Here is a 72,089-nt window from a genome sequence, read left to right on the forward strand (position 1 = left end):
AGTTGGATCAGGGTCACCAGGAACTGCCTTGATGGATAACAGCAAACAGAAATCAGGAAAAGGATAGTCACCAAGAAATCTGCAGCTGATTCCTCCAGAGATTCTCCAGAGAGCCAACTAACTGTCTTGGTTTGAGCCTAAAACCTTCTCAAAGTTCCAGAATCTTCCTGCTAGTCTCATACCACTTTTCTGCAGATGTCACCACTTTCCTTACCTATATGGTCTCACTACTGTGTGCCAGTGCTGGCCTCGCTATCTCCTCTCAAAGGGAGTTACTTTCTTTCTGAATCCAAACATACTTTCATTGATGTCACCTTTCTGAATCCCTCTTATTTGATAGACTCTGGTCTCAGTCCAGTTCAGAGGCCAATATTGCAGACACCAGAAGTCACATGGGATAAGAGGCAAGTGTCTTCCCTGTACCAGAGAGCCACAAGGCATAGGCCTAACAATTGGAGCACAGAGATATAATATTGATAATGTTTCATTATCTATGGTACCTTTTCATATAATATAATTTCTCTCTTTATCTCTTTTGATTATATTTATTTTAGCTTTAACATTGAAAAAGATCACGATTGCTATTGCTTTTTTGGGGTATCAACTGAACTAGTATGTTATGCTCCAGTCCTTTATTTTTATTCTCTCTCTCATTTTTAAGCATGTTTCTTTTTTTTTTTTGTATCTCAGTTTATTTTCATTTATTTTTTCACTTAGTTTACAATGATTTCAATTATGACCCTTATTTTCTTCAGTCTTTTGATTTTGTTTTAATATTCCTTGACATCTCATGTATTCATTCATTTCTATTTGTTTAATTCTAATTTTCAAAATGGAGGGACTTCCTTAGGTAAGCTTATGTGCCTTTTGTTCCAAGATGTTAATTCTCTTTTCATATATTTCTTCCATAGCTTCCTTTTCTTTTTCTATATTTTTTCTCTTCCACTCTCATTTAGTTTTTAAAATCATTATTAAACTCTAAACAATTATTTCCTCATACAGACATTCCAGTTGAAGTTTTCTCCAATCTACATTTTTCATTCATTATTTGACTCATTCGGTTCTTCTTTGTGTCTTGGGCTTTCATGTTGCAATAATATCACTTTATCGTAAGACTCCTTTTTAAATTTCCCCTTTCCAGTCTACTTCTTGACCTTACACCTCATGTCAGTGATGTTCTCTAGACATTTCTGGAAAAAATATTTGGCCTGAACTTCTGTCCACTCATATTCTTTGGCTATTTTCACACCTGAGGCTTGGGGCTTGTAAATTTTTAGTGCTCCTCAAGTTATATGATCCAGGGTAAAATTTGCTCTCTGAGCTCTGCAAGTCTCTGACCCAGGTTCGGATCTGACAGCTTGTTCCTCATTCATCCAGTATTAGTTTGCTAGGAGGTTCTTAAGGTTAAAAGAAGCTGAACTTCCAGCTCATCTTTGATATGGGACTCCTACACTTTTGGTTTCTTCCTCGGAATAAATGCTAGACCCAAGTATATGATCTATTCCTGTATCAGAACCACACAACTATTTTCTGCTTCTGAACTTGTTCAGTACATTGCTAGCTCCCAATATTTACTGTCTGTAACAGTTAAAATGTAGGAATATGGGGAGACTGAGGCAGGTAGAAATTAGTTTCTCTCTGCAAGGAGTATTATATTTTTTAGAGGTTTATTAAGGATTAAGGATTAAAGAAAATACAGGATAAGGAAAATGTGCCTAGGCCAGAGGCCTAGACAAGACCTCACCTACATTATGGAAGAGACGCCTCTGCTCCAAAACGGAAGTCCAAAAAGAGACCCAAAAACATTTGCCACCAGGTTAAATACTTTCTTGATCTCAGCCCAGGTGAGATTACAAAGCATTCTGGGGAAGTGGAGCAAGGAATTGTGGGGATTGTAGTCCTGTATTCGAGTCTATTTTTTACATTCCACTGTTTGATCGTTGTTGGGGAGCAAAGTTTCCCCAAAAAGGATCATGAGAACATAATCAACCTGAACATTACAATAATTTGAGGATAAGAGAAAGAAAAAAAAACAATAATTGCTGAATGCATTGACAAAAAGCCAGTTAGGGGGCAGTCCCCTTTGGCATGAAAGTATACATACAAATAAATGTTCAATCAACCACACCCAAAGTTCAATTTTGTGCAACTTGTGGTCTGGAGGCTTCTTCATGGTGGCTTCTCCAACAGTTCAGTTCTGGATTCAGAGAGGTAGCATCTTCTTTACCTAAAATTCTTCTCAAAAGGAATTTAAACTTTGCAATTTAAATAATATTTTTTACATTCCCCCCGTTAAGAGGGTGATTGACAAATACAGAATCACTTAAGGATGCATGGCTGAGGTATGAGGTATATGAATCAATTGGCAAGAGAAATTAAAAAGATATCAGAAAAATCAAAAAGAAAAGAAAAATTTCTGGATGAAAATATAGACTATCAAAGTCTTATGTGTAAAATTCCAAGTAAAAGAAAAATAAATCTATAACAGGTCCTTGAATCAGGGCCCAATTAAAATGATCTAAGCAATGATAAATTTACCCCGTCAGTAGCCAGGACTACAGAAAGGTACCACACTATGAGAGGCAGAAAAGAAAGGGACCAGATTATAGGAGCCAAGGTTTCGGGGATACTTATCTGTGAGTATTTTCAGAGTGAGTGTGGATACAAGGAAAGCCTATGTCGTAACAACATGTTAAACATAGTAACCTCGAGTCTTCACACTAGGTTCAAGACCTTTGTATTGGCCTAGAAGTGCATCAATCCATCCTGGATTGGCTTTTCTTTGGCTCTGTGCAATGGCTCTTGTGTGTCTATCTTCTCCTGGAATCAGACAGAATCATTAAGCAAAGTCCCATATTTTATTTAAATAATTAGTGGCATCGTTTTTATAGTCACAAGCTTGTTGGGCATGCTCTGACAAATGTATTTCAAACTTATAGTACTGAAAAGTAAAAAAGTTAAAGAAAATCTTAATGCTGGTGACATGTGCTTGAAATATAAAAAGGAGAGAAAAAATAATTAAAAAACTGAAAAAGTATATTGCACATGCAAGAAAAATATAATAATAAAAGAGCTTTAAAATTCAAGAATATAGCTTATAATCATTGACACTGTGTCAGCTAAGAAAATATAAAATACAAGGCTTTCTCACCAAAAATGAGATCCATTTCCTCTTAATATCTGGCCATGATCACTGTGAGTAGTGTGAATTTTAAAAGTCTCCATCTTGGTCTAGCACCCAAAAATTGTGCACACCCACACTACACGGGCATGTGCTAGTCAATGACAAATCAGAAATAACTAACTGCCCACCTGGGCTGTCCTAAGCCAAGCTAGAGCCAACCATTGGATTTGTGAGACACAGGAAGTGAGGTAGGGAACAGCCTCTGGAATTCGCTCACTTCCTGTGGAGAGAGCTAGAGGGAGGTTGGTGTTAGGAGCTTGGAGAGAGAGGACGCCCGCAGACAGCTTTCCTTCAGAGCGGTCACGTGAGTTAAGGACTGATTCTTTCCACCTGGGCCTTTGGGCCTAAAACTCCCTCTGCCTTGGTCAGAGGTTGAGTAGCCCCTTTCCCTTTTCTCTTCTCTCCTTCTCTCCCTCTCCTTTCCCTACTCCCAGTGTGATTAAACCTCCATAAACTCCATTCTGACTTGAGTGTTTCATTTTAGGAATTTCATAAGTAAATTCCTTGGCGGCCATTGTTCAATATTACATAAATCCTGTAGCCACAATTTTAGCCATTACAATATTATAACCTCTCCCAGAAGCCTAAAATTTCTACCATTACAGTAGAAGGCAAATGAATTGAACAAGGTTAACAATTTTTCATTTTTAAAAATACAGTAGTACAAATATGTAGTTTCAATATCCCCAAAATTCTCAATAGCCCAATTAATTGCAATAGCAAACAAACACATTTTCACATTTCACATAAGTTGCTATATGACATTTTTAAAAACCTATGAATTGATGGATATTTGTCACAAGTTTTTACAATCATAGAAAATCTTTCAACCTTGGTAATAAACATATTTTTAAACAAAGTAAAACTCATCTTGGGTTAAGAACATAATCAAGAAATCTATATATCATTCTGGTGCAAGTAAAGTAATGAGCTGAAGAGTATAAATAAAGGGGTGCTCCTTTTTTTGGAGGCTTTTTAAGGGTACAAATGCCCTGAGATTAACTGCCCAACTTCCATTAACATATTTAGAAATGCAGGAAGGTTGGGGGTTATAAAATGTATTTCACTTCAGCTACTAGAATTGGCCTTATCTCGTGGTAGGGGCTGGCAAAAATAACCAGAGATTGTTAAAAAAAATTACAAAAATCATATTTTAAAAACCCTTAAAATCATTTGAGGTATTTAGCACATTAAATTTTCCCAAGGTTGTTATACAATTATAACCAGTCCTGAAGTCTATCTATGTGATAATTTACAAAGTCAAAATAGAAAGGCTGTTTTTTTTTTCATATGGGCTTAATTACAATAATATTTGTTCAGCACAGTTATAGGGGAAAAACAACAGAATTTCAAAACTCAGAACATTCAAAATAAATTCAATCAACCTTCAGTGTAAGAGAATATTGAATCCAGTAATATATGAACTTAAAATCACAAAGTTAAACCATAACATTTAAGCATGTTTCTTGTAAATCACATAGTATTGGGTTTTGGTTTTTGATCCATTCTGCCACCTGTTTCTGCTTATGAGCTAATTCATCCTATTCACATTCAATTATAATTATTATTTATGTATTTCCCTCCACTCCATTTTTCTTCACTATTTGACCTTTTCTTCCTCTTCTTTTGTTTTATCTCTACTCACACATTCAATTTCTTTGGTTCACTACCTCTCCAATTTGTTCCCCCTCTTGGAACCCTTTCATGAACCTACTACCCCTTGCCTTCCTACTTCTAAATCAACACACCCTTCTAAAGGTCCCTCCCTTGTTCTTTCCCCCTTATCTCCTAGTTCTTATTCTATAACCCCTTCCAAAAGTCCCTTCCTTATTTCCCCACTCCATTCTTTTATTTCTTGATATATAAATTCCCTTCCAAAATTCATCCTTTATCCTGTCCTAAGAGGCCCACCCTTGTCCTCTCACTTTACCCTTCTATTTTTTAATGTGTATTCCTTTCTAGAAATCCTTCCCTTTTCTTATCCCTTGCTCTCCTTTCTTTTAATCTACACTCTGGACAGCTGCCCCCTCTCTTTTCAGCTTCTTTTTATATGTTGTCTTTTCCCATTAGATTGTAAACTTCCTGAGGGCAAGGACTATCTTTGTCTTTATTTGTATTTGTGTCTCCCCCACCTTGCTCCCTTAGCACCATACCTAGCAGATTTTAGTAGGTGTTTTAATAAAAAAATATTTTTTATCTTACCTTCTGTCTTAGAATCAATTCTAAGTATCATTTCCAAGACAAAAAAGCAGTAAGTGCTAGGCAATTGGGAGTGAAATGACTTGTCAGGGTCATAGACTAGGAAGTCTGAAGTCATATTTGATCCACTGAACCACCTAGATGCCTTAATGTTTACTGGGTCATGTAGCCAACATAATAGCATACTACACTTTTTCTCTGAGCATTGCCTCTCAGATCTCTCCAAAAATAGGAATTATACACAAGAAAAAGTAATTTCATTTGTTTCCATGGTCTAGAAGAGATGTGTCAAACTCAGTCTCCAAAGCTCCCAAAATCAGGCAGAACCAGATTAAAATGTAACTGGGAAATGTTTAACAAAATTAAAATACCATACAATATAGATAATGTTGATTTGTTTTTCTAAGTCACTAAGTGGATATAATTCTATTTGAGTTTGACAACACTGGTCTTGTACCTTGTTTACAAGGCAAAAATTCCATGAACCAATACCAGAGAAAGCTAATAATCTGTAGACCCTAACTCCTTCATCTGGCACCCAAGCACCCACCACACTCTTAACAGCAGGACTACACTAGCAAACCAATGGGCTTGCAATAGAACTCAAGTCTACACTTCTCCCTTCTCTCAATGCCTCAGAAATCCCAAAGGCAGTTTTTTCAGGCTATAACAGCAGAAGCAGCAACATAATTCTAAAAGTACTACAAGAGAGTTCCATCAAACAACTGAAGAACAGTGGTAAATGGGATTGGACATTTGAATATGGCTCTTTAGCTTCCATTAAGTCTGAGAAAGTCCAAAACCTAACAGGAACCAATTCTTTCCCTGTCCCTACCCCACTGTTCCCCCATCCACTAGTCACTTGGAACAAAAACTAAAGCTGGTGAGCCCTGAATTTCCTAGTATAAGAGGAAGCTGTATCCTTTCTAATACTATGGTTAATATGTGATTATTAAAATTGGTATCTTATACCATTAGTCTGTTGAGTCTAACTTTTTCTAAATATCAGTTGCGGTTACCTAAGTAAAGGATTACATGTGATCATTTGGTTTATGATCAATAAAATAAAAACAATAAAGGCAATTTCCTTTTCACTGGGACCCTTCAAGGAAGGAATTCTAGGCTCACCTTGGTCCCAGGTTCAAGCCTAAGGACCTAACCTCCAAGCCAGTCAGTATGTTACCCTGGCTCTTCCACTAACCAAGAGCAAAACTCCAGGGAATGAATGAGTAAATAAACTACTCATTAAGCTTACTATATGCTAAGTGCAAAGAATACAAATAGAAACCATAGTTCTTGCTCTCAAGGAGCTCATATTTTAATGGAGGAAATAGTTTTCAGCAGCAAATCAGATGGATAAGGCCCATGGTTTTCTTGGGCTATATCAGCAAAGGAAATGAAAATACATCTTTTTAAATGCCATTTCCACAAATAAAATCATATCCATTTCTGATTTTGAACCAGATAATATTGCCAAGGACTTTGGTGGAAAATTTTTTCTCCCCAGATCTTCTAAAGAGGTCTTCTAAACTTATATAAAAATATTTATAGTCACACTTTTTGTGGTGGCAAAAAAAAATTGGAAAATGAGGGGATGTCCTTCAATTGGGGAATGACTAAACAAATTGTGGTATCTGTTGGTGATGGAATACTATTGTGCTCAAAGGAATAATGAACTGGAGGAATTCCATGTGAACTGGAATGAACTCCAGGATTGATGCAGAGTAAAAGGAGCAGAACCAGGAGAACATTGTACATAGAGACTGATACACTGTGGTACAATTGAATGTAATGGACTTCTCTACTAGCAGCAATGCAATGACCCAGGACAATTATGAGGGACTTATGAGAAAGAACACTATCCACATCAGAGAAAGAACTGTGGGAGTAGAAACACAGAAGAAAAACAATTGCTTGATCACATGGTTCGATGGGGATATGATTGAGGATGTAGACTCTAACGATCACTCTAATGCAAATATCAATAATAAGGAAATGGGTCTTGATCAATTAAAAACTAAATAATAAAAAAAATAAAGAGGTCTTCTAAAGAGTCAGGGGCTGCAACATCTGCAGAAATAGCCACATCACATGTCCACATAGATGTGAATGATAATTGAGCTAGAAGTAGAGCCTATGATCTAGAGGGGCTTGGGGCATTTGGGCTTAACCAGCAATGGCAGCTGGTGGCGTTAAGGATGGTGGGACCCTTTTCCACAATTATTGTTTTCCTGGATGATGGCTGCAGAGACTGGGCTCCAAGCAGAAATATTGGGGGATGGGGGGAAGGAGGCACTGCTATCCCTTGAGACTCTTGGGATGTGTGCTGGGTTATCTCCAGAGAAGATTTAATTCTGGTGAAGTGGTGATCATCGAGGTAGCAATCTGAGCTTGCTGGCATATGTTACTATTAAAAGATAAATTGACTCAATCAATGTTAGGGGGAGGTGTCACAGTCTACAGCTTGGTAATTCCCTGAGATGTGGCATTTAGGGAAGTCAATGACTCTATCTGTCCCACAAGTATGAAGCGTTGTGTACTTGAGGAGGAACGGAAATGCAAGAGCGCACCTGGAATCTATCAATTATCTATCTCTGGAGGTAAGTAGGTGGTTCAGTGGAAGGAGAATTTGAATGCAGTTCCTCATACTAACCTCAGATGACTAATTTAGGAATCAGGAAACTTAAAAGCCAACAAGGAGGGGCAGCTAGGTAGCACAGAATTTACTGATTCTCCCAGGCCTGACCCCTCAGGCAACAAGATCACATTGCGTTCTTTCCCAACTTACAACACACTGTCCCCCCAGGTTCCTTAGGGTCCATTGCTTTCATTTTATAAACGAGGAAAAGTAATCACTGAGAAGTTAAATGACTTGTTCAGTCACAAAAACTATGTTTAGCGCTGAGAGAAGAATGCAGAGGTAATCTAGTCCAATGTTACAATGAGGATCGTACAAATTACAAATGAGGAAACTGGTCCAACGAGGACATGCCCCAAATCAGGTGGACAGGAAGAGGCCGAACCAAGAATTCAAATTCGGCACCTTAGACTCTAAAAGGAGCACTTCTACCAAGACCCTAATCTCTCCAGCCTGTGACATGCACAAACTACCGCCTGCGCAGTGGAGAGCGGAACAAGAATCTCTTCTTTCACATCCCACTCCTCGGCCTCTTAGGCGCATGCTCCATCTTTGATGGGAAGGAGAGGTGTGGCGGGGCGGAGGAAGGGGGAGGGAAAGAGGGGTGCGGTTAGAGTTGTAAACCGCAGGTGGCTTCTGGGCTGAGCTGCTCATGGGATTGGAGTTCTGGTAAAAGTGGGGTGGGGCTTTTGGAACTCGACCTTGATCTGAGGGCTTTTGGGGGGGCTAGGGAAGAAATCGCTGCCACGGTTTCTTTGGGGGGGTGGGGAAAGTCTGGTGGAAACCCGGATCTGCGCTGAGGCAGAGATGTCACTTGTGCTCCCGGGGCTGAAGCCTCACCTCACGGGGCCTTTTCCTGGCCGGGCCTTTCGTGACCCCATTTGGGGTTTTCTTGACAAAGATGCTGGCCTGATTTGCGATTTCTTTCTCCAGCTCATTTTACAGATGAGGAAACTGAGGCCACAGGGTGAAATGACTTGCCCAGGGTCACACAGCTAGTAAAAGTCTGAAGCCGAATTTGAACTGGGAAAAGATGAGCCTTCTTTACTCCTAGCCGACTGCGCCATCTACCTCCGCGGGGTGGGAACGGAGTGTATTCCCCTACATTTAGGTGTGGATAGAGCCCCGTCTTAGAGTGGAAGAAGTAGACCTCCTCCCCACTGTCTGTCTGTCTCCATCTCCTCTTCTGCCTCTCAATCTCTCCGTCTCTCTCCCTCTCCCTCTCCCTTCTCTTTTTCTTTCTCTCTCCCTCCCTCCCTCTTTCTCCCTTTCCCCTCTCTTTCCCTCTCTCTTCCTCTCTCCCTCCCTCTCCTTTTCAGGGTTCTGGAGATACACATAGAATAAAGTGATCACAACTCAACCAAGTTGTTTACAATCTAAATGTCCCGGTATTTGAAGCTTACATTCTTGGAATACCGGTGAGGGTAAGATTAAATGCAAAGTGCTTTGGGAACTTTTGATTGAGAGGTCTTTTGACTGAGATTTTGGGGGGCATTGTTGTGTGGGTTGGGAGTGGCCTGGCAAGGGACCTAGAAGCTAGGTAAGGAGAAATCTTAAGCCTTGGAAGGCCAGAGGAGAAGGAACCTATTCCAGGTATTGGGGGAGGGAGGGGAAGAGTGAGCAAAGACTTGTAGGATAACTAAAGGGGAGTACCAAGAGATAAATCTGGACAGAGAATTTAGTTCTAGGTCATGGAAGCCTTTGAACACAGAATTAAGAAATTTCAGTAGGCAGTAGAAATCACTGAAGGGTTTTGAGTAGAGAGATCTTTGACATAAATATAGCAGTTAATTAAGAATTTAGGCAGCAGTATGAAGAATGGATTAAAAAGCATTTATTAAATATTTGGTGCCAGGTACTATTAGGCACTACCTATGCAGAGTTGAAAATAAAAGTCTCTGCTAAATATGAAATATATGCAAACTGAGTATATTACAGTCTGGTAGAAAGGTACTGGAAGCTGGGTAATCAGGAAAAGTTCCATGTAGGAGATTCCACTTGAGTTGAGCTTTGACAGAAGCTAAAGGGATTCTAAAAGGCAGAGGGAAGGTAGACAACTTATGAAACAGCATAAGAGACAGGAGATAGCAACTAGGCCAATTTGGCTGGCTGGAAAAGTACATGAAAGAAATAATGTATAAGTCTAGAAAAATATGGAGCCATATTTCCAAATGCCAAATATAGCAGTTAGCATTTTATCCTCGAGTCAGGAAGGGATCACTGCAACTTTTTGAGCAGAAGAGGGCCTTGGGCAGATCTGCACTTGAAGAATATCACTTTTGCAGCTGTGTAGAGGATAAATTGGTATGGGGTTGATCTTGAGGCAGAGAGATGGACTAAACTGGATCCTGTGAAATAAGGTGGTACCTCTAGAAAGAGGTTAATGTAAGAAGAGTCTACAAGGCCTGGACTTTGATTGGATATGAGGAGAGAGAATGCATAGAAGATCATTTTGATGTTGTGAACCTGGGTACCTGGAAGGATGGTGGTACCCTGGACAGAAATAAGGAAGCTAAGAAGAAGGTTGGGTTTGGAGAGAAAGATGATGGGATCTCTTTTGGATATATTGTATTGCAAAGACCTGTTAAATATCCAGTTAGAATTAGCCAGTAGACAGTGAGAGTAATGTGGTATTGGAGTTCAAAAGAGATGCTGGGGTTGGACATATAGATCTGGAAGTTGAATGGATAGAGATGATGATTAAGTTCAGGAAAACTGATAAGATCAGGAGAGTGTGTGGAGTCACTCAGTCTAGGACTGACTGTTGGGGAGGGGGAGGAGATGGGACAAGGATGATGATTCAATAAAGAGACTGAGAAGGACCATCTAGACATGTAAGAAAAGCATAGATTAATTGATTTAGGACTGAAAGGGACTTAGAAGCAATCTAGCCCAACCCTTTCATTTTACAAAGTAGGAAATTTGGGCCCAGAACTAAGAGTATCATGGAAGAAAAGGGGATTCTACAGGAGAAAACCTGATTGGAGGAAGAAGGGGTCCTAGTGGACAGAGTTTTGGTTAGCCTTGAGAGGAAGACCCGTGCCATTCCCTGGTTTAATTCACTTTACTCCACCAAGAAGGGAAAGGAATGCAAAAAGCTTACCATGAGGGGTCATGGGGACTCTTCCTAGGGTCTGTTCCTTCAGAGGCCTAGTTCTGGATGACTTTTTTTTTAAAACCCTTGCCTAAGTAAATATCTTCCTAAATCTCAATTCTAAGGAAGAAGAGCATAAAGGGCTAGGCAACTGGGATTGAGTGAATTGCTCAGGATCCCACAGCTAAGAAGTATCTGAGGTCAAATTTGAACCCATATCTTCCCATCTCCAGACCTGACTACTTCTCTACTGAGAAATGGAATAACTAGTGAATGTCCTGGAGAAGACAGATTGAACTATACCTCCGTCGTTATGGTGGAAAGTGGGGAGACTACTAGGAGAGACTTCTATACAATGTCAGACGCAATGTGGATATATAATATGAAGTTTTGTAGAAAGGTCTTCTTGAAGAATGATTTTCAGGAAAAGGAGATGTAATCCAACAACAAACTTGGCTGATTAAAGGAAGAAATATAATTCTATTGGCATTAAGCCTTGGGGGGGGGGGGGGTTGTGGCCTCAGATCAGACTCAGACAGACTGTTTCTGCCCTGGAATATACTCATTGATTAATCTGGTCTCTCCCTCTCCATCCCTCATAGGACATATCTCCAATTTCCTTTATAGTTTATATTCTACCAACTGATTTCTGCTGACCAATAAATGCACAACCATTCTTGAGAGCTGGGAGATGGGAAAGAAGTAGAGGTAACTCCTAAATTCTCTCAAAAGACAACATAAGGGTTAGTGAACTAAGAATCTTAGGGAAAGGGCAGGTAGGTGGCTCTGGATAGAGTGCCATGGCTGAGTCAGAAGAACCTAGGTTCAAATGTGACCTGAGACACTTCCTAGCTGGATGACTCTGGGCAAGTCACTCAAACCTGTTTGTTTAGCCTTTGCCCTTCTTAGAATTGTTACTAAGATACAAAGTAAGTGTTTAAAAAAAAAAAAAAGAACCTTAGGGATAACAGAAAGAAGATGTTCTCTACAGCCAGGTAAGTGACTCCTGACTGACTTCTCTGGTTATGAGCATTGCCACAAAATTGGCTATCAGTCATGCAGTATAGTAGGGGCTAGAAGGGAATAGAATATTCTTGCTCTCTTTATTTGATCTCTCTAATTATTACCACCAGTGTCCTTCCTTTCTACACCAGGTGTCCTGAGACTTCCCCTCATTTGGTGACATAGCTTGAAAGAGGGGACACTGGCTGAGATGTCATAATCTAGAACATGCCTCATTGTTACCCTTTCAACTTTAAAATCTCACCCTCTTTAGAGAACTCAATTTTCTCATCACTTTTATATCCTTCTTATGATTTTCTTCCTATCACAGGTTCTCCCCCATCCAGCCCTACATTCCATTACCTTTAGGTGTCCACATCAATCTTTCCCACCATCTCTGTCTACCTTTTTAATTTTCCCTTGGACACACATACTATACACCCTCTCCCACTCTGTCCTCCTTGAGCTTGTGAAAGGACCAGTCCTTTCCTGATACAGCTTCTCTGTAAGCAACAGAAAAGGGCCCTGCTACAATGCCTCCCATACTTAGTAAGTTACTGAGACCATGAGAGTCACCATATCCTGATGATGTACTGCCCAGACATGTTTCCAGGTGGAGCCATATCCGGAGAAGCTAAGTGCCCCTGAATCTTTGCTGTATATCATTGCTGAATCTGAATAAAGTAGATGTCCTTTGTTCAGTTATTCCTGAGTGCCTCCTTTTGTACTAGCATTGAACCTGAACTGAGAGGGTGCTGGCTTTAGAGCATGCCTACAACAGAGCTCCTGTTCTTTAGTTGTCCTTTTTCACTCCCTTCAATCTCCCAGCCTATAGCTGCCTTCAGGAATGCTTTTACTGAGGAGTCTGTGACCCACTACAAATATGTAGAATGCATGTCGTGCCCCATGCTGCTCTCTGAGATGGGAGTTCAAGAGAGGTTATAGAAGAACTAAAGAAACCAGTTCTTGCCAAAGGCCCTAGCTATATTAAGGTCCTCTGCAGAACTACCACAAAAGCTTAGCAGTTTCATTTCCTTTGCTGTTGCTGCATTTGCTTCAAACCCAGCCCCCTTTTCCCCACAAACCCAAGAATCCACAAAAAACACCCCCACCTACATTCTATGGTATCCTGAATGTGGTGAAGAGGAGGACATTTTTAAAACGATATTTATTATGAATTTAACACAAATATTCCAATATACAAAAAAGGACAAAGAAAAGCATTGCATATAAAATTATGAACTGTTATATGGTTTCTTTTTTCAAATGCACATTACATTTAATAGTATTATGATTGCCTTGTTTCTGCTTCCCATCTGAAGTTTTTTCTTTTGTTGTATTTTGTGTTTAATTGGATTAATCCTTCCCCCACCCACCCTATAGAACCCTCCCTTATAACAAGGTATGGTCAAGGAAAACATAAATCAACACATTGACCATGTTTTAAAATATCATGTCATCCTATATTGGGCTTTTCTCCTCTTCAGTGAAAGGAAGAAGTGTTTTAGCAACAATCTTTTAAAGTTGTGATTGGTCACTGTATTAATCAAAGTGCTGCAATGTTTCAGTATTGGTTTCTTTTTTCATTATTGTTACATATATAGTAAAACATAATTTCTTAACTACCTGATGGATAGCTGTCCAACACCAATACCTCAAATTCAACATGTCCAAAATATAACTCAATCATCTTTCTGCCTAAAGCTTCCTTTTCTCACTTCCCTATTTCTATTAATAGTACCCACATTTTAAACAATCACCCAAACTTGAAATGTTGGGTATTCTCTTGATTCTTTCCCATTCCTTATATCCAATTAGTTGTAAAGGTCTGATTCTCCCCATGAAATTTCTTTTACATCGGTCACAGACTTTCCATTGCCATTGCCATTACCCTAGTTAAACAATCTTCTGACCTTACCCTAGTTCAAATCCATCCTTTAAAACCAAAGACAAAGTAATCTTCCTCATCCCCTTGACTCAAAATCACTGCCTCCCTCAACTTCCACCCTGAACCCCTCCCCCCCCAAAAAAACTTATGTAGGCTTATTTTATTTTATATTTTATTTTATTTTAATTGCTTATATAATTTGTAAATTCCTCAGTCTCGTATTCAGAGCCCACTGAAATTTGGTTCCTATCTTTTCAGCCTCATTTCAGTCTTTTCTTCTGGGCATTCTACATTCTCAGCTCCTACAAAAAGCCCTTCCCAAGTCCTCCTTAATGCCTTTTATCTGTCAATTACTTCCTATTTATCCTCCATAGAGCTTGTTTGTACATATTTGCTTGCTAGTTCTTTCAGGTTAGATGGGGAACTCTTCCGCTGTAGGAACTGACTTTTGTCTTTAAATCTCTAATACTTGGCACAATGCCTGATAACAAGTAAATCCTCGGTAAATACTTATTGACTAATTATTCTAGCCAAAGTGAAATGATATTCTAAAATTTCATCCCACCTTCTCCTATATGTATACATCGTATTTCCATCCCACCTTATCTAAACAGTCTACTTCTCCATCTCCTATTGAAATGTTCAAGACCTTGAGTGCTGCCACCACCAGGAGAAGAGGCTTTATTTCCCCAATCAGAAGTGATCCCTGCTCCTAGAATCTCAGGAACTGTCTGATCACTCCTATTCAGCCCTTCATTCAACAGGCACTGTGCTAGATGCTAGCGAAATACACACCCACAGTATTTGCCTCAAAGAACTTACATTATAGTAGGGGAAAACAACATTCGCAGAAACAAGAGAGAGGAAACAGAATCTGGCAAGATAAGAATAGGCCTCCTTTAGGACTTCATATTCTAACTTGCATTATACTAATTTGTATATATCTCCTCCCCACCATTAACTTATAAACTTAGGGTAAGAACGCTAGATACTTGCTAAATCATTTTCTCCTGCCCACTAAATATAATCTTCCTCTAAGGCTCTTTCCTGGGCCTTCATATCTCTCTACACTCAGTCCCTTGGTGAGCTCAGCAGTTTCCAGGGGTTCAATTATCATTTCTATTCAGATGACTACCAAATCCGTTTAACCCTAATATCTCTGCTGAGCACCTGTCCTACGTTATCACCGACCTGCTAGACATTTCTACTTAAATATCCAATCGGTATCTCAAATTCATGTCCAAAACAGAACTCATATTTATCCCCAAATATTTCTCCTACAAACTTTCCTATTTCTGTTGCAGGAACTGTCACCCATGTTGAATTCATCCTAGATTTTTCCACTCCCCATCATCACTCATCCAGTCAGTTGCTAAGTTTCGCCTATTCCCACCACTCCATTCCTTTCTGTTCACTCACACAGCTACTACCCTAGTTTACTACCTTATTACCTCTTACCTGTATTCTTACAATAGCCTTACATTAGTTCCCCTATTTCCCCTCTTCCCCTCCTTATCTTCCACCCAGATGCCACATTGTTATTCCTAAGATACTCCCCTAATCAAACATCTTCAGTGACTCCTGATTACCTCTAGGATAAAATAATACACTAAGCTTAGCACTTAAAGCCTCCCACAATATGACTCTCCCTTACCTTTCCAATCATTTCATTCTTCCTTTTCAAAAACTCTGCTCCAATCAACTAGCCTATTAGCTATTTCCTGTGCATAGCATTCCATCTCTTACCTTTGTCTCTCTGTACAGACTTTTCCAGTCCTGAAATGTACCTCTTCCTCACCTCCATCTCTAAACCATCTCTAGCTTAGTTCAGAGTTCACTCATCTCCAGTGCTACCTTTGATATAAGACCTTTCCTGTTGCCCTTCATTGTAAATACTCTCTTCTTCTTCATGAAACTAATTTGGTATATATGTGTCTTTCCAGGAGATCACAAGCCCTTTGAGGACAGAGAGTGTTTCATTTTTGTGTTTGTATCCCCAGTGCCTATTATAGTGCCTGATTATAATAGATGCTTAATAAATTTATTGGTTTATCTTTGTATCCTTCTACCATAGTACAGTGCTTTGTGAATACTATATATTTAATGTTTTGCATTAGTATACTAAACTTTAAGCTACATTTCTTCTCTTCCCTGTGTCCCAGGAATGAGAAGTAATTAGACATAGAGAGCTCTAAGATTTATCCCACAGAGTTTACTTACTTAGTGCCTCCAATAGTAAAATGGGATTCACAATAATACTTTATTTTCCTTCGTTTCAATTTTGTGGACAACCCACCTCCTGTAACTGGGCTTTCAGTCAGCCTCAAGGATGAGTTTTCCCTGAGTAACCAAAGGTGAGGAGGGATGGCTTAGCAGAGTGTCCATGGAGAGAAGTGACCAGATCCTAAGAAAGATAATTAGGGAGGCAGTGTTTGGGGAATAAGGAGAAGAGTATAGGAAGAGGAAATGGGAGTTGGTTACCAACTAGAGTTCCTATTCCCAACTGGAAAGGATAATAATAATGACTAATATTTATATGATGCCTACTATGTAACAAGCACTTTTCAATTATTCTCATTTAATCTTCATGACAACCCTGGGAAGTAGGTGCTATTATTAACCTCATTTTAAGGATGAAGAAACTATAGCAGATAGATGTCAAGTGACTTTCCCAGGGTCACACAGCTAGTGTCTAAGGCCAGATTTGAACTCCAGTCTTTCTGCCATGGGGCCCAGCGCTCTATCCACTGAGGCAGGGATGTAGTATTTAGCCTTTATGAGATGTTTCTACCTGTAGTAGAAAGAGAAAGAAGTTGAGTTCACCATTAAAAACTTGTCTTAGACATAACTACCACTGTCTACCTCCAGTCCAAAGCTCCCAGATCAATGGCATAATTTAATATTCTAAACTTTATCAAAAATCTAAAAAGTAAACCATGTGCCGCCACCACCACCAAAAACACCCCAAAAGACCCTTGCCAAATGCCCTTGGGACTCCCATATTCTATTGGATTAGTTCAGATGATGGATATATATCAGTTTCAGGATCTCAGAGAGTGACCTCTGCTACAAATCCTTTTCTTGGGCAATTAGCACTGACTCTTATTTCAATAACTCCACAAGGATTGGAAGATTTATATATAGGAAGAAGTATCATTATCAACCAAGAGAACAGGCGATAGATCAGTAGACAGACATAGAGCTGGGAATTACCTTCAGGATAATTGGACCCCAAGAGAACAGTGTAATCTAGAAAAGAAAGGCATGATTAGAAAAGGGTCTCTGGGGTGAATCTGTGAATCAGTCATTTGGTGATCATAGGGAGAATGAGGTGAGAATAGAACTGGATTTTGGGATGGGCATTAGACACGGCCCTTCAGAAAGGTCACTCACCAGAAGAGCCAGCTTTTCGGCAGGACACCAGGCCAAGGAAGAAGATGATGAGACCAAAGCACAGAGTAAATACAGATACGGAGATTTTCAATGTCTGCTTCGGAGAGAGGCCAGGTGCTGTAGAGACACAGTCAGCCTCAGCATCCCTATGAGTGGGATCCCCCATCCAACAAACTTCAAATTTTAATGTGCCTCACTCATACATGCATGCCTGCATACACAGAATCAGAAAGCTCAATTATCCCATCCAAACCCAGTATTACCTTCCATCTACGGACACCTTGCTTCCTGTGATCCTGCATTTGAAAAGTTCAAAATTTTGTGTTCCTCTTCCTTGTGCTACCAGCTGAGAAACATATTCTTACTGTGATGACCATTTTTATTCACTTCCTTTACTGTACCAATCTAGGCAACTTCCCCCTATTGCCAAGTCCTCAGAAAGTGCACCATTTCCAGTGCTCCTGATCCTTGCATATTTCTCTTCCCTATTTACCACATCCATCTTTTCATACTTTCCCATAACTCACTGATTATCCTTTGCTTAGCTAGACAATCCATCTCTCTAGAATCTGACCTACCCTGGAACAATCCTATTTGAATAATCATCTAACTAGTGAGGAAGCCTTCTCCTTGTAACTCTTCGATTAAGGGAGTCTATCCTACATATGAGATTCCTACTGTGTATACCCACCTTAGCCATCCTTCCTGTTACTAACACAGCATCCCCATCTGAGAAGGCCCAGCCCTGTAAAACCTTTAAGACAGCACTTCCCCAGTTTTCAGAAAAGAGGAATGAGCCTGTTTCTGATTTATAACTCTTCTTCAAGACTTCCTTAACTCCCTGTATTGCCCCAAATTATTATGAAGGTCAAATGTATTTTACATGTAAAAAATCAGCTATAGGGGGCAGCTGGGTGGCTCAGTGGATTGAGAGCTAGGCCTAGAGATGGGAGGTCCTAGGTTCAAATCTGACCTCAGACACTTCCTAGCTGTGTGACCCTGGGCAAGTCACTTGACCCCCATTGCCTAGCCCTTACCACTCTTCTGCCTTGGAGCCAATACACAGTATTGACTCCAAGACAGAAGGTAAGGGTTTAAAAAAATATATCAGCTATTATTATTACCACCTCACCTTAACTCCTTCTTTCTATAATTTTAGATGCCTCTCTCACTTCAGGTACACAATCCTTCTAGCATACTCCTTTCCTCAGTTGTATTCAGAATATGCTCACACACAAAATATACTCACTCCAGGTCTGTAAGATGGCCTGAGAAGTCCCACTATGCTCTACAAGGCAAGAGTAAATATCTCCAGTAGAGGGGGTAAGGGCCAAGTAGGATCTTGTCTGATAAGTCCAATCCCCATTGGACTGTACAGCTCTCTGAATACCACTTTGTGGAATAAGCTGTCCATTCTTCAACCATGAAATGGCCACATCAGCAGGATAGAAGCCCCATACATAACAGGCCAGCATCACTGATTCCCTTGTGTTGAATGGTTTGACCTGGGCTATTTGCACTGATGGTAGTCCTGGGAAAGAGGAAGGCATAGCACTGTTACAACTGGGAAAGGGAGCAGGGGGCAGCAGAAATTGAGGAACATATGAATAGTTCCCCCCAAACCTGTTACTCTCCTGTGCTGCTCCTAATGTCTGACTCCTTCCCTATAACTTTCTTCACTAGCACTTTCTCCTTTGTATTTCAGAACTTAGATCTGCCTCCTGCCTCACTATTTTCTTTTTTTGTCTCATGCCTCCCTCACCTTTCTATCCTGCCTTATTTCATACAAAATTACCTCATGAAAACAAACACACACAAAACACATTTAAAATATTTCATAGTGATAGTCATCCTTATGCAATGAGGAAAAAAAGTCTGAATTATTAAAACTTGGTAACAAAATGACATATACTTCCAAATACACGTATAACCACTAAATTTTAAAAATTGTTACCTAGCGATTCATACTCATTGAAGCAAGACTTTAGTATTTTAATTAATGCATAAAGGTTATAATTCATATGTAATCATTTGTGAGATTTCCCAAAGTTTGTTTTAATAGCTTAGCTTAAAATATGGTTTAAAAAATTAAAATTCCCTCATAATTTTATTTTTAAAATTCATTTGCTGTATAAAGTCTTCCTTCTGGAACAACATATAATGTGGGCAAGTCACTTCCCCTCTTGAATTTAGTTTCCTTTTACAGAAAAGGAAGAGATTGGACTAGATGATATCTTAAATTTCCTTCTAGTTTTCACAGACTTTAAAATAAATTTTTAAACCCTTACTTTCTGTCTTAAAATTTATACTAAGGCAAAAGAGGAGTAAGGACTAGGCAACTGAAGTCAAGTGACTTGCTCTGGGTCACAATATCTGAGGCAAAGTTGATTCCCTTCTCTACACCTGGCTCTAAACCTGTCCCTAGTTCTCACAGTTTTGGTGCTGAGACAAGCATAGCATCAATTGACTTGCCACCAATCATGGTAAATGCAAATGGGAGTGTCCAAATTAATGAAGTTTGATTGTTTGTATCTTCTCCTACTAAAAAACTCATCCTAGCAATTCTTTGTGACCTCTGCCCAAATCTAGTACTCTCTTCTTCTGCCCTGAGACACTAATTAGTATACATACCCTAATGCTCAGTTCTCTATCCCTTCCTTCTCAAAACTCACTTCACAGTCCTATTGTCCCCAATTCTGTACTTCTACCACCAGTCCCAATCCAAATCATTTCCCCCAGGGGAAGGATTCCTGTCTTCATACGTTTCCCTATCTGCTTCCTCTCTGCCCACATTCTGAACGATGATGATCCTGTCTAACCAATCTTCTTCATCTTGCCCCAAATCCATTTCCATTCCCTTGGATCTCTTTCTGCAGCCCTATCCCTCCTTACGTGTCCTCTGCGTCAATGCCCCCCAGAAAGGCTTTGTGTGACTGGCACAGTCTTGAAGTCCATTGCTCAGGCGAGATATAAAGTTGCTCTGATGGTTAGTGTAATTGGTAATCTGTTCAGCTATTCCTTGCAATATCCCAAAGTTAACAGTAACCATCATTTTAGTCTCTGAGTCCCAGCAGGTTAGCATAGCCTTGTTGAAGGAGATACAATATGTGAAGTCCTTTGCTGATCCATCTTCATCCAGCACACAGCTACTCTCCACATGGGTCACAAAGCCCTCTGCTGGATAGAGGAACACATTAAGCTTTACTTTACTAGAAGCCCCCGGCTCTTATTTCATTGTGCATTCAGTTGAAGAACTCTGAGAATCCTTTCCAGAGAAAACCCCTCAAAATAAGAATGGATATAAAATGTAGATGAGTCTTTTGCCTGCTTGCTATGGAGTCCATGTAATTTTGCACAAATAAACTTAATAGAATTTGCCCAGATGCTTCCACCCATCCCCAAGCAGATTCTTTCCCAAGGAGAAGCCTTCATGGCCCTCAATTCCTTTGAGAGAAATTCTCTCAACTTCCCAAAAAAGCCAAAAGTCCCCCCAAAATAAGGCAACAATGAAGGTGAGTCGAGAGATTATGCAATAGAGAAGAAATGTCCCTTACCTGCTCCTGAAAAACCCAAGCCGAGGCCCATTAGTAGTGGCAGAAGTAACTTCATTCTTTGCTAGAGGCAGAGTTGGGAATTTCACTGTGTTAGACTTGATTTTCTTGGGTTCCAAGCAGCACTTCAACTCTGTGTCGTGCAGAAAATCCTGAGTTTGAGTCTTTGAACTGCCCAAAGCAAACAAGTGACTTTTCAGTCTGACTAAGTGAATATTTGGGGGAGGGGGGGTGGTTCTCCTCAGTCCTAAACCTCCTTATCCTAGCCGGATGTCAGTCCCAAACTAGTAGCCCAGAGATTTGCTAAATGGAGGTGGAACAGATGTGAAAACCAATAGCTAGAGTCCTCTGCCTAGCATCATCAGTTACTAGGCGAATGCTCTCTAGCACAGACCTCTGTTCGAAGAACTGCTCCAACTACACTTTACAGAATCTCAGCTTTGGAAGGAACCTCTAATTCTAGAACCTCCAGAACCTGTTTGGAAGAAGCATCTTATCCAATTTGTCTCTGGTCAAGAATACCTTCTACAGCATATTCAATGAGCCCAAGTGAATGAAAACACTCTACCTTCCAAACAGCCCATTATGCTCTTTGAACACTAACTATATTCTAATTAGTAAGAAGTCTTTCTTTACATAGATCTGAAATCAGCTTACCAGCTTCCTCTCATTGTCCAATTTCTGCCCTTTGGAGCCACATAGAACAAATCTAATAGTTCTTCCATATGCAATAACCATTCAAATGCTTAGAAATAGCTATCATGTTGCATGTCAGCTACAGAAGGGGGTGGGGAGAGAGGAGGGAAAGAACATGAATCTTGTAACCATGGAAAAATATTCTAAATTAATTAAATAAAATTTTCCAAATTAAAAAAAATAGCTATCATGCTCCTCCATAATTTTGAATTAATTACTACTGATCTGTTGAACTGAGCTGGCTAGTTTCTACGACTTCAAAAATATTTATTTCAAAAATAATATGGAAATAGGTACCAAGTGATAACACTTGTACAACCCAGTGGAATTGCTTATCAGCTCTAGGAGGGGGTCTCCCTCCTAGAAAGGAGAGGGAAATAAAATGAGTCAAGTAAACATGGAAAAATATTTTTTAAAATAATAAAATAAAATAAATAATTTAATATGTTTTACATGATAATGCATGTACATCCCAGATCAAATTGCCTGCCAGCACCGGGACAGGAAAGGGAAGGGAGGTAAGGAGATAAACTCAATCATATCACTTAGGAAAACTTGTGTAGAAATGTGTTATAACATGTAATTGGTAATAAATATTTCTTACAAATATTTATTTCAGTTAGCTTCAATAATATAACCAAAGATTCCACAAATACTACTGCAAACGGAAAAAGCAGTAAATCTGTATACAGGAATCCCAGCATTATTGAGTGTGTTAAAATTGTATCTAGTTCTGGACCCTCTAACTACGCACCCCTTTTGGAATCAGTATAGTAGGTTTATAAGTAACCAGTATAAAGGAGCAATAGCAGGAGATAAGATTGCAGAGGGAAACCTGGAAATTACATGTAAACTATCTCAATGATCAAAGCATAATTTACAGGTTGTATCAAACATTAACCAAAATTCACAACCTGGTAGTATGTACTGTATCAGCAAAAGCCCTCTAGGCACTACATCAGGGTTGCAATCTCATGGAATTTAAGTCCCGGACAAATTCCAGACCTCTACAGTTCCAGACCAGTATAATGTCAAAAAGTCACTGTTAACTTTGAGATGACAACCTTACAGTTTTACCAATGACTTGAGATATGTTAATGGACTAACCCCATGATAGCACATATAGGAGTTGGTCTGATTTCCCACCCTCAAAAAAATACCCTATAAAAATGAGACATCAAACTCCTAACCCTCTTCTCAGCATTCTTCCATCTCCACCGAGTTGCTAATCCATGGTTCCCCAAGGGATACTTCCTGCCTCTCCCTCTACTCCCCATCCTCTTCAAATACTACCTGCCCTTACTCCTGTTCCAATGCTGTCTTCCTCTGTATTCCCACCTTTCACCATTTGCCTCTGTGACCTATTAAAGAGTGATTGCAACCCCATTTCCCACTGCCAATCATGTTTTCCCCCAGGGGAGTACCCAAAGAACCAAGAATGCCTGCTCCCATTTCATAATTTCATAAATTATCAATTCAGCAGTGAAAGCATCTCTACTATTCCTCACTCTCTGTAGCCAAGGCTGCCCATAACTTTAACCCTTTGCTCCATCCCAGATTCTCAGGTACCCATTTTCCTAAAGTCAGGGAACCAAGAATTATCTGGGGATCTGTCCCTTTCATTGTCTAGAAAAGGCTCTAACCTCTGCAGACAGGGAAAGCTAGAGAGAGGGACTAGCTGACTGAAAAACAGTTGGATCACAGAATAAGGGAAGTTATAAGTCTTAGGACCCCAGGCTCCAGAGACTGGAAATTCCCTCCTTGGGTTTGCACTGCTTCCTCTTTTCTGCTCTCTGAAACATTCATTTCCTCCTGAACTTCTTCCTGTGACTAGTAGACCCCATCCATTTACCCATTGGGTGCTCCCATGGGACAAGACCTAGGGAGTCTACATACTCTAAAAACCCCACTCCTTAAATAAAGTAATGTTGATTTGGTGCCCCGCCTTTGAGAAGTTCCCCATTCAACCTGGCATTCAACCAAATGAGATAAAAATTTCCTCATCACCTCCAGGATGAAAATGGCAGTTAAAATGAGCACTTAGTTGGCTCCATTGTGGATCATATAATTTGTAGGTCATCTGTGCTGAATATAAAATTCCAAACTGGTTTCCCATCTGGTCCCCTGGGAGCATTTCTTAGCTGTCAGAAAATAAGAATTTATTTTAACAATAAACAAAATGAAATTAGAAAAGAAAATATGAGGCCAGAGGGGAAAAACATCTGTGTATTCACAATGCATGCAAAAATAAAACGAATTCTCTTTGATTGTATGCTATTTAGAATTATCTGAATCATTACCCCCTCCATTAGAACAAATGAGATTTATGAATATTCTCCCTTCTCTGAAGATCCTGTAGAAAGGGGAAGAATGGATGGAAAGATGGAGTTGATCTATTATTTGGGTTGGGTGTTATTTCAATTCCACACTAGGAAATGTTCCCTCAGAATAGAACTTGCTGGGGAAAAGGTGCTCCATCCCTTCCCCTGCTCTTGACTTTCCTGAGCTTACTCCCATACCAATACATCCTTTTCTCTATATTATTGCACCCCTAATTTAACCACCAGGTGGAGTTCTGAGAAGCCACTAACTTGATTGCTTTCAGGAATCAGCCGGGAGAATCCCATACTCATTCTGGTGCCTGTGCATGCCATTCTTTTAAAGGGAGCACTGGGGAAGTGCCAAACTTTTAGTGGTTCTCAGAGAAAATAGGTCCCTTAGGTTTTCTCATCCTAAGCTCCTGGAGTAGTAAGATGATGGAACAATGATTTCCGAACTTTATTTAGCTATCCCCTTTATTAAAAAAAATTTTTGATACCCATTTGCTGTAAAGCAATCTATATAAATAACTTAAATTTAGTTGTTGAATATTTCAAACCATTATCTATAAAGATTCTCAAGTTATTTTAATTTTCATGTGTCAGAATTTACTTGATATTTTAAAATGTATAACAAAAATGATAGGACTTGAAGCTCTCAAAAAGACCAACCTTATCAAGTTTATACACTTCATATTCCCTTTCATCAAGCGCCTTAACAATCCAATTCATTCACATCATGGAGATGGCTCCACCTGACAGTCATTTTGACCGCATCAAGATCCATCACATACCAAATCAAATTTGGCATCATTTTCATAAAACCTATTAATCACTTTGCAGCATTTATTCTCAAAGGGAATTCAATGTGTTGATCTTGCTTTTGTTGACTTTCATTTGAACTTTATTTCCATTGAAAAAAGTGGGAATATTAATAGGAGTTGCTTTTGAAAATACCCAGTAGTTTTAGGCACTGGTTCATCATTTCATACTCCTTCTCTTATTTAAATGTGGAGGACTCACATTTTGGAAAAATTACAACCTAAGAGGTATGATTAGAGTGATTTTACCTAATCTGAATATCTCTGAACCTCTCTACCTATTGGAAACTGCCTCCTCCCTGAGTCTGTTCCTGTGATCTTAGTATAGTGGAATCAGTCATATAAGTTAACAGCTATGCTTAAATATATATAATATGGGGAGCTTTTTTCATAGAATTTATAAAAGGAATGACAATGCATAGTAGATCATTCATTCAACAAAAACAAGTAGTTATTGTCTATTCTGTACCAGTTACAGTATACTGGCCACACAGGGTTATTGTAAGACATATTTCTCCAAATATTTGCCACTGTCCCAAACTCCTGATCACAATTCATCTACTGATACCTGTGTTGAATTGGGGGGGAATGAGAGGATCTAGGAGAGGCCCATAGCTATGGCTTGATAAAATTTGCACAACCTCTGCCCGAAGACAGGTTCTAATTGCCCCAAACCACACCGGTCACAGGACATGGTAGGCCAAAGCTGAGGAGGGGGAGAGTAGCATAAATCCTATCGAATCCATTTCCTTTGGGAACTTTACTCCATTTCTTGAAGATTCTCCTCACTGGAGAACTGACTGCAAGAAGAACTTTCCTCTGTAGGGCCAAGTATGCACAATTGCCCATCTTAGCAATAGGACAGTGTCCATCTGGGGATTCTTAACAGATTTTAATGGTATTAATATATATATATGTGTGTATATATATATATATATATATATATATATATATATATATAATGTGTGTGTGTGTGTGTAACAGATTCCCAGTTCTCCTTTTCATTCCTCCCAATCTCTCCCTGGTAGTCCTGATCCCAACAGGATTCAATACCTTTTCCAACACAACCACTGATCAAAGTCAGAAACCATATTTACTTCACTTCTCCCTCTCCCATCAGCATCACCCCTTTCACTTGTACTATATCCAGTCCATCTCTGCTTTCAGAGCTTAGTCATTAGAAATGAAGAGCTCTAATAGAATATTATTTTTGTAACCAAGGAATAATGTTTGAAATTGACCAATTAAAATTTAAATAAATTAATTAATAAGAAATGAAGAGCTCTGACTCTAACTACTGAATACATAGAACCAGTCAGTATACATTCATTTTCCTTGGGTGGCAATCTGTCCTCTTTAAGAATATTAAAAATATCTGGGAAATGGACCCTGTAGCATTATCTTCATCTTCCATGTTAATCTCCTTTAACATCCACTAAGCTGATTAATTTGGTTGAGTTTAGGCATTTTCTCTTTCCCACTGAAGAACTTTCAATATGCCACCACAAGAACCCTTGCCACAGGGTGGCACAGTGTTATATCATGGCATCTGATCCCCTCATCTTCTGAAAATGTATCACCCTTCCCACACTTCAGTCATGATGAGCTATTAGTGCTCCTTTATATATTTGTGGGAAAATGTGCACCAGGTCAATGGGAAGAATATATATATATTTGGGGGGGGGGGAAGAATATTTTCTAACTATTCTTCTTCCTGCATTATCATTCTAAATACCCAAGGTATCAATCACCCTATGCACCCCAATCCCTGCCCCTGCTTCCATAAAGAAACACATCTGTTCTGTTCAACACGATGTGATCTCTAGTTCAGCAGTAGATCATACATCAAGTCTAAGATGAATCGACTTCTTAAGGACTTGTCTTTTTTATGGCCTCAGCTAATCAGGAAGCCATTTCAATGGCTTATGCCTTAGGTCTCTTTCCACCACTATCACCACCATCACTACCTTCCCTTAAGACCACTCTAAATCTTAGGAACAACTTCATATGTAATATCCTCGCTAGGTTATTCCACAAACTTATACTCAACACTTATAAAGTCCCTAGATAGTGGCTGCTACCTCAAGTTCTAAGAGTAATCCTGTGGGTCTGCCCTGAAAACAGTATAGTTCTTACACCCTTATCAGCATGCTTACTATTAACAATCCATCAACAGACAAAATTAACTCTTAGCAAAGAGTTCTCAAGATGGTATAACAATACTGGAAGTTTAAAGACATTCTTTCTCCATTAACTTGGGGCACACTTTCCCCCAAATGCTACATTTGGGGGAAGAGTGGGCTCAGATTTATTGTGTTGGATATATCTGTGGAAAAGAAAATTCACAATTTCTAATACCTCAGGGCCTAGAAGTTCCATCTTTCTTCATAAAGTCCTTGCACAGCTCACCTTGGGGACAATATTTTTACTGGGGTAGCCTAGCTAGGATACAGTTCTACACTGATCTCATCCCTTCTCTACCCCTTTGCAATTCCTCTCTGGAGGGATTAGACTTGTCCCTAGTGTGATGAGGTTAAACGGACTGCCCTTATTTTAGATGTACTACTTCTGGTCTCTGGGTTGAGGGCTCATTGGGATTCCCTGGGGTGGTTTCTTTGTTGTCATCGCTTGGATGGTTCTAATTTAGCCATGTGGCCTTTCCCTTTGGGGTGTTCCCTTAAGCATGAAAAATAAAAGAACCTATAGCTTGTAATATGAATTGATTCATTTGGTTCTTCGGTGAAGCCCTTTTAATCTCAGCAATGGACTTTGATATTAATTACTATATGGTATAATATTTCCTGCTCTAGGAGTGTGGGCACAGTACCCAATAGAAGGCTCTTTGCATAGCTAGGAAAAGAGTCACTAGTTCTGTCTTCAATATTCTGACAGTTCTAGATGTAAAGTCTCTGACTCATCAGTGGCTTGGCTGGAATGCTAACTTCTCCAAAACTGACTGATTCTTCTAATTTAATTCTTCTGTGAAGCCTTTTTAGTTCCAGCAGCAGAGCCTGTCCAGTTGGGATAAATGAAAAGGTATGGTCCATTAGAGGGCTTGCCTTGGACTCAGGACAACCTGAGTTCAAGTCCTAAATCTAACACATACAAATTGTGTGGCTATGGGCTAATCATTTAATTTCTCAGTTCCCCAGGCAATTTTCTAAGGTTATCATTTGCAGACTTGCCAATATGTTTCAGTAAAGCTAGTTTCCACACCAAGAGATCCATGCACCAAAGAAGTCATAGGCCTGTACTAATGAAAATAACAACAATGAAGTCTTGCATTTCATCTTATTTTTTTAATCAATCTTATAAAGTTAAACTGAGTTGGATGGGCAGGGAGGGAGAGAGGATTTAATCATTCACAAGAATCTAATGGAGATATGAACTGATCACAGGCTTACCAAAAACTGACATGACAGAAGTTTTAAATAATCAGTCAGTAAACATTTATTAAGCACTTGCTCTGGGCCAGGCCCTCTATTAAGCCCTACAAGTACAAAAAGAGGCAAAAGGCAAGTCCCTGCCCTCAAGAAACTTGCAAACCAATAGGAGAGAGAACATGCAAGCAAAGATATGCAAAGCAAACTTTATACAGGATAAATGGGAAATAATTAAGAGAGGAAAGGTACTATAATTAAGAGGGATTGGGAAAAGTTTTCCAGTAGAAAATAGGATTTTATGTGGAACTTGAAGGAAGCCAGGGAAGCCAGTAGGCGTAGGCTATATTAATAGAAGCATAGAATTTAGATCAAGGGAGGTATTCTAAGCTGGTGAGTCATAGGTAGCATTATATCTAACATTTCACATTTTAGGAGGGAGATTGTCAAACTAAGGAGAGCTTGGAAAATGGTGAGTAAAATAATAAGAGGAGTCTGGGAACCATGAAGAACTGTGAAGAACAATAGAATGAAATGGATGTGTTGAACTTTGAGAAGACAAGATTTAATAAGGGTTATCAAAAAGCTCTTCAATACTTGAACAATTATCATGTAATAGAGGGAGTAAACACAGTCACCCTCACTGCAGAACTGGACAAATGGATGAGAGTTCTAGGAAGGCAGGTTTGGGTTCAATAGAAAAAATAGCTTTCTGACAATTAAAGCTGCTAAACTGGAAAGAAGAGAGCTCCCATGCTCTGGAAATGTTCAAAGAGGCTAGATGGCTCATATGTCCGGGAGACTGTAGAAGGGATTCTTACCTGGGATGGAAAGTTAGACTGAATGACCTTCAGAGTTCTGTGAAACAAGAATCTATGATTTGGGGAGTAATTCTGGGGTGGTTCAGTGATTGGGAAAGTGCCAGAATGATGATGATCTCCTGTCCCATCCTGTCAGCTGGGGAAGGAAGAAAATGATGATGTGAAATTATCGTGAGCTTGTGGTAAGAAATGACATGGCTGGAAGTACTTTCATTTCCTATTTGGTTTGGATGTAGATGGGCCTTCTGAGTAAAAGAGGATAAGAAAGAGAGTTCCATGTTCCACATAGCAACTTCTTCCCTTTCAACCCTATTCCTCCTTCTTAGAATTGTTTTCCTTCCTTTTTTTCTCTAGTCACCCACAAAGTCCTATCTCTTCATCAACTTCCCCAATTATTGATTCAATTGTTTGAGGGAAATGGTGGATCCAGGTTAAAATGTCTTTCTTTTTTCTTTTTTTCTAATCTCATCACCTAAAAGCTAAAAAAAGAAAAAGAAAAGGTAGGTAGCCTTTTCCCATTAACTCTTGTAGTACCCCTTCTCCCCAACCCTCTGTTGCAGTCCAGCAGTAAAAAGAAGGGAATTTATGTGCAAGCACTGTGGGAGAAACTTAAAGCAGAACTCTAAATGAGGCTTTTAATCTAGTAAGAGAGAGGGGGGACAATACTAAGTACAGAAAATGTGTGTAGGCTCTTTATCAAACCAATGGAGCAGATAAGAAATTTCTATTGTGTCCTGAGGAGAGAGATTCAAGGAAAGTTTCATGGAAGAGGAGGTAAGATGGGCAAGATGGGTAAGACTCAGATATGGCCCTAGAGGGGAGATGGGAGGTGGGAGGAAAAGAACCTGGGGAGCAGCACACACTAAGGTGGCAACAAACATGGGTCTGTTCAGGGGGATGGCGGAAAGAACAGACCTGCCTGGAGCAGAGGCTTTTGGTGGGGAGAGTTCAGGTGCACAATTTAATTTGACTACAGTTCCAGGGGATTTCCCCTCCACTGAACCCTTTCACTGTCTCTTCCAGGCCTCGAGGTGACTGGGTTCTGGAAAGCTATTCTAGCAGACCAAGATCTTTGGCAGGTTCCATCCAGCTGGAAAGAGGAGGGACTAAGTTCAGAGATACTTGTCACCCAAACGCTGGCTACCAAGTGGTGCATTTAGTCTATAGCTCATGAGAAGAGTCAGCTAAGGTTGGAGGGGCTATGAGTTAGCAGAGAGACTGCACTAGTGCAATCATGAGGACTTTGAGTGCGAACAATTAAAGTGAAGGAACTCCAGGGTGTCGATTATTTACAGTTGAAGTTAATGATAGACCTTATTAGCTCAGCACAGACTTAAAGAATTTACCAGGCCCTTCCAGAAACTGCCCATGGTCTTTCCTCTTTGCTGTGTTCATTTTTTCTTTCTTTCTTTCTTTCTTTCTTTCTTTCTTTCTTTCTTTCTTTCTTTCTTTCTTTCTTTCTTTCTTTCTTTCTTTCTTTCTTTCTTTCTTTCTTTCTTTCTTTCTTTCTTTCTTTCTTTCTTTCTTTCTTTCTTCCTTCCTTCCTTTCTCTCTTTCTTTCTCTCTTTTTTTCCCTTCTGTCTTAGAATCAGTACTGTATGAGTTTTTTCAGCAGAAATGACATTAAAGATGAGGCACTGCCATCTCCTTTGCCACTGTGCGCTAAGGAGCATGGGTCCTCTCCCTCTCACTTGCTACAAAAACTTCCTAGATAACAAGAGTTGTCTCCTCTACTAGAATGTGAGTTTGTTGAGCACAGGGAGTTTCTTGGCTTTCTATTTGTATTCCCAGGACTTGAGTAAGTATTCAATAAATGTTGTTTTTCATTATTCTGAGAAGGGGCTTCCAAAAAAAGTTAAGAACTGTGTGAAGGAAAGAATGGGGGAAAAGAAGACTGCAGAAAAGGCTGGAAAAGCAAAGACTCCAGAACTGTCAATCAAGATGAACATTCTATTTGGAATGAGGATTGGGGAAAGACAGTTAAGAAGGAGGCAGGCAAACTGAAAATCTGGGTCTCTTTGGCTGGAGACAGAAAGAAAGAAGGAGAAAAGTCCAGCTATCTCTGATTCTCTCTGCTGTATTACAGTGACTGAATTTCAAGACTTGTCAAGCAATTTTCCCAATCTGAACTATATTCCACCATCCTCCAACCTAGGAATTATTCTAGTAATAGGGAAACCCCAAACCCTCTTTCCTTCCATTTTCTTATCTTTCCTTTTCTCCCCTAAATTTTAGAGAAGAGAGAGAGTATTTTATTTGAGACACCATAATACTCATCCTGAATTGATTATTGAGACCAAAAGAAGAATCAATTAGGGAAGGGAGGAAGGGAGGACAGACAAGGAGGGAGATAAACCAGGAAGGGTGAAGGGAGGAAGAAGGGAAGAAGGGACAAGATTGGCAGATCTGATCTTGAAGTATCATTTCTACCAAATAATTCCCTATTACAGAACCTTTGTATTTGATGATTCCTAAGCTAATTTAGTAATAATAACTAGCATTGGCATAGCATTTACTATATGCTAGGCATTGGTTAAACCCAAGTGGGTTTAGCACTTGATAATTTTTATTTCATTAATCCTCACAACAATCCTGAAAGATAGTTGCCATTATTATCTCCATTTTACAGATAAAGAAAAGGAGAGAGGTTATGTGACCTGCCTAGTCCTAATTTGAGCTCAGGTCTTCCTGACTCTTGGCTTGTCACTCTACTCGCTGTGCTGCCTAGCTGCCTCATTTATTCATAAGAAATCATCTCTGATCTTAAGAAATGCACATTCTAGTCAGAGAAGACACAAACTGATAACCAGTAATTTACCTTTATATGGCACATTAATGTTTGCAAAGTGTTTTCCTCACAATGTGGATAGATAGTATAAGCTTCATCATCATTTTACAGATGAGGAAACTGAGCATAAAACATAAAAATAACAAAAAATCATATAGCTAATGAGGAGCAAGAGCAAAACCCATACAAATATATTGACCACACGTTAGTCATTAATGTGACTTATATGAAAGACTATATAAAAACACCATAAGCTGCAAAGCACTCTCCTGATTTCAGCTATTGTTAGTAAAGGAGGTTCTCCATTTCCTCTGAGAAGCAACAGTATTAAGGGATCCCTAGAGTGTCTCCTTCTTTGGTAACCAAAGTCCAAGAACACAGAGATCCTTGAACATCCGGTTGAATGGTTAGCAAAGATATCATATATCATTAAGAAAGTGGGATGGAGACATTAGGGGAGTCGGTGGATTGAGAGACAAGCCTAAAGATGGGAGGTCCTGGGTTCAAGTCATAGCCAGGAAGTATTTGAGGCCAGATTTGAACCCAGGGCCTCATCTCTAGGCCTGGCTCTCAATCCACTGAGCCACCCAGCTGCCCCCGGTTATTAATATTTGATACACATGGCTATGTTTGACCTATGACAGAAGTGGATGAGAGTAAGGTAAGTTGTAGTGGAAAGCACTCAGTTTTGAGCCAGAGGACCTGGAGTCCAAATGTCCTGCTTCATACAAAGCTTTGGGATGCTGGGCCTGTCTAGATGCCTCAATTACCCGCTCCAGCTGTAAATCTTATGTCCTGCAAGACGGACATGAGTAACCTCCCAGAGGACTTCCATTGGGGGATAGAAATATCACATGCTCTGCTGCTGGACACTCAAGCCAGATTTTTGTTTAGCCATCACCCCCAAACACCAGGACCACTCATTTTCATCCTGCGGTGGGCCAGGCTGCTGAGAGAGATGGTGAAGCCAAGACTGGGCTGGAGCCTCAGTCTTCATGGTAAACTGATGGAGTCAGGGTGTTCACCATGGGAGCCATAGTGGCAACAGAAGCCAAATCAGTGGTGAGAGGAGGGAGCAGGGCCCGGGAAGAGGAGGCAGATGAGACAGAAGATGTCACCCCACTCATGGCAGTCCTTGAGCAGAGACTAAAGCAGTCCTTCAAGGCAAGAAGTTCTGAGAAGAGTGAGCAAAGGTTCCATTCAAGTGCTGTTGATTTTTGAGCTGTTTGTTTTTTAACTGGGAGAACTGGTAAAAGGGCCCTTAGAGATAGAAGAGCAAAATTCAGATGTCTGCCAGGGGCTGACCCAAGGCCAGGGAGGGATGCGAGTTATCATGAGTAGCCTGCTTGAATTCAGAGCTAAGTATCAGAGCAAGAAGTGACTGAGGCATCTGGAGTTTAGATTGGCTGAAGAAACAGGGAGTCACTGAATATTCCTGAGTAGGGACGTAAAATTTGATAGCAACATTTTAAGATTAGTCTGGCCCCAGGATGCAAGAAGAATTTGAGCAAAATGAGAATGAAGTCAGGTCGAACAGCCAGGAGGCTGTATAGTCACAATTCAGCCATCTGATCATTGTATTATTTTTCTGGACTATGGTGGTGGCAGTGTAGACTAAAGGGAAAAGATTTCAAAGGAAAAAAGAACAGAATTTGGAGAGGTCGACTATAAGCAGAGATGTGCTGGAGGCAGCTGGTCCTGGCTCATGAGAGTCCATTGTTAAATGTTAAATGTTCATTGGCAAATGCAACTGACCAGGCGCCAATTTTATTGTTTTGTTGATTGTCCAGACTTACAAAAGTGATAGAAGAAATATTAGTAATGCAAATTAAACATAAAAGTGTGTCATACATTTTCTCCCCAACCTTAGAGAAACTGTCTCAAGCAAAGGCTGTTGGAGCTCTGAGACACAACAATAATGACATCATCAATGCCATCCTGGAGCTGACCACGTAGCCTCTGCCCTGCCCCGCCAGCTCCACCCCACTCCCCCTTGCCCCTGCATCCCTCAACTTAATGCTGCTCGGTGAACCTGGATTCACTCCCCCTTTACCTTTGACACCTCATGAATGAGGTAAACCTTTACCATCACACCACTGGCCAAAAGTATTAAAGGAAAAAGATGAGTTGGTGACTCTAAGGTTTCCTGTATGGAACACCAGGCAGGTGGTAGCCTCATTAAATAGAAATGGGATAGAAATTTGGGGGGAAAGATAATTAGTTCCATTTGGGGGAAGCTGAATCCCAGAAGAGACACCTCGAGTTTTCTTGTATAACTGATAAATAAGCCATAACTAAATAGGAATTCCCTCCACTGAGTCCTTTGGTGAGAAAGAAGTCACTCCTTGCTAAAACAGCTCACATTATTTGGGAATAGCTCTTGCTATAAGAAAATGTTTTCTGAAAACTGACATGTAGATGTTAAATCTGAAATGACTGAAGGATATCCAAGGGGAAGAGTCCACCAGCAAACATTATTTCCATTTAGAAAGAGGTCACATCAGTTGTTAAGAAACAGCCTTTATTGGCATAAATGGAGGAGTTGGCATAGTTCAAGGCCCTCAGTAGTAGGGCATAGGCCCCTCCAAGATCCCCAGGGATGGGGCCTCTGCCCTATGGATTCCCAGCTCAGAGGGGTTCCATCTCCCCTTAGAAGGAAATCCCATGGAAAGTGTGTGAGTCTAGGATGCCTCCTGTAGTAGTGGTTGCAGCGGAAGGGAAGAACGCCAGGCTCAGGTACCAACAATTCAGTCTGAGGAAAGAATGAGTTATTGGTTGGGGATCTTCCCCTTATCTAAAATCCCTATTGTTGGCTTGGATCACACCCCTATTCAGTATCAGAAGCATATTCTCAATAAAAACTTCCCTACACTCCCCCCAGATTATGCCCTTTGTTCTTTCTCATATCACAAATCCTCTAAGAACTCACTCCTATAAATGTTGATTCATATATATGTATATGTGCACCTACATATATATTTTGTTGTTGTTTCAGTCCTGTCTGACTCTTCATGACCCTATTTAGGATTTTCTTGGCAAAGATCTTGGAGTGATCTGCCATTTCCTTCTCCAGCTCATCTTACAGATGAGGAACTGAGGCAGAATTAAGTGGCTTACCCAGGGTCTAGCTAGTAAATATCTGCAAGTCAGATCTTCCTGACTCAAGGCCTAGAGCTCTATCCATTGTGCCCCCTACCTGCCCCATATTCATACAGGCATATATATATGCATATATATGCATGCTATACACTTATATTTATGATTCTAATTATATAAGAGATGGGCTTCTGACTTCCAAACTAGATTGCAAACTCCCTTAAGGCAGGGATAGATTTTGTTTCTTTCCCACTTACTACCTAACAAAAGGCCCAACATTCTGGGATGGCCTTTGATTCCTCCCATGAGTTGCCCCTTTGCCAAAGGGCAATCAATGCCTCTGGGTCTCACACCTGACCACCTTCCCCCCAGTTATCTCCTGCCTGCTCACCTGCACCACATGCACATGGTTTTCGGAAGTAGATGATGAGGGCAACACCCACTATGATGCCCAGGATGCCCAGGCCAAAGGCAATACCACACAATATATTTTCTAACAATGTAGAGGGTATTGGATTCTGAGGCACTAGAAACAAAGAAAGGAGAGTGTCAGCTTTCAGAGCCAGAGCAGGGGAGAGATACTCTAAGGGAGAGATGCAGGAAAGGGGAAACTGAGGCCCTGAGGGCTTTGTTGCAGTCCAGGGTGGGAAGAAAAAGGCAAGGGGCTCCTCCTCCACAGGTGTTCATCCACCTTTCCTCCCCTTCCCCAGGGTGCACAGGCTTCAGGAGAAAGGACCTTACCCCAGAAGGCTATCGTGCTAAAGAGGTTGCCCTCTCGAGACACCCTGCAAGTGAAGATGTCAGTGGATGAAGGTGTGAAGTTCAGGTAAGAGAAGGCCTGGAAGCCAAGTCCATCTACAGCTGAGAGAAAAACAGGGCTGCTGCCCGTGACAGGTTCTCCATCATGCTGCCAGGTCACCATGATATTGGGTGGGAAGAGATTACTGATGAAGCAGATGAGGGTGTTGGGCTTCCCAAACTCCAGGGGCTCCTGAGTGAAAACTTCAGCCACAGGGTTTCCTAGAAGAAGGTGAAGGGAACAAGGGGTGAGGGTGATAATGGAGGGAGTAGGTATGGGTCAGTTGGCGTAAAGAGGAGGACAGCTCTAACGTTTGGGGACCCTAAGGAGGAGGAAGGAAGGTGGGCTATGGGAGCAGAAAGTAGGGTAAGGGTTTGGGGCAAGAAGGCAAGAAAGAAGCAACTCCAGAGATCTCAGGACCAGATTTGGTTGTTTTTAAAAAATCCTTACCTTCCATCTTAGAATCAATACTAAGGTTCCAAAGCAGAAGAGTGGTAAGGGCTAGGCATGGGGGTTAAGTGACTTGCCCAGGGTCACACAGCTAGGAAGTGTCTTGAGGCCAAATTTGAATCCAGGACCTCCCATCTGCTGGCCTCACTCTCTATTAGGCCACCTAACTGCCTCTCTTATTATCAATACTGACAACCATCATTAGCATTTATCTAGCACTTTAAGGCTTGGAAAATACAACTATTATCTCATTTCATCCTCACAACAAGCCCTTTTACAGATGAAGAAACTGAGGCAAACAGAAGTGAGGTAACCTGCCTGGGGTCACCAAGCTAGTTAAGTGTTTGGATTATAGCAGTCCCAAAGCACAGTATCAGACATTCCACACATGTCAGGTAAATTCACTGGAATGCCTGTCTGGCCTCTTACCCTCCTCCCACCTCCAAAATGGGTTTTGAACAAAGGAGAGGGCTGGAAGCAAAATCAGAATCAGAGCTGGAGAGCTGGGGATGCAGAGGGGCAAAGAAGAATCAGAGGCTCTCACCTTTCCCCTCATGTTGAACCCTTACCTCTAGCCTCAGGGATCTGGCCTTCTAAAAAGTTACTCAGTGCTTTCTGCAGCTCCTGGCATAGTTGCTTGTCACGATCTATGGCCTGGAGGTCACTCTGATCACCCGCCCAGGGAGCAAACTCTGGCAGCCGGGGCACCCGGGAGTTCTTGGAGAAGTCAAAGGAGAAAAGCTGGTCCCCACCAAAGGCCTCTGACAGACTCACCATGGGTGCCTCATTCTGGCAGAAGAATGTGTGGGAGAATGTGTAGTTGTGTAGGCTATTCCCCAGGAACGATGTCAGCCCTGCTGGGAAGATGGACAGAGATGTTAGTCAGGCAAAGAACAGACAGTGCTTCCCTCCCTCAGCCTTTGATCTAGTGTCCAGAGCCCCTGCTCTAAGAATCTACCCCAGCCCTGGTGATTTAGGGGTCCCCCCCTAACAAAGAGAAGAGGAATCTGCCCTGCTTCTCCTCTCATCTGCCCACACCTGGGTTCTACCTCTCTCCTCCCTATCTGCTATACCGTATGAAGGACCAAAGCCCAGTCTTCGAGGGCAGATTAGAGGATGGAGGAAGACGCTTCAGTGCTCCCCTAGATTACTTTGTAACCTACGTGGCACAGGCAAGTTCTTTGTTAGATGGTTAGATGCAGATGTGACCTTGGGATGCAGCTGGTCCCATTCCCTAAGCCCTACCCCACAGCCTCTCCCCGAAGGACTACTCCCCTCATATCCTGAGAGATTGGGGGGAAGTGACCTCAAGAGTTAAAGGGAGAGGGGGCAGCTGGGTGGCTCGGTGGATAGACAGCCAGGTCTAGAGATGGGAGGTCCAATCTGGCCTCGAGACACTTTTCCTAGCTGTGTGACCCTGGGCAAGTCACTTAACCCCCACTGCCTAGCCCTTACCAATCTGTCTTGGATCCCAATACTCAGTATTGGTTCTAAAACAGAAAGTAAGGGTTAAAAAAAAAGAGTAAAGGAAAGCTAATCCCAGAAAGGAAGGCATATTCCTCCCCTTTCCCCATATATTAGAATGCCTTCCTTCCACTGTCTTCTGCCCTTCAGTGGGGTCCCCACTTCCTACCTGGAGTGTCCTCCCAGGGCAGGGACAAAAGCACTGATGCTTGCAGCAGCAGAAGGAACAGTGGAGCCCCCAGGCTTTGCTCAGGTCCCATGTCTGGCTCCTTAGCCCACACACTGGGCTCCAAGCTCCTGCCTCAGCTGGGCTCATTTCCTCCCCAACCCCAAACTTCCCCTCTGAAGGGCAACCCCAAGTCCAAACCTGCCCACACTGTCTTCTAATCGCTGTCTTCTCCCGGACGATGAACCAATCATGGCCCGGCCAGATGGTTGCATCACCAGTTGCTCAGGCAAGTGCCTCAGCCCAGAGGACATACCAGGTCTCGGCTCTTTTGAGAGATTGGAGGAGAATTGAGGAAGAAGCCGGGACTCCTAGCAGGGAACAGGGAATCTCTTGTTAAGGCGGCAGCCTCAGCCTGGGTGGGTGATCTGCTGTCCTTTTACCCCCCTGTTTTCAGGCCATCCTTGCCAAGTGATAGAGAAGAGACAATGCTGCCCACACCGGCTGTGTGACCTGGGCAAGTCACAGCCTCTGTCTGCCTCAGTTTCCTCTTCTCAAAGGTAGGGAGAACGTCAAAGCCTGATCCATAGGGTGGTCATTAAAAGGATCAAATCAGTCCATCCACAAACATTTTTCAAGTGCTACCGAGTGCTGGGCACTGTGCTCAGCTCTGAGGATACAAAAAGAGATGAAAGAGCTCAATCAAAGGAGATCATTCGTGGCAATAAACCACTGCCCACTCTTTACAGGGTATATAAATGTTAGCTGGTATTATTCCCCACAAAGGCTGAATGGACTTGAATGGGCTGGCTGGAGAACTCGACCCCCGAAATTAAAAGCCATATGGCATGCCAACTGCTAAATAGCTGACTGGCTTATAAATGTACTTTTGGAACACAGCGCTTTGGCACCTCGACATTCTGCTGATGGTTTTTATTTGGATGTATGGTATCCATATACCCAGCACACAAAATAGAACAAAAAAAGTTTGCATTCTTGGGGAAAATGCACTAAAAAGGAGTTGCATTATTTGCTTTGATTTAAATATTATGAGGCATTCCTCCATAGTGAGATTCATACCCCTGTCACACACACACACACACACTCCCCCCAGTAACTGCAGATTAATATTATTTTCCAGAGGCGTTGTGTCCTTTATGTCAGGGGCCCATGCTGAACTCAGATGTACTTCTGTGAGGCCCCAGGTATAACCCCAGGATAATATTTTTCCAGGGAATTCCATACAGCCCAGGCTCATTTGTGTGACCTCAGCAAAGGTAACTAAAATGGTAAATGTTGGGGGCCTAGGCTGTGTTCGAATATCCTCCCTTTGCCTTAATTTACCCTGAAATTCGGGATAGCTAGGTGGGGCAGTGAATGGACCCGAGTGCAAAGCTTTCTTCAAATACTTATACTCATCTGTAAAATGAACTGGAGAAGGAAATGGCAAACCACTCCATTGTCTTTGCCAAGAAAATCCCAAAGGGGTTTCTCAAAGAATTGGACATGATTGAAATAACTGAGTAACAACCTCCCTAAAATTCAGCACCCACTAAAAAAACCTATAAATGCAATGAGAGTTTTGACCCTTTCTTGTAAAAGTAGTTAGAGTCTGCCCAACCTATCTGGTAGTAGAATGAGGAAGTGTCTTTCACAAGAAATGAACTGATTACTCCCCTATCTGCACCCTTAATCCTATCCTTTCCAATCTTCTCCAGCAGCCTGCCCCCATTATCATCCCTTCTCTCTAATCTTCACTCTCTGGCTCTTCAATCTAGCTCCTTTTCTGTTGTCTACAAACACTTCTGTGTGTTTCCATATGGCACAATAGTCAGATTACTAGACCTAATGACAGGAAGACCTAAATTCAGATCAAGGCTTCAATATGTACTAGTGAGGTGACTCTGGACAAATCACTTAAATTCTGTTTGCCTCAGTTTCCTCAATTATAAAATAGAGACAATAACAACACTTACCTCACAGGATGGTGGTCAATATCAATCGAGATAATATTTGTAAAGTGCTTAGCATATTGCCTGGCACATAGTAGGTGCTTTCCCTTCCATCTCTCCCCTATCCTTCAAAAACTCTCACATTTGATCCTCCCATAGCCCCCAGCTATTATTCTATATCATCTCTCCCCTTCTCAGCTAAACTCCTTTAGAAAGATGTTTTCCTTCCTTTGTTTCCATTTCTGCTTTCTCACCCCCCTCTAAATCTGCAATCCAGCTTTTCTGGCATGATCACTCCACCAAAACTCTCCTCTCCAAGGTTCCAAATGGTCTCTTAATTATCAAAGCTAATGGCTTCTGTTCGATCCTTATTCTTCTTGACCCCTCTGCAGCTTTTAATACCATCAATCACCTCTCTCCTCTCTAGGTTTTTGTGACACTGGTCCCACCTGGTTCTTCTCCTACCTACCTTCCTCTTCTTCTTCCATGTATTTTGATGTCATACCCACTTCATTCAGGTCATACCCACTAACTTGGGTGTCCTTCAAGGCTCCACCCTGTGCCAGCTTCTATGTTTCTTCTATAATATTGTACTTGGAAATCCTATCAGCTTACACAGACTTAATCATCATCTTTATGCTGATGATTCATATATATGCAGATATACACATATATGTATATGTCATTGTGTCACTATATCATTAACCTAATTGCCAGTCCCATATCAACTTTTGGATTATCTTGAATTGGCTAGATTTGGGGGACATTTTGGACATCTTGAACTGGATGTCCCATAGACATCTCAAACTCAACATGTCCAAAAAAAAAAGAACTTTTCCCAAACCCCATACTCCTCCAAACTCCCCAATCACTCTCAAGGACACCACCATATCCCCTGTCAACCAGTCTTGCAGCAACCTCTCTGTCATTCTCACCTCCTCACTCTTACTCACCCTACATTTTCTTTTGTTTCCCTTTTCCCCCCAAAGACCTTATACTTTTTCCAATTGCCAGCAGAAACAATTTTTAACATTCGTTTTCTGACATTTTGTGATCCAAATCCATCCCTCCTTCTCCTCCCCAAGGCAACATGCAATAAGATGTAGATTATACATATGTTATGCAGTACATATTCCTTATACATCATGTTGTAAAAGAAGACACATAGGAGAAAATACTCATGAAGGAAATAAAGTGAAAAAAGGTACGATTTGATTTGCATTCAGACTCCATCAATTCCTTTTATGAAGGTGGATAGCATTTTTCATTGTGAATCCCTTAGAATTGTCTTGGATCCCTGTGTTGCTGATAGTAGTTAAGTCATTCACAGTTGATCACATTACAATATTGCTGTTACTGTATACAATGTTCTCCTGGTTCTGCTCACTTCACTTTGTATCAGTTTGTACAAATTTTTCCAAGTTCTTCTGAAATCTTCCTGTTCCTCATTTCTTATGGCACGATTTCAAAGTATTCCACTATAATCATATGCCCTACCTGTTCAGTCATTCCCCAACTGATGGATATCCCTTTAGTTTCCAGTTCTTTGCCACTACAAAAGAGCTAAAAATAAATATTTCTATACAAGTAGATCCTTTCTTTGTTCTCTTTGAGATATAGACCTTGTAATGGTGTTGTTGAGTCAAAGGGTACGCACAGTGTTATGGCCCTTGGGCAGGGTTCTAAATTACTCTCCAGAATGGTTGTATCTGTTTACAGTTCCACCAACAGTGTTTTAGCATCCCTGTTTTCCAACATCCCTTACAACATTTATAATTTTTCTTTTTTGTCATATTAGTCAATTTGATAATTGTGAGATGACACCTAAGAGTTGTTTTATTTTGCATTTCTTTAATAGTGATTTGGAAATTTTTTTCATGACTATAGATATGAGTCATCCTCCATTTTCAAACCATTGCCTAATCTTGTCATTTCTACTTTCACAAAATTTATTGTATATGTCCTCTTCACACAGCCAACACCTCCATTCAAGCCCTCATCATCATACAACTTGTGCAACAACCTTCTCATTGATCTCTGCCGCTCTCCACTTGCAGTCCTCCACTCAATTATTAAAGTGATTTTTTTTAAACTCTTATTACCTTCTGTCTTAGAATCAATACTATGAATTGGTTCTAAGGTAGAAGAGTGTTAAAGGCTAGGAAAGGAAAGAAGCTGTTGCCAGCCATGTGGTAGGGGAATGAAGGCTGTCTTTTCTCAGAAGCAGGGTTACTCCATAGGCAATAGGGGTCAGGTGACTTGTCCAGGGTCATACAGCTAGGAAGTATCTGAGATCAGATTTGAACCCAGGACCTCCCATCTCTAGGCCTGAGCCACCCAGCTGCCCCCTAAAGTAACTTTCTCAAAGTGAAGGTCTGCCTACCTTAGCAAGAAACTCCACTTGCTCCTTATTACCTCCAGGACTAAATAGAAAAAGTCTCTGACTGTTAAGGCCCTTAACAACCTGTTTTCTTGCTACCTATTATTCCAGTATACTTGGACTAATCTGGTCTCAACTTCAAGGCCAAGTGAGTTACATTTCACTCTTTCTCTCAGCATTCTCCCAGATCCTTAAGAGGCTTGAATAGTGTCTAGTCTCTCTGCCATAGGCTCCAGTCCATTCTAATGGTATTCCCTCATTTTAGGGGTGCCTTGTACCCCAGTTTATTTAACTATTTACCAGGTGGATTCATTTTTAGAAAGAAATATATACTTCAGATGCATAGCAAGAATATATAAATATCACCCCAACACCTAGGGGTATAGTCCTCTTTCCCACTACCTCATCCCTTGGGAAAGGGAAGGGAATAAGGTTCACAATTTAGCTCAATTCCTATATAAAACAATCCCACCAAGTTCCAAGTCCAAAGCCTCCCTGGGCTCAAGTCTCTAGCATCCTGGCTTCTCAGGGCTTCCCTCCTGAGGTCATCTGAGTTTTATTCTGGGTCCAGTGTGGAATGCACCACCCTCACCTGGAACAGAAAAGAACAAATGAAGCAAACCAAAACAAAACTCCAAGACTATTTCTTTAGGCCATATAGCCCAAAAGGAGGATTATGGGGAAAGTAGCTCTCCTTCCCTCCCTGGCTCAGTTCATGGGACACATATTGTGGGTGACTAGGACCTTCACCCTTCCCAGACACCTTGGGAAAATAGCATGCCTTTCCCAGTTAGCAGTTTTTAAAGAGGCGCCTTTTCAGCTATGCAGCCAATGGAAAGAAGCTGTTGCCAGCCATGTAGTAGGGGAATGAAGGCTGTCTTTTCTCAGAAGCAGGGTCACTCCATTCAGCCATCTGGGAAGGTGTAGAAAAGCCCCAGTGTTCTTATGCTTACACTGCCACCAGAGTTCATTCACTTTAACCCCCTCCACTCCACCAACTTTACTATTTGCTGTTCCTCTCACAAGGTTCCACTTCTTGTGTCTGAATCTTTACACTGACTATCCTCACACCCTGCAAGATGGTTCAAATCCTGTCTTTGAGCCTTCCCCAGGCCCTCTAGCTGCTAGTGCCTTCTCTTCTAAGCTTACCTCCAACTCCTCCATACAAATCTTGTATTGGCCTAGTCATTTATGTGTGGTCTCCCTTATTAGAATGTGAGCTCCTTGATGGAAGAAACTGATTTTAACTCTTTTTTTTTTTTTTTGGTGGGGGGATTGGTATTCCTAACACTTAGCACAGTGTTTAGCATATAGTAAGAACTCAATAAATGCATCCATCATCTCATGGCCTCTGGTCCCTGGACAACCAATCTAAAGTGAAGAGTCTTCTACTAGGGAATTTGTTCTCCCTGCCCCTCCCTCATTCATGTCTCATGGGATACTACATACAGCTGTCTCTAACTGGTCTCATACTGAGGATAGTGACAGTGGATCTGATAGTGGTTTGAATAGGCTCCAGCTTGGCCAATTAACTTAATTCTCTCTCTTCTACTTCTCTTCCTCTCCCTCTCCCTTTCCCTCTCCCTCTCCCTCTACTTCTCTCTCTCCCTCCATCTCTCTCTCTTCCCTCTTCTCTCTCTCCTCTCTCTCTCCCTCTCTCTCTGTCTCTCTGTCTCTCTCTCTGTCTCTCTCTCTGTCTGTCTGTCTGTCTCTCTCTCTCTCTCTCTCTCTCTCTCTCCCTCTCCTTCTGTCTCTCTCTCTTTTCCTCCTCTTCCCTCCCCCTCTCTCTCTGTTTCTGTCTTCCTCTCTCTCTCCCCCTCTCTTGGTCTCTTTCTCTGTCTCTCTCTCTGGGTCTCTCCCTCTCCCCCCCCCCCCCCGTTCTCTCTCTCTTTTCCTCCTCTTTCCTCCCTCTCTCTCTGTCTCTCTCCCTCTCTCTCTGTCTCTGTCTCTGTCTCTGTCTCTGTCTCTGTCTCTGTCTCTCTCCTTTACCTTCTGACTTACAATTGATTCTAAGGCAGAAGAGCAGTGAGGGGCACAGTTAAGAAGTATCTGAGGTCAAATTTGAATCTAGGTCCTCCCAATTCCAGGACTGGTGTTCTATCCACTAGGTTCCCTAGATGCTCCTTAGTTTTCTTTTTTTTTTAAGAACCCCATTAGGTGGGACACTTTATAACCTTGCTATTTTCTGTTCTGGATACTTTCCCTTTGCCCTCTGCTTTTGTTCTATAAATGTGGTCAGGTCCATGAAAAAAATCACAAGAATGTGAGAGAGAAATCCTTGCTCATAGGTCACTCCTACACACACATACACATCATACACTTAAACAGAAGTCAATTGAATGTGGGGACATAACTAGAATCCCCATTTTCATTCCTTGAATTGACCTTTTGTGAATCTAAAATTTAAACACATTAAATAAAAAGAACTTAGCCTTATGGGTAGAAACTTAGACATGTATCCAGCTGTCTCATATGATGGAGTGCTATGGTTTCCAGGGCATTCCATGTTCCATGTACAAGTTCTTGGGCAGTATTTCCTACTACCCAAACTTAATCCAGTTTGATGAACCCTATTCCTCCAAGGCAGAAATCAGTCACATTTCCCAGTTTAAGTCAAAGACTTTTTCACCAGCACATACACACACATACATACATACAGAGACTTCAGGCTTTAGGTACAGAAATCATACCCTAGAAACTGTTGCTACCCTTCTTTGTTTAAAATTCTGAGATTCTAAAATAACTTTGTGCCTAGCAGATGATCAATAAGTATCTGTTGATTTGATTTATTGAGATACCTAATCTGTCCATAAAGACATCATCAAAGAATTTTAAAATGAAAGCAGTAGGGTAAGACATACACCCACTTGGAGTCTGGAGTCATCTCTACTAAAATTATCCTCTAACACCTCTTTGTGGAGTCAGAGTGACACAGAGTTCTCAAAGCTTACTACAGCAGAAAACACATTGTGATTGGTCTTAGAAAGCCGCAAAGATTGCGTACAGACTGTACTGAGTGTGTTATCCAAGACCCACTGAGATAAATTCAAAGAGACTTAATTCCAGATGATTGAACACCAGGTGGAAATTTGTTTTTCAGCCAAAATACTTTAGGCAGATGGCAGTTCTGAAAGGGATTATCCACAGAGATGTAATAAGGGATCACCACAGTATTGAAATTTGCTAATTAAATTTGCCTTTTGCTAGTCCCTGTTGAGCCTTTTTCCATGAGACTTTCTTGACATCTCTATCAAAGAACAAGTCACCAAGTTAGGCATAGAGCTGTTATGGGAGAAATATCTCCTTGTTGAGTTCATGTGCTAAGTCACCACTGCCTAATAAACCTATCACAATGCATAAATTATAGAGGTTAAAAACATAGATTTTATAATGCTTAAGCACAGTTTCAGAAGGTAGAAAAATAACCTTGGACAAAGCTCAGGATTCTAATAAGACTTTTTGTAGGCAAAAATTGTGTCAGGGAAAGAAAAATAGATAATGTATCTATATGTAGATATGTATTGCCAGATAGCCATCTTGTACATACTCTTAGGCCATAAAAGTTTAACAAACTTAGTTAAACAGAATCATAATTTCATACATCCCCTAAGGAAATAGACCTAAATAAGCAGACTCTATAGGTAAACTAAGTCAGTTTATAGCTTAAACTACATTTAGAGGGCTCATCATGTACCAATTGAGAGGGAAGATTTGCTTGCCTACAGAATCAATGCCAGGAGAATCCTCCTACAAATGGTAGCTAGGGGGAAGTCCTACAAATAGTAAATCACTTTAGGAAGCTCACCTGTAGCTTCTTATCTGAGAAATGTCAACATTTTCACTTAATGCTTAATTTCATGACTCAGATTTTAGCCTGGTGAGGTTAATATTAACAGAAAACAGGCTTCCATTAGCCAAAAATGTTCCAGGAAGGATGACATAGTTAAAATTTAAGAAAAGGAAATAAAAAATGGAAAATTATCACAGCCCCCCATTTTGATCATAGAGAGGTGTATGGGGTGTTCCGGGAGGGTTAGCACCTTGCTAAAGGCAAGCCTTTTTCAGAGCTGCTTATCCACCTTTGGTGTCTATTTGCCACTCAACTCTCATCTGTGGCTTCAAGAAGCTATAGCATGCACAGCAGCCATCCACAGTAAAGTTAACCTCTCAGATAGACTAAACCAGATTGAAGGTAACAGATTGAAGATAAAACCTGTCAGTGAGTTAGGAGGAGGTCTACTACAAGCATGTGAAGACTTCCCCCTGGAATGAATGAGCATATCAGAACAATTTGTTCATGTAGTGAAAAACAGTTCAGACCTGATAGAGCTAAACTTGGAAACAACAGAGCTAATAAGAATATTAAATAAGGAATCCTTAATTCATCTGAAATGTCAGAGAATTTGAATATTTACATACTCCTTATTGTTCTTCCTCTCTTTACCTGAACTTTCTATCTAATATGGATAATTCTATCTACAGGCTGAAAAAAGAATGTTAAAAAGGATCCATGAGGGTCTGACTTCTATCTCTTCTATCTCTTAATGAGCCCTCCTATCTCTTAATATTATCAGACAGAGACTTCAATGCAAGAAAAAAACATGATTTAAATTTTTCCTTACAATTATTGATGCAATTTTATATATAAAATCCTTAATCCAATTTTGAGAACTTATAGGTAGTTACTAAATCATAATCAAAGTCTGGAAATCTAGGGCAAAAAGAGGAGAAAAAAATTTAACACCAACCCCCAAAATTATTTGTATACATTCAGTTGGACTGAAAGTGTTTAGCACTTGGCTCTACTTTTTCATTTTTGTTTTTAATTACTTTCAGGATCAAAAGAAGAATTTATTTACAGTATTGTCCAGGAATATCATGTTTACTTGTTCTTTTTTCATTGTTCTTAATACAAACATTTGAAAGTTAACCATAAATACACACAAATGTGTATATTTACATATGTATATACTAGTTCTTAGAGAAAACAGTCTTTTCTCAAAGTTAAATTGCTTTTTAAAAGTAAAGTTTACTACTCTATCAAAATGTAAAACGTTTGCTTAAAACTTAAATCTCCCGGGAGCCAAGATGATGGAGTAATCCAGAGCAGCTCTGTGCCACCACAAGAATCCTCTCCGACCAAAATTAAAATATTGCCATAAAACGAACACAGAAATGAAAGACCCAACAAGGAGACAGAATGAAACAACTTTCAAGAAAACTTAAAACTTAAAACATTTACATCTTTATCACATCACATCTTTGTCTTATCCCTGCTTTGAGAATACATGTGTTAAAACTCAGAATAGTATCAAATTATAGCCCAAGAGATTTTGCTTCAAATAACGTGTGTGTATATGTATATATGTATATATGCAGGTATATATCAACATCATCTAGAAAAGAGATAGTACTGTGCAGATCTGATATTACATATGATTACATTATCATTAATAAGGGGTTGGATGGCAAATCTAAGAATTCAGTTACCTAGCTGCTTAGGTTAGGAGATTGACCAAAATTCATGTGTGTGTGTGTGTGTGTGTGTGTGTGTGTGTGTGTGTGTGTACCTTTACATTTTTCTGTCACAATTAGAGAAATTTCCTATGAAAGAAAGGAGGGACATAGTTATGGAATTGACTGTAAAAGCACAGACTGACTAGCTATATGTATAGCACAATAAAGCTTCCATGCCTCTGTTTGATTCCAGGAGTCATAGTTAACATTTTAGAACAACTAGTCCTGCACAAAAGGTCACATTACATATAGAATACCATAAGTCGCCTCAAGATTAACCAAATGAGAAAATATCCTGTTCAGAATGGAAATAGCAAAATGGGGAAACTGAATCAAGAGCATCCTGCTATTCCTTTCACAAAAACTTTTCTCACCTTCCCAGGCACAGAAATCCAGCAGTTCTCAGATTGCACTTCCTTTGAGCAGCAACATGACATTTCTCTTGAATGGTGGATCATTGACTTAATGCTAATTCAGACAATTATACCTGAAGTCAAAACTCAGAATCAAATTATAATTTGAATAACAGGATCAAATTATAATCCCAAGGGATTTTGCCTCAAATAGCAAGTTTTGCTAATCAGTTTAGGGCTAGGTACATTCATGTTGTTCCAATAACAGTTAACTAATGATAAGCACAAATAAGGCCAGATCTTACCCTTCTTTAACAGTTTAAATCCATATTGAAGCAGGAATCAATCATTAAGAATATAAAAAATAATCACATTGTATATTACCTATGTTCACTCAAAACCCAGAAAACTCTGAACACTTTTTGAGCTTCTGGGCTGACTGGTATCCATATATCTTAAGGTACTGCATTTTAACCCCTAAAAAATAAGATCTTTAAAATCAGAATTTGTCATGATTAAATCAGCTTAACAGCATTATTTCAATACATACTATTCCAGGTACAATTCTGTAATTTCTATAAGCAATGGCGATTGCTTAATAAGTAAAATCAGATAAAAATTACTTACAAAACAAACTTGCGAGCCCCCTCACTTCAGTTGTGAGAGGTCCTAGTTTCTCATTAAACCATTACTTTAGAAGTTCACCCTATGCCTTCAGCAAGAATAAGATTTTCTGACCTTGCCCAAATAGAAGGTCACAAGGAACCTGATAAGTCCCCAAAGAACTTCACAGATAAGGAGAACTTTCAAGGTCTACTGTATTTTTCCCAAACTCTAAGTTGTTATTATTATTCATTTTAAAGCAAAATATTATCCAGTTACATATTTAATAGTGCTTAAATGTTATGGTCATATTCTCTAACAGTTCAATGAATAATCTAACAGTGTTCAGATTAAAAGAGAAGTTAATTACATCACTCCCTAGGTATCATTTTTCAAATAACAGGATTTCTTATAGAATGATTTCTCAAAAATCATAATATAAGAAAAATCAGAAGCCTAACAGTAACACAACCAAATTGTAGATTTAAAATATAAATGTATTGCCAGACAAATGAAATCAATTCAGTTGAATGCATTTCTGAATTATCAGAAATATATTCCAAATTAGAAAGTCACTTCAGCCATCTATAAATTTGTCATTCTATACTAATTGCATTCAAAAATCAATATAGAATAATTTTGAAGCAATTATACTTTTAATTCTTATTCATGCAATTTCTAGACATATCACCAAATATTAAGGGCATTTTGCATTAAGGTCTGATCTAACTATAGAGAGGTTCTCCTACTAGAAGAAATTCACATTTTGTTTTAAATGAAACCACACTATAAATTAGTTTAGGACAAATTCAATCAACTCAAATCCATATTTAGAATCATGAATGGTGTCATTCAAAATCTCAAATTTCCCAAGGGCCATTAGCTGCCAGCCTCTCAAATTACAGGGCCCACTGTTTTCAGTTAACTTACTTTCAAAGATTTATAATGCCAATCTTACATTCTCATGTCCCTCTTTTGAGGCCTATGAAGCTCTCTTCAAATATGAAAATTATATAATGATATTATGAATGTAAATCTTTTCACATAAAGATTGAAGTACCCTTTTAATGGTCCTTGAAGGACAGAATTTTAGTAAGACATACTCAAATAGTCCACTGTACTTTAACTTTCCACTCATTCTTCGCATTTCTACTTGCTTAAACCTCTTTTCTTTTCTCTTCTATGGATTTAAAGTCCTACCAACCTCAAAACTGCATCTCTCTTTTTACACTCTGACCCCAACTCTTAACTTGTGTTTCATTACCTTTGCTACATCTCTTATAGTCTAACACTCTGTTGAATCTCTCCTATACAAATTTTCTTATATTGTGCCAATTAATTACAAAATTTTTACATTTTGAATTGCACATTCAGTTTCTTTAAGGTGACTTTGCTTCTAATTTACCTAAAAAATTGGGTTCTATTGACCCACTTATAGAAGAAAATATAGTGGTAAGGTAAAATTATCTTCCTAAGATAAAAATTTCACCTGATAAGGAAGACTGCAAACCATTTTTTTCTTTTTTCTTTAAAACTATATTAGAGAAAATGATCTTTGTCTCCAATGAATAATGTTTGGAAATGACCAAATAAAATGATGTTAAAAAAAACTATATTAGTATTCTCTAGGCATTAAAATGAACCTCTTTGAGAACAATGGATTTGTCACCTTCCAGGAGAAAGTAATGATTAAAAAAAAGTCTTAAGTGCTATTTGCATATAATCTCCCTCCTCCAAAAAAAAAAAAGAATCTGCTAATATATTTCAACATTTACAAAAACACAGAAACCATAATCTAGAAATTTACAGTAGAAATAATTACAAATTTTATCTCTTTATCTCTTTATCTCTTTATATCAGTTACAAATTTTATCTCTAATGTAAACCTTAAAATTTCTTAGACTTATAAATGTTGGAAATTTCACCATTGGGAAATTTCATACTTGGAAAATTTCTTACTGATAGTGTATTGGAATGTGAACCCCATTGGCATGGGAGGTTCCTTCTCCTCCCTTCTTAAGATTACTTTAGGACAGAAACCTTTTGCTGAACAATGGAAAGGGCTTTGATCTATGCTTAAGCACAGAACAGGAATTTCTTTGAGTCATGATTGATTTTAAAATTGATACAATAGAGATACTTGGAATGACAGAATCAGGTCTTGGAAAATACAATTTCCACCCCACTAAGTCCTAACAGGATTTAGGAAGGGCTGCAGCATAGATCAAAATTTAATTATTTGAGAATATGACCTCCAACAGACATGTGCAAAGCCACAGACCTCTGGGTGGTCCTGGGTTAAGCTAGAGCCACCATTGGCACAGGGAAATTGATGGACAGTGATTGGTAGATGTGAGAACTGAGGGGAGGGAACTTGGATGGTTTCCTTAAAGATAGAGGGGCTGAGGACTGAGGGGGGGGGTGGGAGAGTTTTGGCTCTGAGTGGTTGGAGAGGTGCTCTGAGAAGCTTGCTCTGAAGGAAGCTGAAGGTGGGGGCCTCTGAGACTGTTTCTCCATTTTGGTCACGTGAGTAATAGGGACTGATCTCTTTTCTTTGCCCCAGCTATCTAAGGGCTTGAGCCTTTTGGCCCAGCCTAAACAGAAGGGGTATTTAAGCCCTATTCCCTTCTCTCCCCTTTCTCTCTCCCTCTCTCTCTCTATCTCTAATTCCTTTCTTCCTCCTGTCTGTAATTAAACTCTATAAAAGGTTGACGGCTGACTTGAGTTTTCATTTAGGAATTACATAGCTGAATTCCTTGGCGACCTTAAATTAATATATATCAGTCTTTTAAAAGTGATTTCCTTGTCACATTAGGGCAAAGCCACAAACTTTCCACACTAACTAGTTTAAAATGCCAAAAATTTCTTCAAAGCAGGAAAATATTTCTTCTCTATTTTTATCTCTACCACCTCAACCTGGTCAGAGAAAAGACTGTCTTTCTAAAAGCTTAATTACACTAAGCAGTATTTCCTACCTATTCTAAAACTTTATAACCCACTGAAAGTCTAATCAAAGGGGATCAGTGGAAGTAAATCTCTGCTTATTGAGCATCCGATATGAAAGTTCTTTCACTTAAGCACTCATGTTGAATACATTTTGCTATTTGTTCTAGAAGTTTCAGGTATCTCTTAGTCCCCTCTAAGAAGTTGAAATGATGCCAATAAATCTTAAACAATAAATCATGTTTCTAATGTGTTCTCTACTTTACAATACAGACAGGTTTCTGACCACCAGAGAATCTGTTGGATCATCAGTCTCCATTTACAGTCTCAAGGCTATTTTTAGTCTTCCCCAAAAGATGTTCATTTGCATCTTAGCTAAGTTCCTTAAACTTGCTCCAGTTTATCACTTTCTCACTACTTTTCTTTGAAAAAATTAGGGCAGTATATCATGCTAGAAGTCAGGGCCAGGACCCTAGTTCCTCACTTACATAAAAATGTGGGATTAGGGGGCAGATGGGTAGCTCAGTGGATTGAGAGTCAGGCCTAGAGATGGGAGGTCCTAGGTTCAAATCTGGCCTCAGACACTTCCCAGCTGTGTGACCCTGGGCAAGTCACTTGACCCCCATTGCCTAGCCCTTACCACTCTTCTGCCTTGGAGCCAGGGTTTTAAAAAAAATTTTTTTTTTTTAAAATGTGGGATTTTCTGATGATCAAAGCCCATAGACACATCTGTGGAGATAGATATCAAAGTCATTTGATATCTATTGGGTGGCCAGTTTTTTCATTTTAGGGCAGAATTTTTTTATTCTGAGGGTCTGCTCAAATGTGTCAATAAACAATTCGTTAAAGTTATTGTCCATAACCAATCTAAGATTGCACATGGTATTAAAATTAAAGGGTCTTTCTAAGCCAAAGATTATTATTCCCTGAATTTAATCTTTTCCAAACATTTCACAACAATTTTTAAAACTAGGCATCTCATTTTAATTCCTTGGAGTCTTTTCCAAATTAGCCATTAGACAGCCTGAAATCATATCTTTAGAAGAAACAGGCTGACTATAGATCTCATGTTTCAGAGTAAAACGTTTTTACCAGGAACATTTGAACTAGAATCTGAGGTACCCAAAAGAATGATTTTGGAACTATACTACCAAATCAGAATCACCAAAACCAATTCACTGAGCCCCTCAAAAAAAATATTTATGTCAGTTCTCAGAAAAGCTTTGTTGTGATCACTGTAAAAGACTGTAAAATAGATCATTCAGACAGTAACGGGATAGGATGAGATCCCCAGTGATCCCTGACTTATCCTCAGTATGACACTAAGGCATATTACAGATGTGTATTCTTACCAGGATTACTTAACAAGTAATCAAAACAGGAACCTGAAATAGCCCAGAAAGGCTATCTCTGATTAAACCACTGCAGTGTTTATACTAGACCAGAACCAAGACCATTGAACTAGTTGTCAGAAACTACAGGTGCTAAACCAAACCAGGACCCTCCCAAGGTCTAATACCGGAGACTCAGAGATAATGGCCACAACCACAACAGGCAAGTGTCTTGTTTACATGCCTACAGAAAAATGAGGTTAAAAGAGCATAAGGTATTGATGGAAACAGGGCACAAAGTTTAAGAACAATAAAAATAAAAAGCCTTGTCCTCCCTGTTAAAACCTAAGTTTTCTCAGTGCTGTAGACACCTGAATCCTAAAAGTTTCAATAGACTAATTACTCAAATCCAAAACAAAAAAGAAAAACTCAGAACCCACATAGGAGACAGCCTTCTCTCATTCTGTAATGTTAACACCAGCAAAAGAGCAGCATTTGTGGCTCTATTGAATTTTTCCCTTCAAGGCCTACGAGGTAATAAATATGATCTTGTGGTTACAGGAAAGCTTCAAAAGTGAAAGGCAATCTTCTGACCCTACTATTTATCCTTTTGTGGTCAACATATTTGTTGTGGGAGAAATATCTCTTAAGTCAGGTTACAATTTAAACTACATTTAGAGAGTTCCTAATGTGCTGATTAAAAGGGGAATTTTACATGCCTACAGAGTCAGTGCCAAGGGAATCCTTCCAAAAATAGCTAAATCACTTTGGGAAGCTCAAACTCTTCTTTGGCTTCTTATCTGAAAAATGTCAAAAGTCTTCCTGTAATGCCATTATTCTATGAGCCAAGTTTTAGCGAGGTGAGGTTAATATTAACAGAAAGCAGGCCAAAATATTTCAAGAGGAAGAGAAAAATAAAAATGAATAAAAGGAAATTAAAAGTGAAAAATCATCATAGAACTAAAAAAATTTTAAACAATAAATTAAAAACCTAAAATTAAGCAATAAAGTAGAAAGTCTGAAATTTAAAGAAGAGAATAATAAATTTGAAAAGAAAGAAGTCGCTGAATTGATAAAATTAGGAACTAGTTTTGGGGGGAGAATAAAATAAATGCGGAATTAGCTAATTTTTTTGAAGAGAAAGGAAAACCAAATTGTTCATATAAAAAAAATGAAAGCAAATTCACAACTTAAAGAGGGAAATTAAGGAAAGTATCACAGTTTTGTCCAATTTCATGCTAACAAAACTGGTAACTTAAAAAATAGTTCAAAACTATATTAAAGAATAGTTACAAAAATATAAAATACACAGATTTACCAAAAAAGGAATATTTTAAAAACTCAATGCAAAAAAAAAAGGAAGACATTTAACAAGATATAAACTCCCAAAGAAAAGAACTCCAGGTCCAGATGGATTTTAAAGTGAATTCTATTTTAAAATTTTTTAATTACCTCTAATATTATATAACCTGTTTATAGTAATAGGCAGCCTTTTCATCACTATTACAAATACAATATTGACATCTAAATTATGAAGAGACAAAGCAGAGAAATGAAACTGTATTGGTGAATAGCCCCAATAATCACTGTTGGAAAAAAAAATATATAGAAAATTAGCAAATAGACTCTAAAAACATATTAGAAAGTTTATCCACTATGACTAGGCTGGTTTTTTTTTTTTTTAATTCTAAGAATGCAAGGTTGATTCAACCTAAGAAAGACTGTAAATGTAATAAAATACGTTAATAACGTAAGAAAAAGTACATGATTATATCAGTAGATGTTTAAAAAGCTTTTGAAAAAATCTAATCCATTTTCATTCAAAACTCTAGAAATGAAATAAATAAATGGATCTTTTCTTAATAAAGCATATATCTATTTAAAACAAAAAGCAAACATTAATAAATGTTAAATTTATAAATTAATAAAAATTTAAAAATACAATGGAGCAAATTTAGAAGTCATACTGATAAGATCAAGAGTAATATATTCACAAATTATTAGCATTACCAGTTAACATAATCCTAGAAATGCGCTAAAGCAATATTATAAGAAAGAAAAATCAAGGGATTTAGCATAGAGAAATAAAGAATAAATAGGAAACAAAATGCCAAGTTCTTGCAGGTAATATGATGATTTACTTAGGGCAAACCTAAAGAACCAACCAAAAATTTAACTGAAAAATAAAAAATTCAGCAAAACCATAGGCTATAAAATAAATCCTCATAAATGGTCAGCATTCTTGTATGTTACCAACAAAACCCAGCAAGAAGAGCTAGAAAGAGGAATTCTATTTCAAATAAATACATAATATATAATAAAATAAATAAGGAAATTTATAATATATTAGATATATTAATAATAAATAATAGATATTGGGTATTATATACAATTTACATATTACAAAATACATATGCCTGAATATACAAAATATCTGGGAGTGTATCTACCAACATACATTCAGAAACTATATGAATCCAACTTTGCAGAAATAAAAAAAGACCTAAACATTTGTAGTGTAAACCTCAAATTTCCTTAGACTTATAATTGTTGAAAATTTCACCATTGGGATATTTCATACTTGGAAAATTTCTTACTGATAGTCTATTGGAATGGGAACTCCATTGGCATGGGAGGTTCCTTCTCTTCCCTTCTTAAGATTACTTTAGGACAGAAACCCTTTGCTGAACAATGGAAAGGACTTTGACCTATGCTTGAGCATAGAACAGGAATTTCTTTGAGTCTTGATTGATTTTAGAATTGATACAATGGAGATACTCCACCCTATTCAGTCCTAATAGGATTGAGTAAGGGCTGCAGCCTAGATCAAAATTTAATTATTCCAATCTCTACCATACTCAAGTTAACAGGATTTAGAAAGGGCTGGAACAAAGGAGTAAAGATTTAATCATTTGAAAAATATGACCTTCAACAGACATGTGCAAAAGCCAGAAACCTCTGGGCGGTCCTGGGTTAAGCGAGAGCCTCCATTGACAGGGAGATTGATGAAGAGTGATTGGTAGATGTGAGGACTGAGGGGAGGCAACTTGGATGGTGTCCTTAAAGATAGGAGGGTCTGGAGACTCGAGGGAGAGGATTGAGTTTTTGGTCGGTGTGGTTCCTGGGCTCTAAGGAAGCTTGCTCGGAAGGAAGCTGAAGGTGGGGGCCTCTGAGACTGTTTCTCCATTTTGGACACGTGAGTAATAGGGACTGATCTCTTTTCTTTGCCCCAGCTATCTAAGGGCCTGGGCCTTTTGGCCCAGCCTAAACAGAAGGGGTATTTAAGCCCTATTCCCTTCTCTCCCCTTTCTCTCTCTATATATATATCTCTAATTCCTTTCTTGCTCCTATTGTAATTAAACTCCAAAAAAGGCTGACGGCTGACTTGAGTTTTTCATTTAGGAATTACATAGCTGATTCCTTGGCGACCTTAAATTTATATATATCAGTCTTTTAAAGTGATTCCCTTGTAACATTGTGGCTGACCACACGGGAGTCTAAAGAATCCTCTCAATAAAACTTTTTCCTTGCCTTTTTACTATACTGTTTCACCACTTAGTCCTTTTTTTTTTTAAAAAAAAAAACTTGGCTTAAAGACACAGCTGCTAGAACACGTGAGTATAAAAAACTTTTTCTCTTTTCTCCTTAAGTTAAATTGGAATCAGCAGTTTTTTTCTTTTTCTTCCCTTTAATCTTAAGGGACAGCTGGGTAGCTCAGCGGATTGAGAGCCAGCCCTAGAGGCAGAAGGTCCTGGGTTCAAATCGGACCTCAGATACTTCCCAGCTGTGTGACTCTGATAGACAGAAAACAGCTGTTTTTAAATCTCAGCAACAGGACTCTAAAGTCCTGGCTGGAAGAACTGTTTCTAAATATCCTTTCCCTTAAGGAACAACTTCCTGGATTAAAAAAAAAAAAAAACCCTGTGGAAAGTTTGTTGCTTTGCCCTGCTCCCCACGTGTTTTGTGAAATTACAAAATATACATATAAAAATGAGTACTACATTCTTTGACAATTATATGGCAGCTGAAGAAGTAGGGGCATTGAGGAATGAAGGATACCTCCAAATTTTTATATTAATAGGTACTGTCATTTTTGTACTCCTCAATACTATATTTAGAGATGAAAAAATAAAAAATATTGAGGATAAAATAAAACAAAATGAGGATAAAATAAAACAAAATGAGGATAAAATAAAACAAAATGAAGATAAAATAAAACAAAATGAGGATAAAATAGAAAATATTGAGGATAAAATAGAAAATGTTGAGGATAAAATAGAAAAAAATGAGGATAAAATAGAAAATATTGAGGATAAAATAGAAAATATTGAGGATAAAATAGAAAAAATTGAGGATACAATAGAAAAAATTGAGGATACAATAGAAAAAATTGAGGATAAAATAGGAAATATTGAGAATAAAATAGAAAAACTTGAGGATAAAATAGGAAATATTGAAAATAAAATAGGAAATATTGAGGATAAAATGGGAGATATGGAAGATAAAATAGGAAAAATTGAGGATAAAATGCAAGCCCAATTAGAAGATCTAAAATGTTTCTTACAGGATCAATGGGCAAACACCCACTCTACCAGAAACAGACCTGTTTCTGAACCTTTGAATGAGGAAATTTCCTTCCCTGAAATAGAGATGGAAAACACCTTCCCTATAGCCCAGTTAACAGACTGCTTCTCTCGTGCAGTGCAAATCTTGTCTGAATTTAATCCCCAAAACCCTTCCCCTGCAATCCCAGCTTCTCATGTTCCTTCTCCTACAGAAAACCAAATTCCAATGCAAGGGAGATCTTGTCCTCCTAGAGAAACCTGTCCTTGTCAAACTGACCCACAGGTGCAAAATTCAACTAGAGGCCTGTTTCCTCTAAGAGAAGTACCTGAAATAGGATGAAATGGGGATGTGGTGACTTTAAGACATAGGATACCGTTTACTCCCCAAGAAATAAATGAATTTACACGAAATATCCCCACATATGAACAAGATCCTTTTCTAGTAACAAAAAAGATGGGAGACATATTTTTTCAATATAATCCGTCTTACAAGGACGTTGAGAGCTTACTACAGGCTTTTTTAAGTGAACGTGAAAAAAATAAAATAATTGCTCATGTCAACAAAACCCGGGGGCGTAATGCAGCACATTGGCCATCTCAGGATCCCGAATGGGACTATAATAATCCTGAGGACTATCTACAACTATACCGTTGTAGAGAGGCCATCCTCACGGCCATGAAGGAATGTGCGGACAGTACAGATAAGTGGATGGAACTGGAAAAAATTAAGCAAAAGGAAAACGAAACACCCTCCAGATTTATGGACAGAATTATCGAGTTTGGGGACAGATACTTAGATTGGGACTTAAATAAAGAGAATAGTCTAAGACAAGTTAGAAGAATCTTTGTAAACAATTCTTGCAAAGTAATTAAAAATTATTTTAAAACACAATGCCCAAGATGGTCAGATATGGACCTTGAAGAATTGCGAAAAACAGCTATATATGTTTTTAAGGGAAACGAAGAAAAGGAGAAAGAGAATAATGATGACATGGAGGAAATGAAGAAAAAAATGAGATGTGTAATAGATAGGATAACTAAATTAGAAAGTGGGCATGATAATGAACCAACGACAATTGCCCCTCTCCAGAAATCCAATTATCAATCCATTACTTGCCACTTCTGTGAGAAGAAGGGCCACAAAATGATGGAATGTAGAACCTTTCTTAAGATGTTTGGAAGGAATACACAGTTTAATAATGGTTTTAGAAATAATAACTATAGAAATTATGATAATGGTTATAGAAACCAGAATTCTAGAAATTATAATAATGACTATGGAAATAACTATAATGAATATAGAAATAAGAACTTTAGAAACCAGAATTATAGAAATAGGAATTGGGAATTTAATGACAATGCTCAAATTGAAGAAAATTTTAATGATAATACTCAACAATATATGAGAAATGGCACTCGTCCAAAAATTACTCGAGGTACTAATGACCCTCAGAGAGGTGCCCTTCAGGAGGGTGCCCAGGGAACTTCCCAGTATAATAAAGATGATTCTTCTTAGATTGTATTGATTTTGTTGATATTAATTAACCTTTTTCAGTTTTTTTTTCTCCTCTCCAAATAGTAGGAAAGATGAATAAAGAACTTAAGACTATGATTGGAAAATTATGCACTGAGACCCATTTAAAATGGCCTGAAATTCTCCCTCTGGCCCTATTTTATCTTAGAAGCAGGCCTAGAGGAGACTTACATATTTCACCATTTGAGATGCTTTTTGGACATCCGCCTATACAGGCTAAGCCTTTCTCCCCGGCTTATACATCACTATTAGGGGGAGATATTACTATTGCTTCCTATATACAGGAGTTACAGCACAAACTACGTGAACTTCATGAATCCGGAGCTGCAGTACAAGCTGGACCATTAGACTTTTCTCTGCATGACCTGAACCCAGGAGATAAAGTTTATATCAAGAATTTCAAGCGAACTGGAGCAACTCAACCTTCATGGGAAGGACCATTCCAAATATTATTAACTACTCCAACATCTATAAAGATTGGAGAAAGAGACTCTTGGATTCACTGCTCACATGTGAAGAAAGCATCTTCTGCTGAGACTGATTGACTCTATCCTATCATATGAATTGTGACTCTATCTTATCATATGAATTGGAGATAATAATCCATAGACAAATGGATGTTTTTTTTTCAAGAATATATTGAATTACTGATTTTTTTTCCTTATTTTTTCTTATTTCTTTTTATTTTTTGATCAGAATATTTGATTTTTTTCTCATTTTTTTGTACTGAAGGTACACATAATTAATATTAATATTATTTTTTTCCCTGCAGTAATACAAGTTAATATATATACTCTTGCTATAATATCAATATATGCCTAAAAGCTTTAAACTATGGGAACCTGCCATTTATTGATAAAATATTATAGGACTGTGATTAATGTTTGTGTCTGATTCCAGGAAAAGGGATAAAAACAAGGAGCACAGACTAAACCTGAATAGTGCCAATAGAGCACACATGAAATATTAAAGTGAGACTCAAGGTTGCGACGCTTAACTTATGTTTAAGTCGTAGGACTTCCTTGTATCTACACTCCTTTCGAAGTACTCAAACAAGTACAAAGCTTGACTATCATGCTGGCTCCCTATATCTCTGAAGGAAAAAAATCAGACAAGGGAATGACATTTCCCCATCAAAATAGAATTCTAATTCTTTTCTTCTTATATTATGGCAACTTCCTGTAGTCTTGGCTACAAATGGCTAAGTGAAATATTACTGCATTCTGTCCTACATACTTGTGGGATAGAAATTACTTTAAACTGGACCTATACAAGGTCTATTTTGAGTTTTTCTCATGTTTTTGATTATTTTTTCTATTCTTTTGATAATTGACACATACAACCCCATAACTGAACATTGCATTCTGAGCTAAACTTGATATTTTTTTTTTAATACTTACTTCAGGGGGGATTGTATTTTAATTTAAAATCTAAGAATTTTTGAATTTTTTTTGTTTGAGATTTTATTTTTATAAAAATCCAAGACTTTTGTTTAAGATTTTACTTTTATAAAAAATTCAAAGATTTTGATTTTGTTCAAGAAAAGATCTTCAAGAAAGAAGCTTGAAACTTTTATATCCAGAGAATGAACTGTTGCAGAAAGATGCCAAAAACCTACACTTCATCAAGAAGATCAAGAATGAACTTTGGATGTGATTGATTGGACTGAACTTTTGATTGAACATTTATTGTAACATTTATGCCAAAAGGGACTGCCCCTAATTTGGCTTTCTGTCAATGCGCCTAGCAAACATTGGTTTTGCTTTCTTTTCTTTTCTATTTCCTCTCTCACTATTCTAATTTCTCTTAGAAAATTGAATATTGTGTATATCTTTAGTTAGAAGTGAATTTAGAACTACAAAATGATTATGTTAAATGATCAATGGGGAGACTAGTCTCCCAATGATCATCAGGGGGGATTGTAAACCTCAAATTTCCTTAGACTTATAATTGTTGAAAATTTCACCATTGGGATATTTCATACTTGGAAAATTTCTTACTGATAGTCTATTGGAATGGGAACTCCATTGGCATGGGAGGTTCCTTCTCTTCCCTTCTTAAGATTACTTTAGGACAGAAACCCTTTGCTGAACAATGGAAAGGACTTTGACCTATGCTTGAGCATAGAACAGGAATTTCTTTGAGTCTTGATTGATTTTAGAATTGATACAATGGAGATACTCCACCCTATTCAGTCCTAATAGGATTGAGTAAGGGCTGCAGCCTAGATCAAAATTTAATTATTCCAATCTCTACCATACTCAAGTTAACAGGATTTAGAAAGGGCTGGAACAAAGGAGTAAAGATTTAATCATTTGAAAAATATGACCTTCAACAGACATGTGCAAAAGCCAGAAACCTCTGGGCGGTCCTGGGTTAAGCGAGAGCCTCCATTGACAGGGAGATTGATGAAGAGTGATTGGTAGATGTGAGGACTGAGGGGAGGCAACTTGGATGGTGTCCTTAAAGATAGGAGGGTCTGGAGACTCGAGGGAGAGGATTGAGTTTTTGGTCGGTGTGGTTCCTGGGCTCTAAGGAAGCTTGCTCGGAAGGAAGCTGAAGGTGGGGGCCTCTGAGACTGTTTCTCCATTTTGGACACGTGAGTAATAGGGACTGATCTCTTTTCTTTGCCCCAGCTATCTAAGGGCCTGGGCCTTTTGGCCCAGCCTAAACAGAAGGGGTATTTAAGCCCTATTCCCTTCTCTCCCCTTTCTCTCTCTCTATATATATATCTAATTCCTTTCTTGCTCCTATTGTAATTAAACTCCAAAAAAGGCTGACGGCTGACTTGAGTTTTTCATTTAGGAATTACATAGCTGATTCCTTGGCGACCTTAAATTTATATATATCAGTCTTTTAAAGTGATTCCCTTGTAACAGTAGGTATAGTGGTAGCTCATGGGTAGATCATGCCAAAATAATAAAAATTATACTACTACTCAAAATAGTTTACATATTCAGTGCTATACTTAATCACACTACCAAAGAATTACTTTGTAGAGCCAGAAGAAATAGTAATGAAATTTATATGGAAGAGGAAAAGGTAAAAAATCTTAAGGGTAATAATGACAAAAAGTGACAAGGAAGGGGGACAGGTGTCTATCAATACCAGAAATCAAACTATTCTAAAAAACTGGTTTGGAACTGGTTTAAAAATAGAGCAGCTTACCAGTGGAACAGATTATATAAACAACATGCAAAAACTAACAAACACAGTAGCATTGTGTTTAATAAACCCAAAGGCCCTCATTATTGGGGTAATGTGAATTTCAAAACTACTCAACCCTGTTCAAACCATTCTTTAAAGGATGGGATTTGGCTATTTCCTGATCAATAACAATAGAGATACTTGGAATGACAGAATCAGATCTTGGAAACTACAATCTCCACCCTACTCACGGTAACAGGATTTAGAAAGGGCTGCAGCAAAGCTCAAGATTTAATTATTTGAGAATATGACCTTAAACAGACCTTATGTGCAAAGGGGACAGACCTCTGGGCGGTCCTGGGTTAAGCTAGAGCCACCATTGGCACAGGTGAGACACAGGAAGTGAGGTAGAGGACAGCTGAGGAGGGGTTTCCTTCTTCCTGTGTGGAGGAGAGTATGGTGGTTGGAGCCTGGTGCTTGAAATGGAGGCCCTCAGACTGTTTCTCCATTTTGGTCATGTGAGAGATAGGGACTGATCTCTTTTCTTTGCCTCAGCTATCCAAGGCCTTGGGCCTTTGGCCCAGCCTAAGCAGAGCGGGTATTTAAACCCTATTCCCTTCTCTCCCTTTCCCCCCTCTCTCTCTTTCCCTCTAATACTTTTCTTCCTCCTGTTTGTAATTAAAACTCCATAAAAGGTTGACTGCTGACTTGAGTTTTCATTTAGGAATTACATAGCTGAATTCCTTGGCGACCTAAAATTAATATATATCAGTCTTTTAAAGTGATTTCCATATCACAGTAAGGACTCCTTATTTGAGAAAAACAGCTAAGAAAAATGGAAAGCAATTTAGCCAAAATTAAGTATAAACCAATATCTCACGCTATACCAAGATAAACTCTAAATTAATATATAATTTAGACATAAAAGTTGATATCAATAAACTAGAAGAGCAAGGAAAAATTACCTTTCAGATTTATGAATGACAGGAAAGTTAATAAATAAGCAAAAGAGGTGGACATGGAAAATAAAATGAACAATTTTTATTATGTAAAATTAAGTTTTTGTACAAACAAATCTAATGAAATTAAAATTGGAAAGGAAACAGATAAATGAGGGGAAATATTTGCAGCAAATTTTTCTGATAAAAGTCTTGACTCCAAGATGGATAAAGAACAAGAGCCATTCCCAAATACATAAATCATCAGTTATGAACAGTGTAAAACTGGAGATTTGAACCCCGGACTTCAATTCCCAGGAGTCCTTGGTAGCTCCCAGAGTTCCCCATAATCCCAGATGAGGTCCTCACCTGGGCCAAAGGAGTATTTAAAACTGACTCCTCCTACTTCTCACTCTCTCAGCTTCCACTTCTAGGGACAGGCAGCTCTCTACCTAGCCGGCAAAATGTAGATTGCACGTGCTTTCTTATTTTGTATTTTCTTTATTTTGTATTTTTCTTTATTTCTTAATCTTTAATAAACCTCTAAAAATATAATACTTTTTTAGCAGAGAAACTAAATGTTAATTGTTACAGTTATGACTAACCACTTCAGTTGTGACAAAATATCTTTAATCTTCTAAATCTTATTTTTAAGGGCAAAATCTCCTCTGTCACCTCCCCTAAGTCCTTACATCTACCAATCACTGTAGATGTTTCTAAAGGACCGCCCATTCTTAGTCCATACCTAAGAAGGTGTGGATTTTTGAGTAATTCACACCAGGAAAGCTCTGAGTAAGTTTTCCAGTTCTTTGTTCCTTATAAATTCACAAGTTGCTTGACCTTTATAGGTACTTAGCTTAAGAAAAGTATGGGTTTAAGTACTTTTCATTGTTCAGAAAAGAGTTTACAACTTTATCTTCCCTTAGGGCAGACCCAAGTAGGTAATGTAGAATTCTCACATTCCTACTTTAAGTAGAGTTCACTGCCCAAATGGGGAATGGTCTTAATCCAATCTTATAAACTAGGGTCTGGGAAATTTTAAGGTTTACACGCCCCAGGCCCAGGACTCACTTCCACCGACTGGTAAAAATGGAGATGATTTTTCCTTAGGCTACAATTGGCCTCCACGTGGACTGGGGGCAGGGGATCACAGGGAGGGAAAAAAAAGGAAGAGACTTTTCCAAACAGGAACTTAAAGCATGGCTATTTTAAAAGGTTATCTTTTGACTGTATTGATTCTTTCATTTATCTTACCTGAGATTCAGGGGAAAAATTCAACTCCCTGCAACTCTTTAGCCAAGTTTGGGGAGGCAGCTGGGTGGCTCAGTGAATTGAGAGCCAGGCCTAGAGACGGGAGGTCCTTGGTTGAAATCTGGCCTTTTTGATTTTGCAGTAATATAAGTTTAAAATACATTTGCTATAATGTCAATGCATGCCCCCAAAGCTTGAGACTATAAAAATGATGCCACTAATTGTTTAAAAAAAAATTATGGGACTTTACTTAATGATTCTGTCTTATTCCAGGACAAGATATACAAAAGAGCCATTACACAGAGCCAAAGATAAACCAATCCAGAACAGATTGATGCACTTCTAAGCCAACACACAGGATATACTAGTGTGAAGACTCAAGGTTGCGATGCTTAACATACGTTAAGACATAGGCCTTCCTTATATCCACATTCACTATGAAAATACTTACAGATGAGTATCCCAAACTTGGCTCCTACTTGGCTTCTATAATTTAGTCCCTTTTCTGTCTTTCATAGTGTGGCAAACTTTCTGTAGTCCTGGCTACTGACTGGGTAAATGCATCATTGCTTAGATCATTTTAATTGGGCCCTGATTCAAGGACCTGTTATAGAGTTACTTTTCCTTTACTTAAAATTTTTACACATAAGACTTTGATAGCCTATATTTTCATCCAGAAATTTTCTTTTTTATTTGGATTTTTCTGATGTCTTTTTAATTTCTCTTGAAAATTGATTCATATACCTCATAACTCAGCCATGCATTCCTAAGTGATCCTGTGTTTTTCAATCACCCTCTTCACGGGGAAATGTAAAAATATTATTACTTTAAATTGCAAAGTTTAAATTCCTTTTGAGAAGAATTTTAGGTTAAGAAACATGCTACCTCTCTGAATCTGAACTGTTTGGAGAAGACACCATGAAGATGCCTCCAGATCACAAGCTGCACGAGAAGATCAAGAATGAACTTTGGGTGTGGTTGATTGAACATTTATTTGTATGTATACTTTCATGCCAAAGGGGACTGACCCTTAACTGGCTTTTTGTCAATGCGTCTAGCAATTATTGGTTTTGTTCTTTTTTCCTCTTATCCTCAAATTATTGTAATCTTTAAGTTGATTATGTTTCTATGATCCTTTTGGGGAAACTTTTTCCCAATAGGATCAAACAGGGAAATATAAAAATGGAAATTTGAACCCCGGACTTTAATTCCCAGGAGTCCTTGGTAGCTCCCAGAGTTCCCCATAATCCCAGATGAGGTCCTCAGCTGGGCCAAAGGGGTATTTAAAACTGACTCCTCCTACTTCTCACTCTCTCAGCTTCCACTTCTAGGGACAGGCAGCTCTCTACCTAGCCGGCAAAATGTAGATTGCACGTGCTTTCTTATTTTGTATTTTCTTTATTTCTTAATCTTTAATAAACCTCTAAAAATATAATACTTTTAGCAGAGAAACTAAATTTTAATTGTTACAACAGCCAGTTTCAAAGAAAGAAACCTAAGCAATCAACAATTATGTGAAAAAATGCTCAAAGTCACCAAATAGAGAAATGAAAATTAAGGCAGCTCTGAGGTTCCACCACACATACGTTATATTGGCAAAGATGACAAAAAAAGAAAAATGGCAGAGGAACTGAAGTAAAATAAATACACAATTGGAAAGCAATTTAAAACTATGCTTCAAAAATTACCGTGTATACTCCTTGACCTAGCCTACACTTCAAAGAAACTAGAGAAAGAGGAAAGGAACCCATCTCTACAAAAATATTTATAAGCAGCTCTTTGTAGTTATCCCAAACTAAGAGGGTGACCTACTATTGAGAAATGGCTAAACAAATATATATTTAGATCATATAAGATCAATAAATAATAATAATAGTAGCTAGCAGATGGGGCGTTCAGAGAGGACGAGTACCTCTAGTATGAGGATTGGCTAAGCCCTTTTCAGGGCTGCTTATGGGCCTTTAGGGTCTCCCTGCCACCCAGGTCTCCACTGGGGCTCCAAGAAGTGAAGTATTCCCATCAACTCCACCCTAGTCAAGATGCCTACGTGGGTGGGCTAGACCAGGCTATCAGAGCTCACACTTCTCTGTGGATTATGGGGGAAGTCTACCCCCAGCAGGTGAAGACCCCTGGGGGGGGGGGGGAATAATGGGCTGATGAAAACAATTCATTCCAAAGGCCACAAAGGCAGGCCCTGTGGAGCCCTTAGGGCTTGGTCAGACCTCAGAGAGGACCAAAGTCATCCTGAGCATCCCACCCATCACCAGGCACCCTCCTCTTGGCTTTTGTCCTGCTGCTGGACTTTGATAACTCTGGAAAAGAAAGTGAGGCTGATGATGTTGCGCAGCTCTCCCTCACTTAAATCTAATTCATGAGTAAGTTAAGACATCACCCCATGATGTCACTAGTCCTCTTCAAAAACAAGGGGTGGGGGGCAGCTGGGTAGTCTCAGTAGATAGAGGACCAGGCCCAGAGATGGGAAGTCTTGGGTTCAAATATGGCCCCAGACACTTTTTAGCTGTGTGACCCTGGACAAGTCACTTAACCCCCATCGCCTAGTCCTTACCACTCTTCTGTCTTGCAACCAATACACAGTATTAATCCTAAAATAGAAGGTAAGGGTTTTAAAAAATAAAATTAAGATTAAAATTTTCAAAAAGGACAAAGGGCATCTAGGTGGCTCAGAGAACCAGGGAAGTTCATCACTGCGGTTCAAATCTGGCCTCAGACACTTCCTAGCTATGTGACCCTGGGCAAGTCACTTAAGCCCCATTGCCTAGCCCTTCCTGCTCTTCTGCCTTGTAACTTATATTTAGTATCACTCTGAGATCAAAAATAAGGGTTTCTAATTAACAAACAAGGATAATCAATAAGTTTGCAAGACTAAGAGAAGAGTTTTACAAATATCTCATTTCATTCTACAAACTACTTATACACAGTGCCTGGAACATAGTAGGTGCTTAATAAATGCTTACTGACTGGCTCAAAATAATTCTGGAAAGTAAATGTCACTGTGATCCCATTTTATAGAGAATAAGTGACTTGCCCAAGGTCATATAGTTAATAAGTATCTGAGACTGGATATGAACTCCTGGCTCCAATCCCCTGTACTCTATAGAATGATTTGGCCAATGTGGGAATTTATTTTTCTGAACTATGAATATTTACTATTCATAAACATTTTTAAAGTGTTTAACTTATGTGGAAATTTGTTGTCAAATGCAATTGGTAAAAATAAATCTTTATTTTTAAAGGTGTTTAAGTGAGAGAGGGGGCATCAGGCAGAAGAGATGACAAATTCTTGTATAAATGAATAATTTTTTTTTAATTGGACTATGTCCTCTAACTGACAACCTACCAAGATCCCTGGATGAAATTCAATGGCACAGGTAGCTCATTCCTCCTATTTATAACGAAACAGACTTAATAACCATCCAAACTGAGTAGTCAAGGACCTAGTCCCTGCTCCTGGACTAGAATTCAATTTAACAAACATTTATTAAGTGCCTACTACATGTAAGGTACTGAGGACACAAAGCCACAAAGGAAACAATCACTTCCCACAATTAGTTTATTTGAGGAAATAAGAACTATAAATAAGAAACTCTCTTAAAAAGATCAAGATACGAAATATAGCCATATCAAAATATACCCCCTGAATCCCTCTTGGGGATATGTAGCCCAAGTAAAGTCGAAGATATGGCTCTCTTATCCAAAATAAAATATTTGGTGAAATAAAGATAACTCAGGCAATAAAAGGATTAAGGCTGGAATAACGTTGTATGTTCCTTTAACAACCAAGAATTCCCTATAAAGGGTAGGAGTAACTGAGTAGTCCTTGGGCATGAATTTAAAAATCCACAATGAAGAGACAGCTAGGTGGTTCATTATATAGAGGGCCATGCCCAGAAATGGAAAGTCCTGGGTTCAGATTTGGCCTCAGACAATCCCTAGCTGTGTGACCCTGAACAAGTCACTTAACCCTGTTTGCCTTGGGTTCCTCATCTCCAAAATGAGGATCCCAGAGAAGAAAAGGGCAACTTACTCCATTATTTTGCCAAGAAAACTCTAAATGGGGTCACGAACAATTAGGCATGACTAAAATGACTGCCATAGTTAGGAAGTATCTAAGGCTGGATATGAACCTAGATCTCCTAACTCCCAGTCCTACACTCTATTCCCTGTACTATCTTAACCTGCCAACAGAGTATCCCATTTCACCCAGCAAGCACCCTAATATTTCTTACCTCTATTGAACCATCCTGTGGGCTTGATAGATAATCCTGTTCAGTTCTAGTATCTGGGTCCTGAGGAATGCCATGATCACCCTGGTGGTTGTGAATGTGGTGTCTTGGACAAGTCCTGAGGAAGTGCTCATTTCTGCCTCCCTCTGGGGTACTCTGCTCACTGTACCCTGGTTGTCTCGGGAATGCATGGACCCATTCAGAAATTAGCTCTTAAGCTCCATCTATTGGCCAAACCCTGCCTCGTCTTTGATCTTATTTCTGTTTCCATAAGCCCTGATCATGTGATTTTGTCATAATGGAATTGGTGCTCAAAAATAAAAATTTAATAAAACAGACAAGCTCGGATACAGATTTTAACTCGGTGTATGTTGGTGATCGAAATGCGTTACATATGTTTATACTTGCTTCTCACAACAACTCTACATGCAAAGTACTCTTATTACCCAAATTTACAAATAAGGAAACTGAGGCACTGCTAGGGAAGTGAGATTCAAACTCAGGTCCTCTCCTGACTCCTAAATCCAATATTCTATTCATCATACCACCTGTATAACAGAAATCTACCAGCCCACCCCCCACCCCCAATTCCTTGATCCCAGAAGTAGCACGGAGACAATTTTCTCTGGAACTGTCATAGTCTAGCAGGCAGTTGGAAAAAGCTGAACTTCTAGATAATGTTGATGTCCAGTAGGACACTAAGGACAGGTTGGCTGACACAGATGAGGCCATGATAGCAGAACTCCTAAATCAGAGGGTCACCCATATAAGAAACAAGGAATTGGGAGAAGAACCCGAAGGAAATCCAGGGTCCGGATCGCCCAGTGAAGTTTTGGGAACTACACTGGATAGGAAAAACACAAAGGATTCTGGACATTGTCCATCACAAACTACTGGCACTTACTTCCCCGCGTTCAATTTAGAAAATCCACATTTCCCATTTGCCCAGTCATATCCAAATGTGCCTCTTCTAAAGAAAGCCCAGATCAAGCTAGAAGTCTTGGAAAACCAAAAATGGTCCAGCCAAGTACTCTCTCTCTGCTCCGTTATGACCCCTGGAGTTAATATTTTTGGATGTCACTGTCCATAAAGGTTAAGTTGAATGAAGCTTTTGGCAAGTGCCTAGGGGTGGCCGGACCAAACAGCCTGCACATTATCATCACTTTACACATAAACTATTAAATTGGAGACAGGAACTGGTCCCCAAATTACCCATTTCGTAATAGATCCAGGACTCAGGCCTGGAATTTCTGGTTCATATTTGGTCACCCCAGCCCTACATTCCTTCAGGGAACCATCACATTGCTTGTTGTTGTTGTTGTTGGTGGTGGTGGTGGTGGTGGTGGTGGTGGTGTGTGTGTGTGTGTGTGTGTATACCTCTTGATTTTGCTTTTCTTTTACCAGTACGGTCTTCCTCTTGTGCTTGCCATCTCTGGGCAAGCACTTCTTGTATCCTAGAAGTCAAAGGTTTTCCATGAACAGCTCTAAAAGCATTAAAGTAGTAGAAGGTCCTCTAGAAAACTTTTAAGACCATGTCACCAAGGAAAGGGATGAGATCGGATCAATATCTACTAGAGTCTCCAAAATATAAGTGGGGCTAGTTTCTAACCTAAAAGGCAGGGGGCTGTCTTAGCCCCTAAGGTGGTTTACAGAAGGAATTGAACAAGCCTGCCCATGAAGATTCTTTGCCATCCGACTTAGTGGATATCCCACAGCCATGAAAGTCACCACCTGGTTCTACCCCAACACACTCTCCTCAGTAGATATAGACAGTGGAAGAACGGAGGGAATAAATCTACCTGACCTCATGTTGCATTTTTGCTAAATATCCTGCATATGTTATAGATCAGAAAACTTCCTTTTGATAACTGTTAAAATCAGAGGTTCTTAACCTAGCGTACATGAAGTTGGTCTTTTAAAAAATATTTTATGATGATTTCAATATAATTAGCTTTTAGAAGAAAAATATATGATCATTTGGATCAATGGGTATGATTAGGGATTTTGGCTTTAAACAATCACTCTATTGCAAATATTAATAATATGGATATCGGTTTGAACAATGATACATGTAAACCCCCAAAATATATATAAATTAGCCTTTTTGTCATTTTATGTATTTTATTTAATGCACAGGTTTCACCAAACTGTCTAAAGGTCTGTGACACAAAAAACAGCTAAGAAGCCCTGGGTTGGATGTTCTTCATTGTCTCAGTCAGGCCTGCATCACGCCTGGCCTACAAGACCTTCTTCTTTAAGGCACAGTATCATGGCTTCTTTAAAAAAACATTTTAAAATTGTAAACTAAGTAAACATGAATATACATAAACATTTTAAAATGCAAAGAATAACAAAAAAATTAAATTGTATATAAAACTATAAGCTTGTTATATATGGTATTTTTTCACTTTTGTCAAAGAAAAATATGAATAGTCTCAAAATATTAGTTAACTTAAAATATTAATACTGTCTTTTAGGCACAAGTCTACCAGAAACAATTTTATTTATTTTAACATTAATCTTATACCCTAGTTTAGAGAGAAAAAACTGTCATAGTTCTCCCACACCATCACATCTCTCACTGCTCCAAGTCAATTTGTATTAATGTTTATAGTAATCTTTTTAAAATTATTTTTATTTCATTAAGCATTTCACATTTCAATGTAAAATTTTTTTTAATTATAATTTGAAAAAATTTTGAGTTCTAAATTCTCTTCTTCCCTCCCATCCTTCTCCTTCCTTGAGAAGGCAAGCAATTTGATTTTGACTTGATTATACATGTGAGGTTATGCTAAACACATTTTAGTCATGTTACAAAAGAAATCATTAACAAAATAAAACAATAAAAATAAGGTTTTTTAAAGTATGCTTCAATCTGCATTAATAGTTTATCAGTTTAACACTTAAAGTCTTTACACAAATATTATATCCAATATAAATGTTTTCTATGTTCAAAAATACTGAATTTGAATTTTTGATATTATAGAATAGATTACAAGTTTCTATTACAAAACTGTAAACCACTTTTTTTTTCTTTAAAAAAAAAGCCAAGAGTCAGTGATCAGGCTTCAGGAAGCCTGTCATAAGAACCTGGCTGCTATATAGATGGGGAAGTAGAGTGGGTCAGGGGAATCATAATGAGTACATACTTTTGCCTAGATTCTCTTTCTTTCTTTGATGTATGTAGGCCCAATTCCTTGTGTATCTTCAGAGCTTTTATACCTATTTTATTTCTGGCAAACACTGCATGAATGATTTCCCCTCTGCTCCTCCTCCTCAGAAGTTTACCAATAATGTTATTCTATATGACATATTTCCATCCCTGAAAAAAAAAGGGACTGTTTTTTTTTTTGCTAGAGTGACAGAGAACTACACAAAGCCATCATTAGCAGTATTGAGATTACTTGTTATCTATGTGCTTCAACACATAAGCCATTTCAACACTGCTTGAATGCTTCGCTATTTTTGTGCCCTAAAGTTTGTCTTTTTTTTGAGTGCCAGTTTGACTTCATCTTTTTATTCAAGTTCAATATTTTTCCCCCAGATGGACTTTCTCATGTATGCCAAAACCAAATGCCTGATG

General features: G+C 39.0%; 2 protein-coding genes across 4 annotated transcripts; both read right to left on the minus strand.

The window, feature by feature from the left end:
- Positions 1-13,266: 13,266 nt before the first annotated feature.
- LOC100026858 (HLA class II histocompatibility antigen, DM beta chain) lies at positions 13,267-21,240 on the minus strand. Of its 2 annotated transcripts, none has more exons than XM_007483658.3 (6): positions 20,953-21,240; positions 20,291-20,572; positions 18,648-18,929; positions 17,399-17,515; positions 17,219-17,254; positions 13,267-16,796 (listed from the first exon to the last, which is right to left on the minus strand). In XM_007483658.3, exons 1-6 carry the CDS (start codon positions 21,005-21,007, stop codon positions 16,780-16,782), a joined length of 789 nt encoding a protein of 262 aa, XP_007483720.3. In that variant the 5' UTR covers positions 21,008-21,240; the 3' UTR covers positions 13,267-16,779. The 2 variants fall into 2 exon arrangements, with proteins under 2 accessions (XP_007483720.3, XP_007483721.2); XM_007483659.3 differs by having other exon boundaries at positions 20,291-20,575.
- A 13,037-nt stretch (positions 21,241-34,277) lies between these two features.
- On the minus strand, positions 34,278-37,973 carry LOC100026891 (HLA class II histocompatibility antigen, DM alpha chain). Of its 2 annotated transcripts, none has more exons than XM_007483660.3 (5): positions 37,752-37,973; positions 36,688-36,975; positions 35,611-35,889; positions 35,261-35,395; positions 34,278-34,525 (listed from the first exon to the last, which is right to left on the minus strand). In XM_007483660.3, exons 1-5 carry the CDS (start codon positions 37,840-37,842, stop codon positions 34,521-34,523), a joined length of 798 nt encoding a protein of 265 aa, XP_007483722.1. In that variant the 5' UTR covers positions 37,843-37,973; the 3' UTR covers positions 34,278-34,520. The 2 variants fall into 2 exon arrangements, with proteins under 2 accessions (XP_007483722.1, XP_007483723.1); XM_007483661.3 differs by having other exon boundaries at positions 36,688-36,972; positions 37,752-37,969.
- Between the last annotated feature and the right edge of the window lie 34,116 nt (positions 37,974-72,089).

The sequence above is a fragment of the Monodelphis domestica genome, chromosome 2 (genome assembly GCF_027887165.1).
Source record: "Monodelphis domestica isolate mMonDom1 chromosome 2, mMonDom1.pri, whole genome shotgun sequence".
Classification (NCBI taxonomy): Eukaryota; Metazoa; Chordata; class Mammalia; order Didelphimorphia; family Didelphidae; genus Monodelphis; species Monodelphis domestica.

Coding starts and splice junctions, on each gene's coding strand:
- LOC100026858 (XM_007483659.3), bottom strand. CDS start 21,007: ATGAAGTTACTTCTGCCACTACTAATGGGCCTCGGCTTGGGTTTTTCA. Junction 18,930..20,290: donor GGCATTGACGCAGAGGACAC/GTAAGGAGGGAT, acceptor CCTCTTTCCCAG/GACTACCATCAGTGCAAATA. Junction 17,516..18,647: donor GGCCATCTTACAGACCTGGA/GTGAGTATATTT, acceptor GTGTCTCTACAG/CACCTGGCCTCTCTCCGAAG.
- LOC100026891 (XM_007483660.3), bottom strand. CDS start 37,842: ATGGGACCTGAGCAAAGCCTGGGGGCTCCACTGTTCCTTCTGCTGCTG. Junction 36,976..37,751: donor GCCCTGGGAGGACACTCCAG/GTAGGAAGTGGG, acceptor CCATCTTCCCAG/CAGGGCTGACATCGTTCCTG. Junction 35,890..36,687: donor CCAGATCCCTGAGGCTAGAG/GTAAGGGTTCAA, acceptor ACCTTCTTCTAG/GAAACCCTGTGGCTGAAGTT.